Genomic DNA, 72,089 nt, shown 5'->3' with positions numbered 1-72,089 from the left:
ACTTATAAAGCGGCCTGCGCACACCACAAACACAGAGCGCGTCAACCTGCAAAGGGCACTTGTTAAATACAAAGCAAAGACAAAGTCGTGCAAGGGAAATTGGTTGGTTTTCTGTACAACGACTGAAAGAACAAAACAAAATGCCGTTTCAGGAGAGACTAGTAAACGTAATGAGAAGAGGCGAGACACTTGTGCAGAAAGAACATTTACGCTCTGTGGAGGAAAAGTATTAGAATCCCTACGACAGGCTACGCCGGTAATAATATAGAAAAGAAAGTTACAGTGAACATAACAAAATCCACGACATGAAGAGTGCTACCTAGGGAGAAATATAGAATCATAAGAATTATTGCGCGAATAAAAAAGCCGTAAAGAGTGAAATCAGGAAGAAAACACTGCATAATAATTAAAAAAAACCAGTTCCATTCTTTTTCATGCTGATCAGAGTGCCTTAAATATCGAAAATATGGAAGTAGGCATGAACAAAGATAAGATACATGTATGACCAGTGGGAAGAGCCTGCAACACTATACAACCAGAATTCAAGATGAACATGACCAGCCTTCGGGAAGAACAAAATCTACCACTCAGAAGAACAGAACTATTGCATGAACCTTCACAAGAATCCTAAATAGCTCAGCTTAAAATATACAAGCGAAATAACTTGTATTGGTGAGGAAACACGTGTACAGTATATTAAAACTTTAAAAATAGGAAAATATTAAACAATTAGTTCAGTTCACCACGCAATGTGACTCTTTCCACCACCCTGACTCAAAGGGGATGCCAAAAAAATGCATCCATCCGTTCAGCAACGATAGAAAAAACAGCCGAAAGAATTTGGGGAAGGTAAAAAAATCCAGAAACTTGGCGACAGAACGGTATGACATTTCTTTACAAACGAAAAAAGTATCCTTTATACAAACTACAGACGGTACTCGACGACAAGGAACTGAGAAATAAAAGTTATGATGCTGGGATTGTAAAAGGCAATAAAATATTCTGCGGAAATGAATTGTAGTTGCATAAACAGAGATTTTTAGTGGTGCGTTTTTAAATGATGCTTATTGCCACGGGAGACTCAATTAAATCTTTTCCTTACTTCTACGCTGTATAAAAATAATTCAACTGGAAACGAGGCCTTTATGTTTAGCCTTCCAGGGCATCAGCGATCCCTGTGCAGCTGTAAATAGGGGACATCTATTGAACATACTCAGAGTGTTATGGATCACTGATGAGATAATACTTTCGCGAAGTTATGTTCTCGCTAACAGTGTCGTTCATGGTACCAACCTTGCCTCTAGATTCGCGGAAGCTGATATCATACGTCCATGACCTGCAGCCAGTCGTGACCTCAGTGGCTCTGCAGTGACCAATAGTCAACGAGCCAGAACAGACGAAAACAGATCACAAAATGATCTATGGAATTTAGCCTCCATCGAGAGATATAGACCGCGTTGTAACAAAAAATCTACGCATTTCCTTTAAAAACTGGCACCTGCCACCCTGGCAGGTGCCAGTTGATGGTTGATCGCGAGAGTTTGCTCACCCAATGAACGCTCCGGCCTATTGCAGCAGTGCCGCGTGTCTGGCACAACGTTGTCAGTGCTAAATCATGCAGACCACATCTCTCTCTCATCACCCCACGTACCTATAAGCGCAATTCAGGCGTCCACTGACCCAGGGAGCCAGTTATGCAAATTTCCATTTCTTGAAGTCACCGCAGTGTAAAACGTTTTCAACGCCGACGCCAATGAACAAAATGAACACCGATGGCCTATGGCTTCAGTGCCGCGTTTCTGCCACCACGTTACCAAATTCAATTCATGCAGCGCACATCTGTCACTACCGCCACGTTGCTTGAAGCACAATTGAGGTGTCTACTGTTCCAAGAGGGCAGTTATGTGCCTTTCCTCTGCTTTCCAAGCTGCCGCTCCATTGGTTTCGTAACTTAAAGCGCGACTAAGCTGTCCACTGTCCCAGAGGGCCAATTATGCGCCTTTCCTTTGCTTTCGAAGCTCAAGGTCATTTGAAGGTCAAATTTGCATGGTCCGCGATTGAAGCCTAAGGTCCCGTAGTCAAGTTCTCGCTTCGAAACAGAGCACCTTTAAGATAGAATTCCTATTAAAGCTAGCTTACAAGTGCCCCCACCACCGGCCAGTTTCTCTAGTAAACTTGACTGATATCAAGTTGCATTTAGGTACAATCCCTGAGGCTATGGTACAGTCTTATTGTCTTCCTAATTTGAATCACGGAGTCCGTCTCAACTTGAACGTGAAAACTTAAAATTGAGCAAAGGGGAACAAAATGTTGGCTTTCAAATGAAATTTTCTCCACGAAGAATGCTTCTTCCACTGCCATGCAAACAAACCAAGCCAGAAAGAGCCATAAATTTATTCCGTCCATGATAAGATATAACTAAAATAATGTACGTTGGAAAGGACTCTGTGCCCGCTAGTGACAACAGTAAGCGAAATCAGCGCTTTGACCTTTAGTGTGTCAAGTAATACTGATGCCGGAAGATTCCTGAAGTTGTTGTTTTTGCCTTATTGACATGGCACATACCCACGACGGGGGATAGACCGAGGTTCAGTGAGGACAGTCAAAAGAAGTGGGTAAATTGGTGCCACGCTAATGCTTTGGTATGTATTGGGTTTAACATCCCAAAGCAACCCAGGCATGAGAGACGCCGTAGTGAAGGGCTCCGGAAATTTCGACCACCTGGGGTTCTTGAACGTGCACTGACATCGCACAGTACACGGGCCTCTAGAATTTCGCCTCCATCGAAATTCGACCGTCGAGGAAGGGATCGACCCGCGTCTTTTGGGTCAGCAGCCGAGTGCCATAACCGCTAACCTACCGCGGCGGCTAATAGTTCTGCTTTTAGTAAGAAATCAGAATAATTGAACAGGAAAAACAACAATAAGGAAAAATAAACAGCAGAGAATATTAGATAATTCAATACGGGAAAATTGCTGAAAGATCTTTTTTAAATTCAGAAATCCTAGACACCATTAGCAAGGGAATCTGCCGGTAGCTATTATGTAATTGTGGTGGTACTCGTAAACTGGATGCAATGCAAAACCTTTGGCGCCAGCAAAGAAGGAGAGAAGGGAACCGACAAAGTGAGTCCCAAGCTTCTAATGAGAATTTCTAGATGCGACCTTCTCTGATGTGAAACCCTCTGGTAAGGCAGTAGCAAAGTGCTCCAGTGTGTCCACGCCTCCACAAGCCGCGCAAAGGTTTGTGGGACTGAACACGCATCTGCATAAGTAAAGATTTAAGTGGAGGATCCTGCACCGCATGAGAGTCATCGCTACTTCCCACGTCGAGGATCCATCTTGCGATTTTCTTTTTTAAAATACTAATTTCTCGATCCCGAACATTCACTGTGGTGGCCATGAACGCGCGTAGAGCTTCACTGCACATTTCAGTGTTATCCTGCACTATAAGAATCTCTGTGAAGTCGTACTTAGTCTCCGTTGAAAGATCGTGTTTTCTTGGCCGGGGGCAGAATTAGGTTAACGCGTAAAAACAGAGCCTTGACACCTTCTGTGTTTCTAAAACTTATTTTGCAAGTTAAGCGGTCGCTTAAGGTATTTTTGATGAGCTTGTATATTTCGCTTAGATCACGCTCTTAAGCAACGTTACTGCTAAAGATGCAAAAGGTGATCGTAAGGGCTAATTTCCTTCTCCACCTAACTGCCCGCGGTTAACAATTATCCAAACTGCACCGTTAAATGCGGCGGAAAAGAAGTGCGTGAGTCGTTTCACCAAGCAAGTTGTGATCTACATTTTTTTTATAAACACAAGTTTCTCACGCTGAAGTTAACAGGGGCAATAACGTTGATATGTTCGTTACCGAAGGTTCACAAGTCTACATCCAACTATTCAAATTTCCGTTTATACCATTTTTTTTTTATCGTACGCCACCACAAGGAAAGCCTTGCGGCTTGGGTTATTTTCTACACCGGAAACGTCATTTCGTATATCCGTAAAACTGAACATGAGATCCTCCTTTGTAACCTCAATCTTTACCATCGTTTCTATCCAGGAAGTAGAGCGATTGATGATGGAGTTCTGCGGAGGAAAAACCGCGGCGACATTCTTTTTGCAGTGCGTCATTCAGGGAGTCTACCAGAATCAACCGCCTCTAGGAATCGTCAGCGCCCTGTCGCCCCTGCTGCTCATAATCGGGAACCGCGGCATTCGAAGTGAGCATACTGCAACTTCTGAATTTTATCCCGGTATTAAGCAGACGCTTTGCATCCGAAGGGCCAACTTTTTTGTTTATAGGAGCAGCGAAGCAACGCCATACAAGCACAAGCCAGAACACACTGCTCTCTTTCACAATCTTATTTATTTATTAATCTGCTTTTTATTTAATTATTTCAAATACCTTACATACCTTACATACAATACCTTACCTTACATAAATATTCGTGAAACTTAACTGCTGATGCTTGGGAGATAGCGGAACACTTTAACAAGTATTTCCAGAGCATTTTTTTTTTTCAAAACCTGAACAATACGAACTTCAGTATTTAATCTGTACAGAATCTCAAAGTATTACAGTAAATCGTGAAGGAATCGTAGCCATGTTTCTAGAACCTGACGATAGCAAATCAGCAGGACCGGATAAAATACCAAATGTTTTTCTAAACCGTTATGCAGAACAGATATCGGCATTTCTGATTAACCTTTTCCAGTTATCGCTAGATTCAGGTGAAATACAAGCACTATGGCACACGGAACGTGTTGTCCCAGTTTACAAAAAAGGTGAACCCTTATCAGTCGCGAATTATCGACCAATCTCGATCACAAGTACGTGCTGTAAAATGCTCTAACACATTGTAGCATCATATATTCGGCAACACTTAGACGGAAACAAGGTATTATCTGAATTCCAACATAGTTTTCGAAAAGGGCTATCCACTGTCACATAACTGCTATCGACTGTGCATGAACTCGGATGTGTGTTAGACGGGAACGGTCAACTCGACGTGCTGTACCTAGACTTCTCTAGAGCTTTTGACCTGGTTTCACATGCAAAACTGTTGTTTAAACTGGAATGTGTTGGTATTCCTCAAGGTATTGTCCTTCGGATCAAGGCCTACCTTAGTGATAGGAAACAATACGTCACCATTAGGAACTGTTCTTCTCGGAAGTTAGATGTTACTTCTGGTGTGCCTCAGGGAAGTGTCTTGGGCCCGCTCCTTTTTTTAGTTTTCATCAATGACCTGTTACATGTTATTCCTGCGCAGGTTTCTGCCCAATTATTTGCCGGCGACTGTGTTGTGTTTAAAAAAATTACGTCCACAAAGGGTCAAGAAATATTACAGGATACTTTAGAAGCTATTTCCCACTGGTGTACAAATTGGGATATGCAGTTAAAAAAACGGTAAAAACGGTACTTAACACGGAACAAGCAAATATACCCGTGTTCCTTTACATATCAGTTTAACAACAATAATATCTTAGAGGTGGACTCATATAAATACTTAGGGGTTACGTTTACAAATAAATTAACTTGACCAAAACACATATCAGAAACTTCTGCTGCTGCACTTTGCAAACTGTGGTTTCTTACGCGAAAACTTAGGAATGCTCCTGCCAGTACTAAGCGTCTTGCCTATAACAACTGCGTAAGAGCTAAACTTCAGTATGCGTCGGTTGAATGGGACCCCCATAATAAAAAAGATATCATACAACTCGAGCGTGTGCAAAGAAAAGCTGTGCGATTTATATTTGGTAAATATAGAAGACGCGATTCACCATCTACGCTTATGAAACAACACAACGTTCAGACCCTAGAATCCCGAAGGAAGGTTAGTCGCCTCATCATTTATTTATTTATTTATTTAGAACATACTGCAGGCCTACAGTAGGCCCAAGCAGGAGGAGCGAATACTTAATATATGAAAAAAAAAGAACAGGTTTAGCAAAATTGAAAAATGTTAAATACAAGTTGTAACACAAGATACAGCAATAAATACAAGGCTCAGATGCAAAATACAAAAAGTAAACGTAGAAATAAATGGCTCTCAAATTAAATGCAGTGAAGAAAACATAGAGTCAAAAGAATCAGCTCTGGTTAAGAGATCTGGCGGATCATGCTTCATCACTGCCTGAAAGGAAAAATAAAAAAGTTCCCTAATTGCGTCAAAGCTCATTGTACGAGAAGAACCAGACATAAGCAGGAACACTCACTGGCACCAATTTTCGCCCGCACAAACACATTTAAAAATAATTACTTCCCTAGAACTGTATCCGAATGGAATGCATTACCTTCTCATATTTTTCTGTCCAGCAATTTTGTAGCAGAGTTGGAACGTCATCTCTTTATTTCATGAGTTTGGTTTGTTTTGTGTTGCGGTGCCTGTCTATATCTTCAATTTTGATTGATTGTCTTACTTATTATTTTTTCTCGATACATGTGCTTGTCATTTCGTGTATTGCAAAATGTTTGAATGTGCCCCTCTTGCTAGGACCATGCATGGTCCGCAGTATTTCAAATAAATAAAAATAAATAAAATATGTATCTACGATCTTTCGACACTCAGGTCATTTTGCAAAGCCGTTTCCTTTTACATAATTCTATCTTTTATTCTCTGAGCTAAAGCTCACGAATTAAAAAAACAACGTTTCAGAGGATTATAAGGTTTCAAATTTTCTCCTAATGCTTAAATCCCACCGACTTCTTTCAATCAAAGGTGCTGGCTGCTATAGGAGCAATGAAGTGGCCTACGGCTTGAATATGAATCCGATCGAATTCTTTGTAGCTTACAGTTGTTTGGTAAAGACTTCGGGGATTCTCTTGCAACTGATGAACACTGGAAAGATGAATTTGAAAATAATCCTTAAACAAACTACAACGATTCGCAGAATTCGATAAAAGACGTTTCACAGGGAACACCGCTACGCGCCATTTAATGATGGTTGGTTGGTTTATGGGGTTTAACGTCCCAAATAGACTCAGGCTATGAGAGACACCGCCATTTAATGAGAATAGCAAGCAAATGCCCGAAGCATTGTTAGGCCATAACATAAGAGTAGCGTAAAACCAGGACGACGGACAAAAGGAGAGAGAACACACACCCACAAACTGTAGCGGCAATCAAGGATACGCTCACACATGGGTTTTAGAAGATTGTAGAAAGATGCCCGAAGAACTAGAAATATGATTCACCAGGGTAGAAATTTGGGCAAGTCCGTAATGATCCATAACATCAGATCATTGCCCAAATTTCTACCCTGGTGAAATATATTTCTAGTTCTTCGGGCATCTTTCTACATATCTTCTAAAACCCATGTGTGAGCGTATCCCTCATTGCCGCTACAGTTTGTGGGTGTGTGTTCTCTCCCCTTTTGTCCGTCGTCCTGGTTTTGCGCTACTCTTATGTTATGGATCATTACCGACTTGCCCAAATTTATACCCTGGTGAAGCAATGTTAGGCACGTGGTTCCCATATAGCTCAATATTCTGAGAGAACGTTTCAATGTTATCGGTTTTTCTTGATGGGGCGTCTTTAGCAGCATCAACATAATTGTTGTTATTTTTGTTGTCCTCATAATTGTTGCTGCCGTTCAGATGTAACATTCTCATCAAATTAGGTGACGCAAGCTCAGTTTGTGTCTAATTTCATGCTTCCGTATTTGCACCGGCCATAAAAGAAGCATAAATATTCGCACACTAATATGGTAATGCTAATTTTCCAGCCGGTATCAACAGTGGGGCGCTGGAAAACTACCAGCTCTGCAATTCAAGCGGCTGCCTTAGTTTCCCCGTCAAGAACGACTCGTGCCTTGGGTCGATCAACATTGGGCTGCCTGGCATGGAAAATTTTGGCTCGGTAAAAACCGTTCTTCAGCAATACGTTCGCGCTACTAAGATTAGAATGCAATTAGATACGTCTCACTGCTTCCGTCTAGTGACAAGTCCTCATTGTTATGATCATCATTCAGGTTACGTCAGGTTTGATCAAGAATAAGCTGCCTTCTGGGTAAAAAATTGCGTGGATACTTTGGCAACCAAAGTGTTGAAAGGCGAAAGCCGAGGACACTATGCCGTGACGGCTTCCGGTGGATGTGACGTCACACCGTTCCCGTGGCTATATCAATACCCAAATTGTACATCTTTCGGGGATCTTAACTGTTAATTACTCTTAAATACACATTTCTCTATCTAATTTGACACAAATCCGACGTTTTTCCGACCATTCTGTGACAATTTTCACTATGCCGTGACGACATACGAATGATGTGACGTCCTACCGTTCCCGTGGCTATACCGGCGTCCGCGCTATTTCGACGGAATTTCAACATTTTTGCCTATAATTAATTAACTTATTAACCTACAGTTATCAAACTCTACTTCAAGGTTCATTTTTTCCTCCTCTATCTGAAGCAACCATTGCTTTTCTTCAATCCTTTTAGTTCCTGAGTTAAACGTGTGTGACACCCTTTGTTAACGGATGACAGTAGAGCCATTAAAGGATTTCGCCTTAAAACATTGACTCGGTAAAACTTCTCGTACGCCCTCGCCAAGCCCCAGATTTCGCTTACGCACGTCAATTTATTTGCTCACTAATTACTTCTGCATCAATAATAAAGTTGCTCCGGATGGATCAACTAAGAAAAACTTCGAGGGGACCGGGAGGCTGGTTAATTGTCTTAAGTAGTTTGGTTTGGTTTATTGGGGTTTAACGTCCCAAAGCGACTTAGGCTATGAGAGACGCCGTAGTGAAGGGCTCCTGAAATTTCGACCACCTGGGGTTCTTTAACGTGCACTGACATCGCACAGCACACGGGCCTCTAGAATTTCGCTTTCAAGAAATTCAGCCGCCGCGGCCGGGATCGAACCCGCGTCTTTCGGGTCAGCAGCCGAGTGCCGTAACTACTCATCCACCGCGGCGGGTGTCTTAAGTAGTGAGTTGGTTAACTAATTTCTGATATTTAACTTTTTCAGTCACATCTAGGCAAATGGATGCAATTACAGATTTCTAGCCGGTCGCTAGTAATAGCCGTGTCGGTTTTTCGTGTTTTGAAAAAGCGATTATGCTCGGCGCTGTGGCTAGACAACATTTGGCTACATCGTGCCAAAATAAATGCGTTTTCGAAAAATATGCAGTTAAAGCCACCTTTTCAGTGCATGCAACTAGTCAAAAAAAAAAAGCTTAATTTTGTCGAGCCGCAGGGCCAAGAGTAATCGCGTTTTTGAAATTCTAAAAACCGATATGGCTATTACTAACGACCAGCTACAAATCTCCAACTGCAATTAGGTGCCTGACTCTAGTAGTTGAAAAGTTAATCGTCAAAAATTAGTTAACCGGATTGCTAAAGACAATTTACCGGTTTTCTGCGGTTCACCAATGCTGGTAATACTCTGCTGCAAAAGCCACGTTTTTACCTCAAAAAAGCTATTTTTGAGAATTACCTAAAATCTTCCCTGCAACACTTGGTATACGACCGCACCTACCAGTCTGCTCATTGAACGACCGTCGAACGCTTTCGAATCAAGCACGCGCCATGAGCAGCAATCGCAATCAATCGCAATCGACACAGCTTTGAAGACACTCGATTCTTCGAACTTAGCAATTTAGCGAGCACGCCACAACTCTTTGCTATCTCCTTCACGTCCGCCCATTTAGGGGGAATGCCTTCTCGATCAAGTGAACACTTTCATTTGACCTGCCTTCGCGCTTTCTCAGGGAAACATTTTTCGCGCAGACGCAACCAAAGCCTCTTGTAGCTACGTTTGCATAACCAAACCATTCTACTTTGATAACATGTATCGCATTCTGTGACCACTCCAGTGCGCAGGAAATTCGGCTATGATGTGTACTGCTGGATCATCTACCACTGTAAGTTGTTTATCTGTTATTTTGGTATGATCTGTTATTTTGACTCAAACAGTCGCACTGCGCTGCCTAGATTTTTCGCACCACTGGAATGGAGAACAAAATTACTTTACAGATCCATAGTAAACCAAACCATTATAATAAATAATAATAAAGAAAAAAAGAAGGTTCCGACCACATGACTGAGGATTTAATTTTACTGGCAAAAAATTTAACAATGCTGCATTCCACTGGACAAGCAGTCCATGGGACAAGCCTCTGAAGTGCTGTGCTTCAAGGTTTGACGTTTCATTTCCTGGTCACCAGCTTTCAGGGGATCGAGCTTTCTCTCAGTGATCGTTAGATTTCGTTTATTGCGGTTTAACGTCCCAGAGCAATTCAGGCTATGAGAGACGCCGTAGTGAAGGGCTCCGGAAATTTCGACCACCTGGGGTTCTTTAACGTGCACTGATATCGCACAATACACGAGCCTCTAGAATTTCGCCTTCATCGAAATTCCACCGCCGCGGCCGGGATCGAACCCGCCTCAGTGATTGCTACTAAATCGGAATGATTGGCAAACGACAGAACATCTAAACAGAAATAAAAAAATGTAAACAAAATTGAAAACAGGTCATCTGTACTTGCGGAACAATCATGAGCGACCTTGCACTGACATTTGCGTTCATGAATTCCGCGACGCACAGCAGTATAAATGAAAGCGTCATTTCACCGTGAAAAATCACAGCGATGTCTAGGCGGCAATACTAGTAACTTCACTGGAGTCTTGGGCAGTTTCACTCGCACTTGATAACATCTTCCAACGCACGACGCAGATCTTAAGAAGTTAAAAGCACCTCAACGAGTGCTTCTCCTTGGCTGCGTCTTTTTTTTTACAGTGCTACTGGATAAAGGCAATTTATTAGAGTTCTCAAGCTAAGAGTGCGTACGATTAGCTGCGCTCCTCATTAAATACATTAGCAACAAATAGTTACCCACCTTCTTGCTCTTCATTCTGTGTTCCCTCTTCCAGACCAACATGGTTCAGTCCACAGTGCAGTCCATAGTTGTGAGTATACAGCACTGTTCCGACACCACCTGGTGGTATTCAAGATCCCGCTTACAATTTAATGGGGTTTTTTTGTCTCACGCTCTTGTAAATTTTAAAACTTCTTAGAAAAGGTACCGATTGTGAAAACTACAGCTTCCAAGTTTCGCTCCCAACTTACGATAATTAGGTCAGCCACAGTGGTACATTTTCACGAAAGTGAACGAACACATTAAACATTAATCATCGAACATTCACCGACAAAGACCAAGTAAGGTACACTAAACGGGAAACTCTACACGTTAAGCATTAAATATTGAAGCAAACCTCGGGACAACTTTATTCAATTACCTTTCTCTACCCAAACCGGGAAGCACTGTTTGCGTTGTTTTTTTTTTATTGCGAAAGCAATACTACGCCAGGTGTCGCCTCTTCATGGTACCGCAGCCTACCTTTCACGGTCGGTGGTCGGTCATGTGACTACTGACGTCATAGCAGTGGGAGAGATGGGGCACCAAGTCAGCTCTTCAGCGCGCCGCAGCTAGAACTTCGCGGCCGGTCGGTCACCCGCGAACGGCGGCAAGCGATTGACGTCATACAAGTTGCAAGAGCTTGCAGTCCTTGCTGCGGTGATGGATGTGTGTCGCAACGTGCGGCATGACGGCAACCACAGACATCCAGGCGCTATCGGGTGTAGAGAAAAGTAGCTCCTGCTCGCCGGTTCTTCGGTATAGCTGTGGAAGACTTCGGACGCGAGTGGAGATTCTTGTTGTGTTACCGTTTAACCTGATGGAGGCTATGGATATCGAAGATGCTACAAGTTACACCACTTGCGTTCGCAATTACCTAGGCTTAACCAAAGCTAAGCCCCAGCAATTTTTTTAAATGAGTGGCGGTGCATCATAGCATCCGTGGCTATAATTCGGTGTCGACGCACGCAGCCAACTTGCGAAATCGGCCGCTGATGGGGCTCTTGTATTTCGTTGTTTTGGTTTCAGACCGCAGCTCTTAGGTGCCCGTTTCTGCGTTTCGCGGCGTCGCCATCGCCGTTGTCGGTTGTGACCAGCATTGGACACCCTTTAAGCTGTGAAAGCAATGGAGCGGGAGCTTGCAAAGGAGAAAGGGTAGAACGAGCGAGCGCGCGTCGGCTGTGGCCGCTACACCACCGCTCCTACGCCAGACGTCTCGTTGCAGTCGAGTGAGTGAGACGCATGGCTCAGAAGCGGCCCAGTGATTCCGAGCCATGCGGTTCGGGGAAGCGGCAGTGGGTTGACCACAAGGTTTTCGCCAAGCACACTTTAGAATTTCCAAAGTGATTTCGGTGTTTTTTTGAGGAAAGGAAATGCCCAGTATCTGTCTCATACATCTCGGTGAACACCTGAACCAGAGTGAAGGCGCATAACTGTCCTCTTGGAACAGTAGACACCTCATTCGTGGTTTAAGCTACGTGGCGGTAGTGAGAGATGTGCGCTGCATACTTTGGCATTCACAACGTTGTGCCAGAAACTCTGCCACCTTCCAGGGAGGGTGGGGACTTTAATGTTAATATCAAGACAAGCGGGAATTTCTTACCACTTATGCGGGATAAGATCCCGTTGCTCTCGCTCGTAACGGCTCCCACAGCTGTGACAACTTCCCGAAATGCTTGCACAGACCTCGTCTTTGAGAACCACGCATTGGTGCAGCAAGTCGAGCATATATTCATCTATTTCTCCGTCCACAGAGCTTCCTTCATGACCAAGGGCCATAAGCCGGCTGTTTGAAGTAGTGATGGGGTCAATACTTTCCGGGAGCTCCGGGACGCGCACCTTACAAACCAGTACACGCGCTTGTCGCTAACGGAGTCGGGTCGCCGCCTTCTTGCTCGACTCCGTATCCAACACACCCCTCCAATGGAACGCAGGTTTCACACCCCAGAACTGTGGAGACGTGCCATCCACGTGCGGCCTCTTCCAGCAAACATGTCACATGAAGACCATAATGGTCGGTGCCTGGCACGAGCGGAAGCGCTAGCCCGACACTATGGCAACAAAACAGGTGTATACTACGTAGACGCCTCCGGCCCTCAACACGGGGGGTGGTACACGGCCGCGGTAGTTCACAACAGCAAAACAGTTAACGGCCTTACTTTCAGAGCCCGCAGTGCAACACAAGCCGAAGAGGTCGCGATTGCTCTCGCGGCCTCACATTCCGATTCAAAATACATAATCACCGACTCGTGAGGGACCTGTCGGAACGTCGAACAAGGCTGCACTCCCTTCCTAGCCTATCGAATATACCAAAATTGGATACGGGATAGGAACCCCGCACACCGTTACCTTCTATGGGCCCCTGCTCATCAGGGGTTGGCAGTAAACTAGGCAGCAGACGTAGCCGCCCGCACGCTCTCACCCCGGGCTGTTTTCTCCTCCCCACCTGATCAGGAACCCGATTTTAATCCGGTCTATACGTTCAAAGATATCACTACCTACTATCAAGATAGCCATCGCCTTTACCCTAGCCCATGTAAAGGCCTCAAGAAGGTGGATGAGCGGCTCCTTCTCCGCCTCTTCATAAAATACATTGCTGTGCCCGGCAGCACTAAAACATTTGGACCCCTCCTTTAGCGGCAACTGCCCGCACTATAGTTCGGTGTCTTCGGACACCTATCACATGGTGTGGGCCTGCCCCTCCAACCCGGCCATTCCCCACCTCCCCAACCCAACCCGGGAGGACTGGGAGGCGACCCTGCTCGGCTGCCACGGCTTACAGGCACAACAAGCCTTAGTTGGACGCGCCCGCGCGGCGGCCATCGCCACTGGGGTCCCAAACTAGGGACCTCCACCTGGTTTTTGTAAGGATTGGCCCCTTACAGGCTAATCCAAACATACCTCCTGTCCCTTATGAATGAATATTTTCACCATCACCACCACCACCTTCATGACAATCAAGAACTGTTAGTGGAGTGTTTCTTGAAGAAGGAAAATGTCTGTAAAATAACTACTTGTCTGTAATTGTACACATACATGTCTTGATCGAATTGTTTGCCTCAATATATCGAAAAGCTGAAACAGCTGATGTGCTGCGCTCAAATTTCGCATTAGTAAGTAACGTAATCGTCAGCAATTTTTGATTAGCTAATAAAAGCTCTATTTTCAAATGGAGTGGTTTCTTTGTGATTGGAATATCGTAGCCTATCGATTGAAACCAGCTTCAGTGCTTCCTCAGTGTTCCTTTAAGCACTGGTCACGATACATAAAGACTACTGGACACTTCCATAGATCTATTGGGAAGGATCGGCATGAGTGGTCAGCGTAAAATATTTGAGCCTGTTAACACACGTCTCAGTGGAGCGTGCTTCTTACATGTAAAATTAAGACGGTTATGCACCACGTAGGTTGACGTTTCACCTCCTTTTTAACTGCCGAATAACTCTGCTGACTGCTCTGGACGACCTTCAATCATCGTGTCCTGGATTTCTTTGCCTACAGTGCATCCTGAGTCAACTTCCTGCGGACCAGTTCCACATTGTTGTTGGCGGCATCGTCTGCCAACTGGTCACGGCCATTAACCAGGCCATAGAGGGGAACTTGGCTCTCCAGGCGACTTTTGGCTTCTTCAGAAAAACCATAACTTTCGTGCTTGGCGTCCCGTGTGAGTGTGACGCATACTTTGGTCTGAGAGAAAGAGGGTCGTAACCTGCCATATTTTCCTGATTACACCTCACAGGAACCAAATTTAGCTGAGATTGAAACCGTTTTTCTTCCACAGTGTGCACTACTTGTCCGATTCTCTGCATGCAAAGTGCTGATTCATGGATGTGTCCCATGCAATCGACAATACAGCATTCCACGCAAACCTAGTTCACTAAATGTATTGAACGTGAATGCTGTCTAGGTTATCGGTGGCTTGAATATATAATTCTTGCCCACTGTAAAACCTTCAGTTAATGTGAGTAACTCATTGTTCACTTTATCGAATTTAACAAAGCTTAACACGCGATCTCTCAAGAATAGCTACTTCTGTTTCAATGGTACTTGATGTCGCTTTCACCTTGCCTCACTTCCAGGCCCCTTAAGTGCCCAAGAAGAGGGTCACGAGTCCTCAGAGCGGCAAGCGGCGTTGGCATCGCACTTTCGGCGCAACTCGACGCTTGTGGACACTTCCGAAAGAATGAACAAAGCAGGTTTCATTGATGTAATTGCAACACGTACTTGACATTTATGTTTCAATGTTTTACTCATTACACGACGGGTGGTACAACCGCTGTGTTGACGCGTATTCCGACGGCTTATATGTTCCAATCTATTCACTTCGGTCACTTAGCGGCTGTGACATTCGCCTGCTACGCCCAAGGCCGTGCGTAAGATACCAACCGCAGTGGCTGCATCTCGACGGAGGTGAAAAGCAAAAGCGCTCCATGTACTGGTACTGTGATGCTCGTTTAAGAACCCAAAGTTTCTCGGGAAGGTACAGCTGCAGGCCTCTTGTGGCTCATAACAGACACAGAAAACCGGAGAAGATGCAGGAAAGAGGCTGTGGACAGCACAAAACGGTTGTTGAACTTTTTGCTGGGCTAGTTGGTCCATTCTGACATACGTGAAACAGCGCGAAAGAAGAAGCCCGAAGGTGCAACGAAGAAGAGAAAGGAAAAAGCGCTGAAGATGCATCTCCACTTTTTTCCTGTCCATTCTTCGTTTCGCCTTCGGGCTGCTTATTTCGCGCTGTTTCACATATGTCAGAACGGTTGTTGAAGCTGTTCGGCAGCACTTTACTACAGAATGCCGCATAGTCCCCAATGTTTCTTTGCGACATCGATACCTATCAATCAATCAAATAATTCATGCTGCACCTATTTGTACATATTGGCTGACTGTAACGAAATGTTAAGGGCATGTGTTGCGTTGTTCTTCAAATGATTGCATTTATGGTTAGACAGAGAGGAGGCACCCTTGAAAGGGGCTCTGTAAGGGCCTCTCAAAAAAGTGACGATATAGCTGATATATTAAACGGCGCCGCTTCACGAATATGTTCCAGCAAAAAATTGGAATTAGTTAGTTAAAAGCTGAGTTACGTGTAGGAAAAATTTCATTATCAGCGTTTCCGCTCCTTTTCCTCTACTCTGGGCAATGTTTGCACGCTCAACGGTCGGGTCTATTCCACCGGCTGCTTTCGCTTGGTCCACTGCTGGCTGCCGATAAACGCGGAATTTCTCTGAGGAGGGAAGGGGGGGGGGGGGGGGGGGAGGAGTTTCCTGATCCGGTCGAGCGACGCGCTCTCTGGCCGCGTCTGTGGTAGCTGAGTGACGTCTGAGGGAATCTAACCAATAGCCATCTCTTAGCCGAAACACGCGGATGCGTGACACACAGAAGAGCGAGAGTTTCAATAAGTCGCCGAAAAGGGCTCACCAAGTTTCAGGCTTTGCATGTTCTGTATTGTGTGTAAATATGAATAATTTGGTCACGTGTTCGTTGCAACTCAATGTAGTCATTGGGCAAGTTTATGTACTCTCCTCGGAAGTTCTTTCAAGGGCCCCTTTATTGCGTCGGCGAAAGAGTACCCGTAAGTAGGGAGAGTCTGGTCACTTAAAACAGTTTTGAAAACCACTGAAACTGGCTGACGCCAAGGCCCTGTCTCTTTGCAACATGAGATGAGCTGAAGAGCGCGCAAACCTTAATGAAATATATACCAAGCGCTTTTCAATCTGATGTAAAAATTCTTATGGATCGACTCTGATTTAGGTACCGAGAAATCTCAACCACCAATGCTGAGAGAAGTCGCGTGTCGATTCGTTAACTGCAGCCATATTCCATTTTCCAGTCCCGGACTACTTGCAAGCAACTCTCGGCTTCCGCTCTGACATGAAACAACGTCCTGGTAAATTGACCTGCTTGCCAGGGGCTGCTTGCGGATTCGCCACTAGAGTTGTGCTACCCCTCCGTTATCTTAATAGGCCACCGTCATCTGCTAACAGAAAGTTGAAAGTTGAAAGTTGAAAGTTTATTGAGTAATACAATAAATGTTACAATTGTATACAGCGAGAGGTCCCATGGTACAAGACCGCGGGCGGGACCTCCCATGAAAATAAATTTCAATATGCAACATAATATAAAATACACAACACATTAATTAGCGACGAAACAGAATAAATATGGGCACATAATGTAATATTAGTTACTGAAATATTTAAATACAAACAATGTAATGCACGATAATGTAAAATAAAACACAGATGCCGAGATACATAGAATCAATAACATAACAAAAAAATCACAAATTAAGAAGGAAAAGCTTTAGTTTGACCTTGAATAAAGAAAGCGTATTAGTTTGTTTGACGTCTATGTTTAAAGAATTCCAAAATGATACGGATGAAAAATGAAGGCATTGTTTGCCGTAGTTAGTTCTGACCTTAGGTAGTAAAAAGTTATTAAGCATCGCAAAACGTGTGACGATGTTGCTCATGATCATGCCGAGAGAAAATATGCTTAGCGGGAGATAATGATGAAGAATCTTAAAGAATAGGATACCAAGGTTGTAAAAATAAAGGGCCGAGATAGGTAGAACGTTTAAATCTATGAACAAAATGCGGGAGGGTGACATTCGAGGGGTATTGGTTATGATGCGCATGGCTTGCTTTTGCAGTTTTATTAAAGGCCAGAGATGAATATGATAGGCGTTACCCCAAGATGAGATACCGTAGTTTAAGTGGCTGTGGATGAATGCGTAGTAAAGAGATAATAAAGTTTGGACGATGCAGGAGCGAACGTAGTTCTTTCGCAGTGACGCCTATGTTTATCTCCTGATTTACACGAGGTACTTAACCCTATCAGCAGAGGCAGGAATTATTCTTTCGTCTCGCGAACGGACCGTAGTGTGCCGAATGCAAACCGTATGCACAGCTCGAGGAGCCCCATCCGCCGCCATCATAGCCGAGCAGACTCCTGCGTGGTCACAGCCAACTAAGGCTTTGTCAAAGCACACGTGTCACTAGCCCTGGAAAAGCTGCATTGGCAATAAAGCTTGCTTACCACAACCACCACACGAACAACTTCCCTACCTCGGAAAGACAATCTATGTAAGCTTTAATCAGTCGGCACGTATATAATAGAGTGAACCGTATGGGAAACCTCACGTGTGAGGTCGTTGACCGATCGTTCGGTTCGCGGACCGCTCATTTTAGGTTGGCATGTGGGCATGCGGAGGAAGGGGATTTGTGCAGTGCGGTTCAAAAGCCTGCGGACTACGTGTTCCTCGAACTAAGCCGATAGCTCTGCTATTAGCCGGCGGCTGCCCTCACAAGAATTTCTTTAGATTTCTTTAGATAGTCTATAGAGTGCCCATAGACTTCTGTCTATAAAATCTATAGAGAGCCTATAGACCTCCTCCATGTTTGCAAACAAGCGAGGTGGCGCTGCAGTCGCTAGCGGGCTCGCGGTAGGCAAGAGACCAGGGAGTGGCATCGAGTTGAGGTGGTGGAGCGCCGGTTTTCAAGGTTTGTCGGCGCGTTTTGAGTTTCTGAGAATCATTGCAATGGTTGAGGCTTTCAACTTAGTATTTCTCGAAGTACACGGGCTCGCGTTGGCCATGTACGGCGTATTTTGCCACATTGTATTGTATTATGGCTAGAACGCGTTTCTGCCGTTGGTTTCTACCCTAGGCATTGAATAAAGTAATGTTTTTGACACTCTGCACTAGCAAGAATGATTTTACATCCGGACAGTGGTGAGGGAAGTACTGGGGTTTTTTCGGCATAGCCGACGTGCGCTCACCGTCTGATGACACACGTGTCGCGCAGTGCGAAAAGGGGGGACAGCGTCGATCGTGTCGCGATCTCATCTGTCTCGCGTAACCGCTGTTTTTAGCCGTCAGATAAAGCACCAGCCAGGGCGACTTCTCCCCTCCTTAAACTGTCGATTTGGTTAGAATGAAAAGTTTGGGTTCCTGATATTATATTCCTTCCTAGCCCTGGGTCTTCTGTTTGGTTACGAAAAATTATAGCAAAATATTCAGCAGAAATTCATGAAATTACGGTTTTTAGACCTGTGGTCGTCCAAAATTGTGAGGTAATGAGTTTTCTGATGGTCCTGGCTCGTCGCGAATTCTGCGGGTTTCCGACGACGGAGTACCACAATGGTAGCATCACTACGAAGAACAGGGATCAGAGGTTTCGTTGATTTCAGTGCCGCATTTCTTTGACCAAAGCGAAAGCGAAGAGGCCATAACCGAGGGAATACACTTAAAGGTTTGTTTTGTGATCTACCACATTTTCTGATTGGCATCTCTCACCCCTTCGTAAATCTGTAACGAATGGAAATAGAATGATTGTATTTGTCGCGAACGATTCCAGAGACGTTGAGGAATGCAATAAATCTCTCGATTTTTTTCCTACAGGAGCAGTAGTATGCTAGTTATTTTTATAAGAAAGGTACTGAGAATCTAAAAATAGAAGTAATACCGCCAGCATAGAGAAGAGGCTTTTGGGAACATGCTGGCATAAAAAATTTCCGCACTTTCTACTTAAGTATTAAAGACTCAGGGTGACTACACGAGGGTGTTAATTATAATTATCCATGAAATTTACCGGGTATAGCTGAAAATAAAACACATTACTGAAATTATCAGAGCAATTTCATATTTGCACCAAATTTGGTTACACATCTCATGCATCAATAAAAAAACACTTTTCATTGCCTCATCCCCTGTCAATCTCGCTACGTGCCTCTGTTGGTAGCCCGCCTGCGGTTGCTTCTTTCCAAACAGGCTTCGCGATCATGTGCTACTGCATGAAGCAGCTTATGACATGCATGATGCAATGAAAAGCATATGGCTTTTATCACACTTAGAGTACGCTGTTTGAAGCATGCCGCTTTCCGCGCAAGATTTTCACAACTTACCAGACTTCTTTCGACTAGAATCAAATAATTATATCAGTCATGTTAAGAAATAGTTTGAAGTATGTATTAAATGCCCTAAAACGCGCCATTATGCGTTCGTATAGCTTCTACACACGTTAAAACATGCTGTGCTATCAACAAAATAACGCTTTCCATGGTGGAGACTGACCCTGCCGGCGCCCGTGCACATCAGCTCAGGGCGATAAATACGTGCGCAGCTACATACATGTTTTTTCTTTTCCTTGCGCAATTTCAAGCGGACCATGCTGTTCAGGTGAACCAGCGCAGCAATTTCCCTGCTATGAAGTACGTTGACTGGCAGCGCCGGTCGACACCCAGACTTCGCGCTTTTACTACCGCGGCCCATTTCCTAATGCGGTATTTATATGCGAGAAACCTATTAAGGCTAATCTAATTTTCCGTTTTATGATACTACGCGGATCCAACAGCGACGAAGCTGGTCAGTACATGCTGCTTCTGCAGTGCGCAGCCACGATGCAGCCGCCGGTAGCTGCGGCAGCTGCGGTAGGCACGGGCAGGCGGAACCTGTTTTGCCTACCACGCGAAAGTCGCTACTGCCATCAGCGCCACCGCATCTCCGTGACGTCGCCGGGTGAAGGAGGTCTATAGACCAATCCTAGAGAATGGTCAACCGGCAATATAAAGTCTAAAGACTGTCATAGACAAATCCTGGAGAATGGTCAACAGGCAATACAAATCCTTAGACCTTTGTTTGTAGAGTGCCTATAGACTACAGACAGACAAGAATAAATACCTATAAGAAGACAAAAGAGTCTATAAGAGGTCTATAGACTGTCGATAGACCATTTTTATAAAGATGGGGACCACACTTGAGTAGGTGAAAGTCAAAACGTTCGTTCTTTCATCTCCACAAGTTGATAATAACACAGCTGTCGCATTCAAACGTAACTTCACCAGTGAAAGTACGTGTACACCAGGAAAAGGACACAAAACACAACGCTGGCGTTCTCCACCATTGTCCTGTGTTCTTCTTGCCCTAGTGTTCCCGTACTTTCGCTTGTGAAGTTAAGTCAACTCTGACACACACGAACTAGCCCACATTGTTACCTTGTTGAAGTCTATCAGCTTCGTTCGACGAACACGTGGTCCCCAGAATTTTCATGCTGACTGCACATATTGCGATCACAGCAAACGCGGGCACATTTCTTAAGGGTGTTGTGGCTTATGCGAGACATCCGGTACATTAACATTTTTAGCTGCTAGGTTTTTCGTCGATGGTAAAACCACGATCAGCTGAGATGGCCGTGAATCTCGATCGGCGCGATGGAGACTCACGTTCCTGAACGAAAGACAAATACAACGTCGCAGGCGAGAGTTGAACGTTTTTATTAATGAAAGCGAAAAAAGTGTGTCATACACCGCAATAATGTGAAATTTCGCGTTCGATCGATCCATGCATGACTATAATAATAGTTCAGGATTTTTATTGCGCAAATTCACCTTTTCGCACATGAGTCAAAAGAAAATGTAGAGGCTCGTCTTCGATGATTACAGCCCCAAAAATCTGCTTGTTAATAGTACAGATTTATATCAATCATATAATTTCAAAATTCACATTGACTTTTTAGCTTCATGTACTGTAAATTATTTAGCTGCAGTTCATTGTAATTAGTAAATTGCAGTGTTTATAGACATACTTATCTGCCGTTGTTGAGGGAAACAATAATTTAACTTGCAGCCTATCCAAATCCTTGCATGTACTGATGTTGCCACTGTTATGGAGACCTTTTCGCTGGCTCCACTCTAACTTATACTATCAATAGTATAAGAACGGAACTAGCAAGGAAGCCTGCGTTACAGTGACAACAACCATGTGTGCAAGGGTTTGAGAGGGCTGCAAGAAATTTTGATAAGTTTATTCTCTTACCAAAAGCAATAAAGTGAATGAAATGGAAGGGTCACTAACACACTTTACAGTATCTTCTCTGAAGACTGCATATGCCACTCTAATCTCTCTTTAATCCTTTCATTACCATGTCATTTTACGCTGGTCTCACCAAACGACGAAAGACACTTTCGCCAGCACAATGTGTGATCAGGTTCCTCGGGTGCGTAGCCAAAGCCGAAACAGAGTAAAACAAAAATCAAGGACGGATAGTGGTGGGACGACACATCTGTCATCACGACCAAATACCCGGACACATCATGCGCTAAATGTCTTATAACATCCAAATGTTACGTGTGCATTAAACGCTTGCGAGTTCATGCCTCGAATGCAATTGTCTCTGTCTTCGTCTTATAGTTCGTAGTGTTGTGTACTATGGCGTAGTATACCATGATGCAGGACCAAAAGAATCCCATTTTGGCGTTTTTACCTGGTTATCATTGCAATTAATTTACTTTTACTGATGGTTTTTCGAGCATAGAGTGACAGCTTGAACAGTTTTCTCAGGAGCATCCACATATGCACACATACTCTTCAATCTCACAGGAGCTCAAAAAACTACATCTACTCCAGCTCTTCTTCCTATTATTTTCAAATTATGCGACATAACTAGGATATAATGTGCTACAGACACCTTCTTTTCTAGGCCTCTTTGGTTGACTGCTGTGCCAACTCACAGAGCGCAGCTTCTAGGCGCCCGTTCTTGCGTTCCGCGTCGGCATCGGCGCAACCGCCTCCTGGCTTATACGACACGTGGCTGTTGGAGGGTTGCCAGGCAGCAGCAGAGTCACCTGCCAGTGAGGCAGACGGCGTGTAAAGAGATGGGTTTAAATTTTTGATTACCGACTATCGTCATCGTCTGCTAATTTTTTCCCACCTACCATCCGCTCCTGATTCTAAAATGCAAAGAGGGTATCCTGCATCAATAGACCTCTCTACATTACATTTAGCCGCTGTTATGGCTCAGCAGTTAAAAAACATAAAATGCAATAAGTATACAGGTCTTGTTTTTATTTTATCAAAGGCTTACAAACTAAATCTAACATTACACTTATTGTTCTCACCAGCGCATTGCGAATGCATCTCTATACAGAAAAATGAAAAAAAAATGAATAAAGCATTTATTGTAAGGTAGGGATGGCACTCGGCCTCTGTTGGAGAATTAGGAGGAACTGGGGAATTATGAGGAGGGGGATGCTCCAGCGCTCCATCTTTGGCCCCATAGAAAAAAACATTCTCCTATTACAATATTATAGTCAAATCAAGACTTGAAATGGAATGAAACATGCATAACTCGAAATAAAATCGGTCACAAAAGTAGAAATGTAATTACAACACTAAAATTATGCTCCCCTTAAACGATGTCAAAAACACCAACGTGCACTCAGACATTGCAATGTATATAGTTGGCTCAAAGACAAACGATGAAACGAACTGCTTCTACTGCGTGTCGCAAAACAAGAACAGTAATACAACAAAAATAACGCAGACTTTCTTAATGTTCCAGTAACATTCAAGTAGAGACCACAACAGTCAGGACAGCAATAGTTATTTGTTTATTGAAAGCATCCTAAAGGCATTCGATGGATGATATCTCATAGAGGAAGGGTGCGGACCAAACACACACAGTACACAATAGTATATAATTCTTGGTCGTTATATTGGAAGTCGAAAAAAGCTGTGGCGAATTTGTGTGCATACATGAGTTCTTTTATTTTACGTAGAAAACTATTTGTGTTGAAGAGCTGGCTGTTTGCTTTCAGCAGTGGAAGACTGATACAACGGCGCCTCAGTAATTTGTCTCCCGAGTTGAGATGGAGTCACCTTAATAGAAATCAACAGAAAGTACACATCTGATAGCACAAATCAACTAAGAAATGATAAGAAACTGCACATAATACCTTATAATGAACCATCTGTCAACGCTTAAACGTAACACGTACACCCCCTATGGTAGTCCTTTAAGCAAAAAAACCAAAATAAAACACGTAGAACGACACCAATGTACCATGCTTCTTTCCTACACCATGGCTGACACTGTATGAAGGAAGTAACGTATCCGCCAAAAGGGGCTTGTTTGTTCAGTGTTATTCAGGAGGTTAAAAATGGGGCATAGGTGCACCGTTCTTTGTTTTCAGATCCATGAAGCCAGGCGGACCACAGGTTCCCGGCGTCCTACAAAGGATTAAATCAAACCATAACTCGTAATCGATACGGCAGAATAACTGACAGTAACAGCGGTTCTAAGAATCGCAAGTTAAGTTGTCCACACCGAATAAACCAACCACCAACACTGGAAGAATTTCACATAGCTGAAGCGAGCATGTTAATCTATCTTCACTCAACATCCAAGCACAAGCCTTCAGACATATATTTAATAGAACTATGGTCGGTCTCCATGGAAGAAATAGATCACCTCTCAGATGAGCTCCGGCTCGGATGCTAAACATGTTCGGTTATAGAGACTAACAACCCCTACTATTCCACGAAATATTATTTAGCACGCAAGAATTTCCGTGTGATGTGGATTGAAAAAAAAATTCTTGTTCATGCGCCCCTGCGTTCAAGCCTGCTCTTAAAGTGGGTGCGGGACATCCTGCAAACAGTTTTGTGTTTCGCAATGACAGTTTGTGTTTCTTTCTTTTTAGCACAAGCCCGAATTGCCTTAGTCCCCACTGGTTTTTCTCTGCCCTCTGAACGACATACACTAATGGCGCGGGAGATGCTCCCTTCTATCAAAGTCAACTACACCCGCTTTGCTGTCCAGAGCCAATACACAGAACCCTCGCGACACATGGGAGCTCACAGAACACTGACGCATTCGCTCATCCGTGAACTGCTGCGAGCCCGCGTGGTTTGTGGTGGTCCGTGCACTGGGCCTCTGAGGTCACAACCCAGAAAAACGAAAAGCTCAGAAGTGTCAAAGCTCCTTTCGACGGAAGCGGAGGAGGAAGCAGACACAGAGGGCGCCTTCGTGCGGTAACAAAGAAGAACGCCGTCACCACCGCACCGAACACTGTCCCAGGCCGAAGATATAACGTGGCGTCAACTTCTGACTCACACGCACCCTAACCTATATCGCAAACAGTTGTCATTCCCCACCCTCTACACGGACAAGTGCCCGAACAGCTAATATCGACCTGCGCTGTATCATTACATTTGAGCCTGCACAACACCACCGGGCGGAATCCCACCCATAAGCCTCCTCATCTTTTCCTCTTGTAAAGATGCCCTGTTAAGCACGGAGCCAACCGACCAGCTCATCGAGCGTACCTAGAAGATAGCGCTGGCAAAAGAGGTCATTGACTGAGAGCCCTTCTTCCAGAGACCGCTCTCACCGGCATGAACCCGCAAGACCAGCGTCAGCTGCTCTGGCGGACCTGCAGGATAGCGGCGGCGCATGTCGCCCTGGACTGAGGGCTACACTCAAGAAAACGATTACAGTATAGTTTTCTAATAAAAGTTTTTTCCTCTCCTCCAGGATAAAACAACCTTCGGAAACCGTAACATAAATTCGGCGAAAAACAGTGTTCCAAATGATTGAAAACAGGGAGGAGGGGGGGGGGGGGGGGGGGCGGGGGGGGGTACTTATGTTCAGCTTAAGAGTATGGCGCGGTAGCGTGAAATGGTCTCTGTGATTGCTTGGGGACCCAATAGGACTCCCTTGCATAGATATCGACACGCTTCTTGCCATCACTTCCTGCTCTTTTACAAGGTCATCATCCACATTAATTTTTGACACAGATTAGTAACCTGAATTAAGTGTTCCTATAATGTAACTCTGCTACAGTGTGGTGTGAGGTACTAATACAACACCTCCATTTACTCTATAGAGCGAACACTCCTTAGTGCTGTAGAAGTGGCATGCCCGGTTCCCGACCCAAAGGATAGCAGTTCGGTTCAACTTGACCAACTTTTTTTTTCTTCTCAGCGAAAGTGTTTTTCTACGTCACTCTCCTCCCGACCAATCAAGATTTAGCTGTCACGCAGACGAGGGGTTTTCAGCCGAACGGGAATCTAACGCTGTTGCATTAAAGGTGCACTGTAGCATATATTCTTAAGTCCTGTCATTCCTTAGGCCCTGCGCACTGTTATGAGGACAAAAAGGGAAGATAGAAACAAATATTGAAGAAATAAAAGCAAAAAATATGAGGCCGGCGCTCCATTCAAAAGACGCTGGCACAAGTTGTTCATTATTGGCACAACTTAAAGCAGCACACGAATTCACCACAACTCTCTAATACTTCAGGGGCAAAGTGAATTAAGGCAATAGCAGAGCTTTCTGTATTTTTATGTATTATATATTTTGTCTAGACTTCCCACCTCTCTAAGTAATACCCATGATCGAGTGCCCTTAGGAGTACACCAAATAAATAAATACTGTTGTGTGCACTGCTGTGCTGTCCGCTTTAATGTTACTGGCACATTAGGACTGTCCACATTATTTTTGTTACCTTGTTTTTGTTCCATTATTTTTTTTATCTAACACAATATCTCAGTTCATTTTATCCTTGGCCAGCTGTATCGAATCTAAAGTCTGAGCGGACGTTACAGCTCTCAACGTCGTTGAGAGCTTTAACGCTAGGGTGCGTCTGTTTCTCGGATTGTAATTCATAGTCTTTTTTTCTAAGTATTTGTTCCCCAGTCTGACTTCTTTATAATAACGTAAAGAGAATTTTTTTCTTGTTCTATTATGAGATGTATTGGTGGCTCATTAGCGGGAACAAGAAATGAATTATGTGTACAATACCTGTGTCTTACCTGTACTCAACGTGTGTAAGGGCACTCAACTCAGCGAGCAATGGAAACATAAGTAGTAGAGACCGGCAGGGGGCAGATTGCGTGAAGGAACAAACGCATGTTAATGACAACCTAGTCGAAGAAAAAAAAAAGAAATGGGCTTGTGCAGGACATGTAATGCGAAAGCGCGAAAGCGCGGCAACTGAGTGCATTCTAAGAGAAGGTAAGCGTAGCAGGGGGCGGCAGAAAGTTAGGTGGGCGGATAGGATCAAGAAGTTTCCGGGGATACGGTGGCCGAAGCTGGCAAAGGACAGGGTTTATTAGAGAGACACGGGAAAGGCCTTTGCTGTGATGAGGCCGCAGCCAGGCTGATGATGATGTGACTTCTATAAGCCTAAGGTAAAATGCAACCAACACGGGGACGCTCTATTCCATTATATGCTGGCAATACAACAGCACTTGAAGCTGCTGATGCCTTTGCCGGAAGTGACAGGTGGCGCTCGTGAGCCTCAGGTTGCTCTTCCCGATGTTTTCCTGTACTATACTATACTATACTATACTATACTATACTATACTTCATATACGAGGGGGTACCCAAAAGAAACCGGAATAATTTTTTGAATTGGCACAGCTTCTGTGGTACCGCGTTTTGCCGCTAGGAGTGCATAGAACGAAGATTCCAGAGTCAGTAAGCCGAGTGCCGTCGCTGAAGGAGGTCAGACTAGTTTAGGCAGAGTTTTAGAGTGACGACTGTTTTGTGTGAGTGTCGTTTTTGCAATGGCTGATTTTCGTGAACAGCGTGCGCCGGTGAAATTCTGATTTTTTCTCGAAAAAAGTGGAACGGAAACTCTTGAAATATTCAGAAAGACGTTCAAGGACTATGCTATGGGGACAACTCAAGTGTTCCTGAATTAAATCCTGAATCAAAGCAACAGTCATGCCAATGGAAAACTTCAAATTCACCTCGCCTCAAGAAAGCTCGTCAGGTGAAATCAAACCTCAAAACAATGCTGATTTGTTTTTTCGACGTGAGAGGAGTCGTCCATTCAGAATTTTTTCCGCAGGATCAGACAGTTAACCAGGCTTTCTGCTTGTATGTTTTGAAAAGATTGGGCAACAGTGTTCGGTGGAAGCGGCCTGATTTGTGGCAGACGGGTGACTGGTTTTTCCACCACGGCAATGCACCTGCTCACACAGCCCTGTCTCTACGACAATTTTGGACCAAAAATGGCATGACCCCTATTCCTCAACCCTCATACTCTCCCGACCTTGCCCCGTGCTACTTTCTTTGTTTCGTAGAATGAAAAGACAGGTGAATGGAAAGCGTTTCGCTGATGTTGCTGAGGTGAATAAAAAAACGACGGAGGGACTGTCAAGCATCACAAAAGATGAATTTAAAGAATGTTTTGAAAAATGGAATGAAAGATTCGACAAACGTATCATTGTAAGTGGAGGGTACTTTGAAGGATATTGAAGGTCTGTGCTGAAAATGTGAACAAATAAGTTCGAACAAAAATAAGTCCGGTTTCTTTTGGGTACCCCCTCGTATGCTATATATATATACTATACTTTTTCTACACTATGCTATGCTTGACATGGTTGTCCGGTGGATGCTTCAAAAAGACAAACCTGGTGTGTTGACGTCCGTGGCGGCCTGGCTACATAGCTTCCTTCGAGCCATTTGGGATTGTCCGATTTGTGACGTCACGTCCCTCTAGCCAGCGGGTTTTTTCCGCTCTCATGACGTCATTGAATGTGTCACTGCCGGCGAGCCAATCGGCATTTTTGTGGACTACGCCGGACGGCACCGGGTTTTTCTTCTGGTTAGAGTTATAGCTATCCGGTTAGAGTTCTAGGCTACGTTATTATAGTTTATGCTATATATTAATGAGATACTTTCACCGACATATAATGACTTTGTTCTCGTATGAAACAAGAGAAGCGTAGTCGATTTGTTCTTCATTGGCTCGGTTATGTACCTTCCGTACGGTTTCTCATTTGAGACATTCATCTTTTTCTTTTGAATTTATTTATACTGCACGTTTAAACTTATATACCTTCCTTAGAGGTTTATACTTTCCAATTGGCCTAGCAGGGATGACTTCTGAGGTACCTCTCTAACATAGAGAACCACATTTATGAACGATTCGCCTTCTCTATGAAATAACTCGTCCAAAAAGAAGTACATGAAAGGCAGTGTTTTTTCCTAGAGACATGTCTGTTTTCCGGTGAATCCATTCAGACCACTGGATAGTAGACTTATTTTTTCTTTCATATGTTTCACGAAGAGTAAAGTATAATTTTTTGTCAGGAATGATGTTAATAGTTTTAGAACTGTTGTTCCTCTATTTTCTCACAGTTCATCTCAACAAAACTGGGTGGGTGGAGTAATTTTCTCCTGTATAGAAAATTAGATTTTCCTGGGTTAAAAGTTGGACTGAATGTCCCTTCCTTCTCCCACTGTTTTGTTGCTCAGTGCTCAGTGTTGCTCTCTAGGTCAGTTTTTGATATGGAGTTCATCAATGATGATGACGTCAGCCTACGCTTGGACATCATTGTCTATGGGAAGGAGGGATGTGAATGTTCTGGAGACAAATAACAACACAGTAGGCTGAAGGGGTGAAACTACCTGTACATTTTTATATATTTGCACTGTTAGGCTCTCGTGTTGTGTTTCTCTCTTACTTAACAACGGCTCAGTTATTACGACAACATCTCTGTGACATTTATTGTCCTTAATTTGGTTGACGGTTACACTTGACTTGGTGGATTAAAGTGCGCTTCTCACGTTTAGTGGTGATACTATTGATCTATACGGTCGTGCTTCGCCTCTACTATTACGTATCTTGTTTCATTTGAAGCTGTTGATATCTTCTTGATATCCGCTTTATGAACAATGAGATTTTAGACTGCGTCCAGCGTACTGGGAAACATTAAAAAATATCGCGTTTTTAGACAAGTATTAAATAATGACACTTCCAGAAATGATTCGGCGCGGCAGACAAGGACAAGATGTAGAAAACACACCAGAGAGCGCCATGTTTTCTACGCCGTGTTTTCTACGTCTCGTCCTTGTCTGCCTCGCCGAAGCATTTCTTGAAGTATGGATCACCAACTGGCCTAAAAAACAACCCTTCTAAGCTAAATAATGACAGACAGGCAGGCTTGAGTGTTTTATGCAAAGTTTTAATAGAAGTTTCGCTTATATTATTCGCTTCTGAGGTTGTAGCCAAGGTGTAGGCCCGTTGGCAGACAAACTTTGTCTGCTTCCTTTTTCGTCACCTCTGGGGGCTCGGAATGAATGAAAAATGACCAGATAAATACTATAATGCGATTAAATAATTTTCAGGCTCTCTATAACGTCGTTTACTTTTCACTTTGCGAACATATCTCATCTGGTGACTCCCTATACTTATTAGTTTCGTGTTGACCGCTAAACTGTAATACTTCTTGAGTGTTACAGAAACTAAGGTCTCCCCTCTCGTTTTCATTGCCACCTTATCCCGTTCTCTCTGTTACAAACAGAGAATTCAATTTGTAGTTACTTGCTCCATGGAGTGATTTCGTTTGTTTTTTCATCAGATTTGATATTGTTATCAACAATAAGTGGTGTTCTAGGTTGCTTACTTGCGCTTTTGTATAGAAAGGTAGAAGGATTCCTTCCTATTCATTTTCAAAGTGTTATTCTAACTTTTCTGCGAAAGCAATATTGTCAGTATACGTTTATATTTTCTTGGTGTATACTTCTTGTACTTCTTGTTCTCATTCCTTGTCTCACCTTTCTGTATGGACGTTTCATAGCTCACACTTACTCTCAAGTTTGAGGCGAGCACTTCATCATGAATTGAGATAGCGTTTGCTAAGTTTCAGTTCAGTTTTGTATTTATAGTTTTTGACTATCTTATAGGATACTTGAAGTAATATCTTCTACCTCAACTGGTGCATTAAGAGTGATTCCTTAAACCAACAGTATGCAGTAAGGATCTTCAGTATGTTATGCTTAGACTTCACTTCTATATGGTAAAGTGTGGGATGATCATTTAAGTAGGCTTGTTTAGGACTTTCAAGTGTTTGAGGTTCCGCATTGCGTTTAATAGACAATAGTTAGGTAAATCCATGCCTCAATCCGTACCCTTTTAAAGATAGCTGGTCTCTTCTCTTCATTAAGTACAATGAGCTTGTTCCTGTTAATTTCATAATGTATTCGGTTTGTCATCTGTTCCCTTTCTACCCGATATGGAACCCTTTGAGTTGCGTCCAGTATTATCTACACGTTTTCAGTACAATTCTCGTTTGTAACTTGTGTTGTGCAAGAAAACAGGCCGTATTTTCCGTGACAATAAGAACTTCTCCTTTCGTCACATTCGCTACTATTCATCGTCATCAGGATCAGCCTGACTATGGGGCAAAGGCCTCTCTTATGTCCCTCCAATTAACTCTGTCATCTGCCAGTTGTGGCCACCACATCCCCGCAGACTCCTTAATCTCATCCGTCCAACTAACTTTCACCGCCTCCTGCTACGATTGCCTTCTCTTGGAATCCACTACGTTACCCTTAAAGACCAGCGGTTATCTTGCCTTCTTGCCTTCTGCTTATAAGGAACACACGCAGTGGCTTGCACATAATAGTGATTAAGGATTTTAGCAAGATTTTGCGCAGTCAGTGTCGAGCAATTATCATCCCTGTTTGCAGTGGCGAATATTTCCCGAGTCTTGGAGTCGTAATCGGTGCTGTTGCAACTTGCCATCATATCTTTACCGGTGGTTGTGTTGCGTGCCTGCGAGATTTTCCTCCGTATCACTATGGTTTAACCGAGCAGCGTGATCTGTAAAATACAAAAATAGGGGTGCAGTGAGCCATCGTTGGATTACATCAGCACATGTGTTCAAAACGCAGATCCTCACATGGGCAGTGAGAGATAATGTGAGCAAAAAAGAGTTGTTTGTTCAAGAATGCAACAATTCTTCCACGAAAAGAATTATTCAGTATGCCCAACCCGACAGCAGTCAAGTCTTTTGGGAAAAATATAAAACAAAAACGCAACGAAGTCGAACGCACATATATCGAACTCCACGGGATCACGAAATATTTCTATATATCAAAATTCGATATCTGCAATGAAAGAAGTGAAAATAGAGAGCGCCACGCTTCGTGAAGCCCTTGTTGGAGCAACTTGCCGGTCTCGGCAACGCACAGTTCTCTGGGCATTTCTTAGTCTAATCTGCTCGCATCGAAGCCGCTGGGAGCGCTGCTTGGGGAAAATTTATTTATTTGTTCACATTTTCTGTAGCTTAGTGAAGGCATAATTGCGGGGGAGATACATACATAGACAAGTCCAACATACGTCATTGGCTAACAATTTGAGCAAGATAGTAAGAAACAGTATTGGAGGCTGCTCACCTTGAGATGTCAACACGGAGGCAGCGTCGCGAATGTTTTAACACGAATGCAATGGCCCGAAAGCAGCTCCTCTTCAAAAAAGACGCACTTTCAAAATCAGCCATCAACCACCAGATTCAAAAACACACTGCGATTCCAAAACCGTCGCGCACATACCCAATAGAAACTTGTTGAAATGAGGGTGATTAAATATCCACTCAGAAAATAAATCTTCCGCTTAACTAGCTTTCAGTCTGTGCCCATCGAAATGTTTTCCTCACATGAGGGAAAGACGCCTACAATGAAAGCGGCACCAGCTGATGTGGTCAGCGCACGTAGTGCAACAATAGAGGAAATAAAGACCTCTAGCGCCTCTTTAGCAGCACGTGATCCCACCTTCCTGTCCTCCTCGTCGTCACAACGAGCGTTTCTTTTTTGACGTTGTTGCCCTTTTCCGTTCTATTGTTTTGTGTGTGTTTTTTTTTTGCCCTTGGGTAACTGTGTCGTGCATTCTTTATCACCTACCCCCTTGCAGCCGTACCCCCCAGCAAGGCACGCCGGCGGACTAATGGTTAAAGCGCAATGCTTCCTTATTCTGCTCAGCGCTACAAGGAACTCCTCTCCTCTTAAGATTCCGTCACTCTATTACTGCTGCTTGCGGCTTAAGTAAGTGTTGCCCTGAGCACTTCCCATCACGCAATTCACTTGCAAAAAGAGTAGTTTTTCTGGACTGTCAACGCCACAGAAGTGTTAACACGATTCTCCTCGTCATTAATGACTGGAGAGCCGATATTGAACGCGCTACAACGAACTTAGAATCCATTCGCTTTTAGAGTGTTAACTAATGCACGCAATGTTTAGTGAAATCGGTGTGCTTTTGATGTTGAGTGCAGAACTAGAGGCAATCACAAGAAGAGAACGTAGTTGCACGATTGGGTGCATGACCCACTACAACGTAAAAAAAAAACAATTCAGAACTTCACACCACTCCTCTTTTTTCTCAACAACCTCCCCGTAACACTCAGGACGGGAGCGAAGTGTTTGCTGGAGGTCGAGTTACACATGGTGGATTCGCGAAGTAGCCTTGCACTTTCTTTAGCGGACGTCCGCCGACAAGCGCAAGACTGCACACAACTATGAGACATGGTCTGTCCTGGCTATGATGACCAGAGGCCGTGCCTCGTGATGTCATTACCGCTGTCGTGAATCGTTGATGATGGTGGATGAGGGCTGAAACTGCCTCTTCTCCGGTGCACTTGCTCGCATACCACGATTTGAGCCGAATAATGCTCGTTCGTTTTACTTCTATGTTTTTGTGCGGCCTTTCTCGTGGCTCGCGGCGCCAACATTTTCTGTATTGTTTCTCCACAGCGTCTGTCCTGCTGTAAAAAGAGCATCTTCCTCCGTAATAGACCGTAGACGTCCAGAAAGCATGTTCAGTTTGTCATAAAAAAGCATATTTGCTTGAATTAGATTGAGAGCAAAAAATATGAACAAAATATTTGCAGGACGGTTACCACTGCTTAGCGCGAGATTCCCCGACATCTGTAAAGCTAATTATTTTTATTTGTTTATTTAATTATTTATTTATTTTTATAACCTAAAGTCATGCAACAGCATTACATAAAGGGAGAGGGATGTTAGATACAACAATGTTTGCAGTATAGGCAAGTTCAGAAATACTACAGAAAGCAGAAAAACACACCGTGTATAAGAGAGCGAGAGAAAAATAAAGTACAGACCCTAATAGTACAGTAAAATCATGGTTTATGGTTGTGGTTTATGGGGTTTAACGTCCCAAAGCGACTAAGGCTATGAGAGACGCCGTAGTGGAGGGCTCCGGAAATTTCGACCACCTGGGGTTCTTTAACGTGCACTGACATCGCACAGTACACGGGCCTCTAGAATTTCTCCTCCAAAGAAATTCTAGCCGCCGCGGCCGGGATCGAATCCGCGTCTTTTTGGTCAGCAGCAGAGCACCATAACCGCTGAGCCACCGCGGCGGCCAGTAAAAATCATATTGGTACAAAATATAAGCTACATGAACCGAAACAAATTTCGCGAGAACAATTTTGTCTCTTTTGTTTTTTAACATCACACAAAAAAAAAGCAGCACTTCGCGCAAAGCTGAATGCAAACGAAAAACTATTATAAATGCTTTCAGATCTGCAGAACGAGTGAAGCGCTGACTGTAAAGAATAAAAATCGTTGATAGTGGGAGCGCAAGATGGTTGTGAATTCCATTTAGCTGTTTATAGCACAATTGGTGAATTCCGGTATTTTTCTGTGTGAACGAACATAGGTTCTACTTTGTAAGCGTGATCTACCTTAGTAGAGATGTGGTGGGATGGGAAATACGCGAACGAGAAAATGACGCGTCACTGTGGTATAAAAGGTGGAAAAAATATAGTCAGGCCAATGTTGTGTTGTGTTCTCGATCGCTGCTTAAAACCATCCACACTGTAGAATTGTTCGACACAGTTTCAGTTGCCTCTTGTCGAATGCGCAAGGCTAAATCCTGAACTAATGTCTTCCTTGACTCATTTTTTTCCGTAAACTGCCTGCTCTGTAGAAAATAGTTTCGGTTTGGTTTGCTGTATGGGGTTTAACGTCCCAAAGCGACTCAGGCTATGAGGGACACCGTAGTGGAGGGCTCCGGAAATTTCGACCACCTGGATTTCTTTAACGTGCACTGACCCCGCACAGCACACGGGCCTCTAGAATTTCGCCTCCATCGAAACTCGACCGCCGTAGCCCGGATTTGACCCGCGTCTTTCGGGCCAGCAGCCGAGCGCCGTAACCACTCAGCCGCCGCGGCGGCCCAGGAAGTAGTTTAAATTGGCTGTCATGGTGTGAGCGAGGTTAATTTCCCAAGTGATGTCTTTCATCACTCATTTTTTCCGTATTCCATCGACCAATGAAATAAACTGCCACAAAAAATCATCGCCTCTGAAACAAGCGCCGTTTCGGGGATTTTTTGTTCGATGTAAGCGATGAATATAGAAGTGAAAAAACCGCAGCATGAGCCCTTTTTTTTTCGTGTGTGAATTTGTGAAAAGTAGTGCGGATGGTCCAGTGGCGGTACACGGGCTGAGTGGCTTTAAGTTAAAACAGATGAAAGTTAGAACAGAAAATGATTTATTGTTTCTTGTTTCTTATAGTACAAATACGAAGTACAAAGTGAACAGCAAACGTTGAAGATGGAGATGAAGTTCAAATGGACGAAAGCCATTCGGGGGTAAGCAATTCATCCAATACCCAGGTCAGCCGGGAAAGGTTGTAAAATGTTATGAGAAACATTTTCGAAAATTTCCGAAGATATGAAATTACGAATGAAACGTATTTGATTTTTTTCACTACCTAGCATGCCTAAATAAGTTCGTCACATGTGGAAAAGACAGAGATTAGGGGATGCTTCGGAAGCACAGCATAAACGACTGTACCCAGACCGTACAGGAAAATGGCTGTCCTCGACTGATGAGTCTTTTGTTGTTGTTGTCTCTTTTTTCTGGGCACTCCCTCTTAATGGCAAACTCCTTCGGTTCCGTGACGTCCGCATCTCAACCCCATTGTGTCCGCTTTCACCTGACCATGATCACAGTTACGAAGCGGGACCGAGAGGTCAGAAAAGGAGGAAAGTTCGAGGGTGAGAGCCAAGTACATGCATGGGAGGTTGCGCGACCCGGCGAGACGTAGCGGCGCATCATAGGCATGGAATAGATGACGACGGCTGACTACAGACAGGGAGCGCCGGTGTACAGAGACGTTGAGCTGCTAGTAAAGACCTCGAACTGTGCAGCGCGCGGTATCTGGCCGTGCGCTGGAATCGTGCCAACTGTGGCCTCTCCTCCGCGCAGCGGCGCAACCTCCTCCCCTCCTTAGCAACCGGCGCGCCGGTGGGGGCGCAGCTGTGCATAGCAACCGTTACGTCACACACTAGCGGTAGAACGAGCGCGCGCCGTAGGCGGTGGCAGCTGCACCGCCGCTCCTTCGCCAGACGTCTCGTTGCAGTCGAGTGATTGAGACGCATGGCTCTGAAGCGGCCCAGTGATTCCGCGCCAAGCGCTTCGGGGAAGCGGCAGTGGGTTTACCACAAGGGTTTCGCCAAGCACATTTTAGAATTTCCAAAGTGTCTTCGATAATTTTCTTTTTTCCACCTTTCAAAGATATGCGCTTACTTTTCCAACAAAAATCTTTATCACAACTGATAAAGTAGCCAGGGAAAGAAAGGAGGACGGTAGCTTTGGCACAAACATAATGCGGCCGAGCTGGCTATGGGTCCAATCAAGTTTTGATGTATTGGTTTCACAAAATAAAATGATAATGATGATGATAATGATGATGACTTTAGCACCGCTCGTACCGCTACCGTATAGCGCGGCGACAGCGCTCGCGCGCTGAACGGTGAAGACACGTCCGGCTGGATGTAATGGACTCAAGATAGGAGAATCCCTTTGAAACCATGTGGAGGCAGTTGCCTCCATGCTTGGCTTTTTTTCTTATTATTACTTTCACGGTGTTATTGGTTGAAAGAAGCAATGGCAAGAAGTAAGAACAGCTGACGCGTAAAATAACTCAGTCGTCCTTTATTGACAACCTAAAAGATGGCTGTGTCAGCACTCAACCAATGCCCTTGTTATAAGGGAGTAATTACACATTGACGTCCACCCGAGCGCAGCCATAAGGCTACAAAGGAAAGCTATACAGCTTTCTCAGAAACTTCGTAGTTAAAGAAAAATTCGTCCTGGTCCGGGGTTCGAACCCGGGACCACCGCTTCACCGGAGCAGTCGCTCTACCAATTGAGCTAACCGGGACGGCAAGCTTATGGTAGGGCGAGAGCGAATTGATCAATAACTCGAAGTGGGAACAGTGTTGACCAAATGTTTAGGGGAATCCCCCAAGGTGGAGTAGATTTGTAATAAGGGAGTAATTACACATTGACGTCCACCCGAGCGCAGCCATACGGCTACAAAGGAAAGCTATACAGCTTTCTCAGAAACTTCATAGTTAAAGAAAAATTCGTCCTGGTCCGGGGTTCGAACCCGGGACCACCGCTTCACCGGAGCAGTCGCTCTACCAATTGAGCTAACCGGGACGGCAAGCTTATGGTAGGGCGAGAGCGAATTGATCAATAACTCGAAGTGGGAACAGTGTTGACCAAATGTTTAAGGGAATCCCCCAAGGTGGAGTAGATTTGTAATAAGGGAGTAATTACACATTGACGTCCACCCGAGCGCAGCCATACGGCTACAAAGGAAAGCTATACAGCTTTCTCAGAAACTTCATAGTTAAAGAAAAATTCGTCCTGGTCCGGGGTTCGAACCCGGGACCACCGCTTCACCGGAGAAGTCGCTCTACCATTTGAGCTAACCGGGACGGCAAGCTTATGGTAGGGCGAGAGCGAATTGATCAATAACTCGAAGTGGGAACAGTGTTGACCAAATGAAGTGAAGTGAAGTGAAGGGAAGTCTTTATTTCATAACAAAGTGTACAAAAGGAAGTACAGGTCTATCTAAGCACATAGTGCTTGTTAGAAGACCAGGCAGCCAGTGTTGCATCCTTAAACTAGGATATAAAGCAATATACATTCACAATATTCACATAACGGGAAAAAATAATAATACAAGTAATACAATCCTATGCGAACAAATTATAAAAACGATAAAATGTAAAAAAAAAGAAACCCGTCAAGTTTCCCACTTGGCAAAAAAAAATCACACATTACAAGACAAAGTTGAACACCATTTCCTTACTTCTCTCAGCATTACAGCTCGTGATTTTAAATCGTACAGTATCTCACTTAGTTCATTGAATATCTGAGGTACATAATAATTTCTGGCTTTCTTTCCATAGTTTGTAAAGACTCGTGGTTTAACATATTTCTCAGTTTTTCGTAGTAATACATCTCTCTTTACTAATAGCTTAAAGTAATTACACATTGATGTAATTACTCCCTTATTACAAATCTACTCCACCATGGGGGATTCCCCTAAACATTTGGTCAATGCCCTTGTTGTAAAAAGAAATTTCATATCTGTCCGCATGAATATTTTTTCCTCATGACCTTCGCCTTGGTTTGCCTATATTTTTAAATCAATTCCGAAACCACTTTCTATCCATGGAGGAATGTTTTTAGCTTTCGCCTCAACATATTTTTCGTCTTGTTTACTGTTGCCTCACATATGCCATCTCAAATATTTTAACCGTTTTAAGCCCTTCACAAATCATGGTCTTAGTTCTGTTATCGTCATAGCCATGTTAGTTGTTTGCTCTATTGCTTCAGCCTGGGCTATGTTTTCTATCGTATTTTTTGTCGCACCCTTTTACATTTGATCTTGTGTCCACGTGTACAATCTTAAGCGTTTCTTACCTTTCCGTGACCTTCTTTTCGTAACAGCTGTGTTAGTTGTTGGCTTTTATCGACTGGGCCATAGCCATGCATTTTCGTGATTTTGTGGTCGCGTTTTTTACTTCTTTTTGTTGGGGACATAAATGACCTTTACTGTGCAACGCGATCTCAGTACACGTCACGCTTTTGCTTTTCACCTCTATCGACATCCAGCCACCGTGGAGCATATAATGCACAACCTTGGGTCAAGCAGACCAATGTCGAAGCCGCTAAGTGACCGCCCTGATTGCGAACTTAGGCAGTTGATATACGCGTCAACAAATAGTATATACTGTACCAAATAGTTTTCTCATAAGCAAAGTACGGCAAATGAAATGTCGTTTTTATTGAACTTATACGATCGCCCCTTCTTCTTAGCTCCTGCAGAGAAGTACGAAACTGTCGAGTCACCTGGCAAGGACAGTGCCATCGACCTCTGCCGCCTCGCAAACTCTTTGCTGTCTTCTTTAACCACTCAAGGGGCCTGAAAATGAGAAAAAGTGTAAGCAGCATCTTACTTTATAGAAGCATCAGCAGCTAGGTTTGCATGGCTTCGTGCTAGGTGGTTATATTTTAAAAAACAAAAAAGAATGCAACCTAGCCCACGTCGCCTAAAAAAGCCGCACACTAGGCTTGAGTTAGAAATCCAAAGCTCCGACAACTGAGGAAGGATGAATGCTCAGCTGATTTCTTGAAATGTGTTTCCGTGCAGAAAACTATCATCCATTAGGTACCACACATCTGCGAACAAGCACTTCGAGTCTATAGAATGGGACAACGAACAGAGAGTGCCTGAGAAATATTGGCAGTGGTTTAGCTCTGATTAAACCTGGAGGGTTGCGAAAGCAACGAGGAGAGAAGAGAGGCGATAAGAGCGCGCGGCAGCGGCGGCGGCCCCGGCACTACAGCTATGCGCCGCTACTGAGCATGCGCAACTCGCGAGCGCGGCGGCGGCACCTCGGAGTCACCCGCGCTGCGTCGGTGGCGGCGCGCCAGTTGTACGCCGTGTGACGTCACTGGTCCTCGCGCATGCGCAGTATGGCCTTTCTTCAGCTCTGCGAAATGGCTCGGCGACTCGCGCAGTGTTGCTTTCGCAACAAAAATTTTCAATCTCAGCTCAGATTGATTCCTACAGAGTAGACGGCAAATTTGAGGCACAGTCCGGACATTTTGGTTAGCTACTAATCGCTTTCCCTCACCAGCATCAAGCTTGTGACACACTCACACGTGACTCCCAGCCCGAAGGTGATGACTGTGCTGAAGAAGCCGAAAGTCAGACGGAGCGCCGTGTTTCCCTGTATGGCCTGGTTAACGGCTGTGACCAGCTGGCAGACGATGCCCCCTATAACAGTGCGGAACTGGTCCGTGGGAAGTTGACTCAGGATGCACTGTAGGCAAAAAAAAATTCAAGACGAGGTAACTGAAGATCTCCAAGGGCAGTCCAAAAATTGCTTCAGCTGTTAAAAAGCACCAGAAACATTGGCCTGTGGTGCACATAGAAGTTTGCATTTTGCATGCAGGAAGTATGTCCCACTGGGAAGTGTGTAAAAGGGCTCAAATATTTTACATTGACTTCTCAAGTTGATTGTTCCCAATATATCCCAGGCATTGTCACACCGTTTCCACTTAACATGACGAATGCTTAAAGGAACAATGACCACAAACTGCATTCGGCCTTTATCAATCAACTGCTAACGACCTGAAATCCACTCACACTGAAAACAGAGCTGTTATCAGTTTTAAGAAAAAACACAACAAAATGCACCCGTCGCCATCACCGGCCGATTCCTCAAGTAAACTGACTGCATGGACATTGAATTTTCAACGCGGGCCCCAGAGGCCATGCTAAACCTCCACGTGTTTCCAAACGAGGGCAACTATTGCTTCCCGGTGTGTATGGCACAAGTTGGAATGGAGTGATGAGAATATTTTAAGTTCAATTTCCTCCGCTTTGAAGGCCTCTTTTCATCCCGAACGAACGTCGACATATTCAGAAAGAGCCAGCGTCCGTTTGTACAGAGCAATGACCCTCTTTACTTCCGTTTTTGCCTCTACAATTTTCTTCCCCACGAAAAGTAGCATGTTATCTATTTTTAAAGGCAGGCTACGATCTCTGTTTTCCAATAAAGGACTTCTCTCTACCCCGCTATGAACAAGAAATGAATGGGGTTGACTATGTCCTCCTTTGAACTTTAATTCCCAAGTATTTTGCTGTCTTTGCTCTCGCTGAAAATATTTATCCGCCAAATAAAGTATGAACCCCGTGGTTGTAGTCTCCGTTTCATCACACCTTTGTTCGAATCTACTACGGCGGCCCTCTTTTCGACCTATTTTTAGATTTCGGACCCTGTATTGAGATTGGCGCATTCCCGCTTGTTATTAGTTGGGAAATGTATGAGGAATATGGCCTTGGTTTCCTGGGAGGCACATAACATGTCATAGGGATCCCAATTTTTTTCACAGAGCCGACATTCTGGCATGTCAAGTTCTTAGTAGCCGGTGCGTAGTCATTTGTGGGTGTGAAAAGTGCTAGTTCGTATCTCTCGTAATGTTATTTATTTACTCGTCCTTGGTTAACTAAATCTTTACAGTGTTTAATAAATTCTGGTCCCTCTAGACAGTTTTGTAATAGTCAGGAGTTCTGAAGTGAGCAGTTAAGAGAAGGTGCAGAGTACTTGGCCCTTCGTAGTTATGGTCATTATGCGATGGTGCCCAGGGTAGTAATTCACGAGCGTAGTCAACAACGGCAAGTTCGTTGACTCGTACACCTTAGTGTTTAAGGCACCATAATATGAGTCCTGCCAACAAGTTCATGACACTGAGGATCGGAGACGGCTGCTGCTCAACTACTCGACCCTTCCTTCAGTTTTTGCATGCGGTGTATTTGACGCTTATGGGTACTTTACGTCGTCTTTATCGTCAATGTGTGATGCTTAATGTTAAATGTGTATATTCATCTCGTGGAAAGGGAATCACTTCCGCGACGTCCATGACAACGTAGAAAGATGCGTGAAAAGAAATGAATTATCTTAATAACGCGACGCTGTGCAACAACTCTTGCTCTCATGATTGCTGGCGTTTCCGTGAAGTTTTTGGATTTTCGGGGCCCGCAGACCAAAAATAACCGAAGACACTTCAGAAATTCTCAAGTGTACTTTGCGAAAACGTTGTGGTCAACCCACTGCCGCTTCCCCAAACCGCTTGGCGCGGAATCACTGGGCCGCTTCAGAGCCATGCGTCTCACTCACTCGACTGCAACGAGACGTCAGGCGAAGGAGCGGCGGTGCAGCTGCCACCGCCGACGCGCGCGCGCTCGTTTTTCCGCTACTGCGTGACGTCATGGTTGCTATGCGCAGCTGCGCCCCCCCCCCCCCCCCCCCCACACAGGCACGCTGGTTGCTAAGGAGGGGAGGAGGTTTCGCCGCTGCGCGGAGGAGAGGCCACAGTTGGCACGATTCCAGAGCTCGGACGGACACCGCGAGCATGAGCCATTAAAGGCTTTCGCCTTAATAAAAGCAGCATAACTAAAACATCAGTGAGCTTTATCGTAAGAGCGCTGTATACTCACCACAATGGACTTCACCGTGGACTGAACGATGTTGGTCTGCAAAAGAGAAACGCACAGTGAGAAGCAAGAAGGTTAGTCAGTGTTCTCTGTTCACCCTATTTAACGACGACCGCAACAATCAGAGCGTCATAATGAGAAGCGTTCTTAGCTCGCCAAGTCGAGTAACTGGAAGGTATCCAGAAGGGAAACCGAGGCACATAGATACCATTACTACGCACGTTGAGGCGGCCTTCGCTTCTTAACATGTGCGCCCTGAACTGCAAGGTATCAAGTACGCGCCAACCTGTCCAATATGCCATTCATGCAGCTCAAACACTCGCCAAGTAATCGATGCTTGTTCGTGTGATTAAATTATGCCTTTACTTTCACGGCTCTGCGCATCTGACTCATAGTTGCGAAGGCCAATGAAAGAACGGTCATGAAGTCCCACCAGTGAGGCTAAAGTCGGATACAACTTAAGTCTGCAGTGAAGCTCCACCCATATTTGGGACCGCAGCACAGAATTTCTCCACTACCAAAAAGCATTCCATTGTTAAAGCTTTTCTCTTTACCCAAACAAGAAACTAATCGCAAGAAAAAAAGTTATAAGCTCTAGAGTTCTGATGCCTGGCTTGTTTAATAAAGTCACACGTTAAAGAACTGATTTCGTTTACTGTCGCGGTTGGACAGCGGACTAATACATGATGCGTCGGACCGTGGCGCAGTGTTAACAACTGCTGTTTTTTTTTTAATTTGCATCCTTCTATAGCCTGTTTTCTTTTGCTTTTGCTGTGTTTTGTTCCAGTTCTGTCGCTGTGCTTGTTGTTTGCTAATTTAAATTCTATAGCCTGTTATGTCTTGTTTTTGCTGTGTTTTGTTCCTGTTCTGTCTCTGTGTTTGTTTGGTAAGTTAAACAAACGCGGCAACTTAGAGCAAAGATTTTATTCCCTGCCCGAGAGGCTTCGCTTGGTAATGCAGCGCGGAATAATACACAAGCACCGCATGCGAAGAAGTAAAAAAACTTTGCAATCACGAAATTACCATAACTTCTTTTTTAACTGCACGAATCAAATTAGTTAGCGGCGCTACTGGGAAGCAGGGCCAATACCAATGAGTGAAAATAAATATTTCGACAATTGTAGCACGTTTTTGTTTTAGTGGGTTACATCTACATGCCCATATATAACGCAAAAACTTTCTTAACCCTTTCGGCCCTGGCGGTGCCAATTGACACCACAACACAAATATTACGCTCACGCCTCAGTAACAGACGAAAATACTACTAATTTTTAATACAATAGTTCCTTAGGGATCCCTGCTGCTATCGACATCGCTGTTCACGGACTTCCATTGAGCTGTGCGGTCTAAGGAAGAAGAAGTAGCAGCATGGGAGGCATGGAGTGAAGAAGCCGAGGTGTGGCAAATTTGTGCATTTTTATTTCACTAACCATTCGTTCTTCTGCGCTCATGTTTTTATATGTTGTGTGAAACGCCTATCCAAGCTGATGTCCCCGTCGTAAATATTACTGAATGCGTAGACTCTGCGTTTGAACACATTTTTGACATGTGCGATTTTGACACCATCAGGGCTCAACGGTTGCCAGCGGTAGCCATTGAGTGCTGATAGGTCATCTTTGTAGAATAGAACCTGCTAGTATTTTAGCAGATGCACCTATACTAACGGACTTTTTGGACTGCTGACATGAATGTTCATTACAGAAAATGGACAAAATCTTAAAATTTGCTTTCTGATGAATTGGAAAATGGAAATTTTCGCTATCATACATGGTGAATATTTGGATTGAGCCTGGAAATGACCATGCGAATGTCGGCGAACAGCAACCGGACCAAAGGAATAGCGAGAACAAATGCACGCCTGACCTTGAGATTTTATTCATTTTTTTTACCTCTATCTTCCTCCTGTGAGCTGTGAGCATCGACACTGAGTTGCAAGAAGCGACCGGGGTATTTACACTGAAACTCACGCTCCGCCGCTCGTGCAGCACGTGTGGCGCGCCCTCGACGCTCGGATCAATGCAGAGTGTTTGGCTGTGTTTTCTTGAGAAAGCGTATTTGGTGTGCTGATAATCAGCTTCTGTTTTTTCCCCGGCCGAGAGATATCCTGAACTCATAAGCCTATGGATGGGAGGGAATTTCCTTTCACCTGTAGAGAACAGCATTCAGTCAAGACACAGACAGGACGAAACTAAGTTCCACTTTATGAATTCTTCTATAGCAAACAGCTGGTTAGAAAACAAACGCAAGCGAGATGCAGTGTGCCGCGCGCAAGCGTAGAACTTAGATTTGCTGACGTTCGCGCTGGGCGCTACGGAAGTGCTTCGTGAAGCTCGATAGATGAGGGCGTTACAGATTCGAGGAAAGCCTTTATCTTGACCACAGTCGCCTTCCAGGAAGGCTACGCAAGTTTTGAACATGTGAGCTGTTGACATGACGTACACAAGCTGGAACACAAACCTGGCAGGAGCAAGAACGCGGAGGTATGATACAATACGCAAGGTAAACAGGAGCGTGCGAAGTTTTTTCTGGAAACTGCGACATTATCTATCCCTTACAAAGTAAAGAAAGCTTCTTTATAGGTCTCCACACTACAAAATAAGAAATTTTTTCGTTAATTTTTTTCTTGTCGGTTGCGGTTACCAAAACGGTCCCACTAGCATTTTACACCCATTGAGCCCTGATGTCCGATTTTGACACCATACCTGTAAATCGATTAATACTCGCACCACAAACTTTAAATTTTTACTGCGTGGTTATGGGGCCTTAGGCATTGTAAAAACGCGCAGAAAAAAAATCTACGGCCGAATTAAAAAATCCAGGGCCGAAAGGGTTAAATCATTCTCTTGCGTTTTTCTCGCACACAAGGTGTTACACTGATGCACAGCGCACGTAAGACAGAGACAAACACAAACACAGAGACAAACAACAGTCTTAGTCCCGTCCTTTGTGCCCTGTGCCTAGTTTGAACCATATACCAACTAGCCTTGACAAATACCTTAAGTATTCAATCTAATATGACTTGTATTTTTTCGTTAAGCAGTATGCTAAATTGATGCCAGAAGAGGTTAAAACTTATTTTCCAACCTACCTCATTTTGTAGCCCTCCTGCAATAATTAGAACTCTTAACTGCGCGTTTAATCTGATAATCTCACAAATCTCGTAATTTCTTTTCCCTACAGAACCACAACACGCATGGGCTGGCTACCAGCAACCGATGGCCGTCGACTGATTTTAAACCGTCATGTTACCGAGGTTTCCCTGTTTCCACACGAGTGGACGCGGAGAAACCCAAGTGGAAATGCACTGATATTCAATGGGAGCAGTGCACTCGAGAGACGTACCCAGTTGTTTCCTTGCCCAGCGTTACGCAGCATTGCTATATCTTTGCCTTTATTATTTCTCTCCTCAAGCATCTGGTATTAATCGCCTTTTTTCATGGAAGTTATATCTGAGACATTGGTAAGGCGAAAGCCTTTAATGGCTCATACTGTTGTCCGTTAGCAGAGGGTGTCACACCTTTGGCAGCGTTTAACTCGTGTTAACTCCGAAATTAAAAAAGATAGGACAAAACGAATGGTTGCATTAGATAGAAGAGGAAAACATGAACTTAGAAGCCACGCTTGATGACTGTAGAGTAATTAGTTATTTATAGCGAAAAATTTCAAAATTACATCTAAATAACGCAGACGTCGATATAGCCACAGGAACAGTGTGATGTCACATCCACCGGAAGTCGTCACGGCATAGTAAAAATTGTCACAGAATGGTCGGGAAAACGCCGGATTTGTGTCAAATTAGATAGAAAAATGTGTAATTAACCATAATAAACACCTAAGGTCCCCGAAAGATATATAATTTGGGTATCGATATAGCTACGGGAACGGTCTGACGTTACATCCACCGGAAGTCGTCACGGCATAGTGTGCACGGCTTTCGCCTCTCAACACTTTAGTTGTCAAAATGTCCTCGCAATTTTTTTCCAGCTTTCAACCAAGCAGCTTTTGGCCTTACTTAGCAACTGTACATCTCTTTATTCCCCCGTTCCAACGCTGCCACAAATTACCGCAGCGCCACGCGACAGCGCTCAGGGGAAGTTTAGTTCAAAATGATCGATAACTTACAGTGGTAGGTGATCCAGCAGTGCACAGCATAGTCGTGTCTCCAGCGCACTGCAAAACATGCAGAAGAAATTGGTAATTGTTACGAACGAAGAGCAGCTTTGGGTAACCAAACATGGCTACGACAGAGACCCTCTGTGTACGTCACACAGGACGAATTTTTCTTTAACTACGAAGTTTCCGTGGAAGAACCAATGGAATTATCTGCTCAAAAGATTTATTGAATTCGAAGCTTAAGTGTCGTCAAGCTCTTTTAATTGGATGAATACTGGCTTGTGTTCGAAGGCAGATTCATTTAGCAATCGCACTCAAGTTGTGCCCCCCCCCCCCCCCCATCCTCTCTGTATAACGCAAAGGCAGCTGTGCCGAAACTTGATTTGACGAGCTAAGGAAACATTATAGCACGCCATAGCGTTGACAAAGAAATGAATACTACGCACGAGTTTTTTTCTATGTCTTTTCATTTACATCTCAACTTTCGCCGCCATTAAAGATATTCCTTTAGACTTTGAGGGATGGAAGTGGACATTAAGGGAAGGACAGGAACTGCCAGCAAATATGACCGACGGTTATCTTTTGTGCGCAGTTCGTGTGGTCGCGGTAGTTTTCAGGAGTGACAGAGGGAATGCCAAGCTGGGCAAAGCTTAGCCACAACCTGTAGGAAAGCAGATGCAGTGCTGAGCCACGGTCACCATTGCGACCTTTTGCAGAGCAGGATTCAAGAGATGATGATGATGACGTCCTCAGGATCAATAGCACATACCCACGGCCTGGGATTGGCCAGAGATTATATGCAACGCTTTCTTTCTCTCATTTACTCAGCCGGGGTGATTACAGGGATGATGCAGAAGGAATTATGAAGCAAGGGCCTTGATATGCACCGAAATTAATGACATTCTTAAGGCTTAAAATCGTAAGGTTTGCATACGGAGAGTTTTACCGGGTCAATGTCTTCTACTCTCAGTAACCCTGTGTAGCCCGAATGATCATGATTATAAAGCCTCATCAGAGGAAGAATGAATTGTGCAGTGCCTAAATCTACTAGAATCCTATTACTGCTGGCACTCTGCAGACGAATGTGTTTACCGAGCCAAGATTTCCCACGGCAGGCAGCCCAATGTTGATCGAGCCCTGGCATGAGTCCTTCTTTATGAGGAAGTTGAGGCAGCCAGTGGAATTGCAGAGCTGGTAGTTCCCCAGCGCCCCAAGGTTGATGCCGGCTGCAAAGATATGCACATAGGTTATGGTGATGATACTGATGACCTCAGGCTTAATGGCACCTACCCTTATTCAAATGCCGAAAGAAGAAATATTAGCATCATAGTATTTCTTCTTTTCTGCCCAGTGTACAAGCGACAAATTTAATCACCTACTGACTGTGACTGGGCTTGCAAAATTCATTAGAGCTATATGCTTGAGCAGCACCGACAGGGACAATTAGGAGGAATACGACACACACCCAAATTAACAACAACAATATTAATAATAATAAAAACGCACCAGTGTAGAAAAACGTACAACGTTGAAACGTTGTCTGGTCTGTCTACACAACACCTGCAGTTTTATTAGCAAGCATTCGCTATTAACAATATATAACGCTTACGGATGGCCCATGTGAAACGTCATTCCATAAAGTACGGCACTCGTTGTAGATCAAGGATCAAGATGACTGGAAACCACGGTGAAGAACATCGAATTCGAATTCAAGTCTAAAACCATTGCATTACTCCTAAAGGCGAGTAGGTATTACTGAAGGAACACAATCGCCTGTCAGGGCTACCTCCAAGCCATATGAAACTTTCGTTTTTTTATATACTGATTACTACCTGAAAGAATAAAGGATGGATTTTTTTTGTAAAGGCGAATGGATTAAAGAAATGAGGGCCGCCTCAGAGGATGCTGGATAGTCATTACGGTGGCCGGAAACATAATATCCTGACTTTAGTTTATTTTATTCACAACTACTACCATCAGATATAAAGTTCTTGTGTCCGCTGTACACCGGAATCGGCTATGTCCAACGGGGGACTCGTCGCCAGGAGCCGAATCATGTTGCTGGTCTCAGAGTAATACACTGACCTCGCATGTGATGTTTTCTCGTACAGCACTATTATGGACATTTCTTTATGGACGTATCATTTCTTCACCAGCACATCACTGATTTTTCTGGCGATGCCACCTAACATATCTTCATTGTAACATTTTTGTCTCGTTCACACTCTCACGGTGATAACTACTGATGGCTAGTTTAGCAGTTTTGTGGCGTGGGTGTTGGCGCAAAACTACGCCACACTATTTGTCACCCTGATGAGCCCTTGCGCATGGCAACACTGAAACGGACCCCGCTCGGCGGTCTCAGCACCGGAGAGCAGAGTGACATCATGAGCACTCTACCAGAGGAGAATTAAAATGATATTGGAAAAAACATCATATCCAACCCTGAAGAGAGCTGCTGCTGTATCTTGTGTTAGATATTGAAAACTCGCCCGAAGTTTTTAGTGCGATTAAATTTCATTTTGCACTTCTCTTTTATGATCAGTGAGAGTGAATTTGGACTTTTTTAAACCTTCATTTTACTTTGTGCTAGGTATCGTGGAATGTACGGTCTCTGCTATCATTGCACGCGTTTTGTAAACTCATCACGTGCACCGTTGTATGTCCAGAATTATCGTGTGTCGCTTCTATTAAGTTTTGTTCGGGTTCGTTTAATGAAATATTTTATTGTTCTCGGTTCATTAATCTTTAAGTTTTCAGTGCGCGCCCTCTGTGGTCGCTGGACACTTAGAAAACTCATTTCCTTGCCGCTCTTTTTCCTTTTTTCCCCTTTGTTCCCCTCCCCAAGTGTAGGGTAGCCAACTGGGCATCGCCTGGTTAACCTCCCTGCCTTTCCGTCCTTTTCTCTCTCTCTCTCACACTCCTCAGTTGCCGAACGTCTATAGGGCCTGTAAGGTATATGAAATCAATAGAGGAAAAGAACCACACATTTTAAATTAACAAATATCTTGCACATGGTCAGACCATTTCCTAGAACCTCGCATAAGTATATTATCGCTCTTTGCACCCTTCCCACGTCATATCTTCCACCACATTTCTGGCCTTGTCACCCTCTCCCTTTGTTCACCTTTTTTTTTCTCTCTCTTTTTTCTCCTAATCCCCTACTATCAGTTCTCGGGAACCATGACATTCCTGTAACCCCCTCCACCCCCACCTTTTGGCTTTCTCTGAACTCGAGCCATTTCCCTCCCCCCTTGCCTTGTCCTTCCTTGGAAATGCCCCCCCTTTCTTTCTCCTTCCAGTGCCAGCCTATTTTGTTTGCCTTGTTCTCATTTCCCTGTACCACGCTGACTAATCCTCTTATCTTAGTCTTACAGGTCCACCCAGCGCCTCCCCCCGTCGCAGCCCCCTCAAAGACTTTGTTCATTACACACCCCCCGGATATATATGTTTTTCCACTATTGCAGCTTAACGAATCAAGATTCACCTCCCTCCCCTTCCTGACACGCATCCCCTCTCACACCACTTTCCTTCCCCACCCCCCGAGGCCTTCCTCCTCGGAGCGAAGGCCCTATTTAATCTTTGCCAATGATGAACGCTTTGCCCAGACGAAGACAAGTCCCCTTGTCGAAACGTTGGTCAAGCAACCTGAGGTTTTCTCCTCCCTTGTTCATTTCGTGATCGCCAAGGACCATCTACCACACCCTCTCTCTACCATGCACACATAAATAAGATATATGAAAATGAGAATTTGTATTTTGGCTTTGAGAATTATGGCTTAACTGGTCCAATAAAGAAAAAAAATGTTCTTTGGATGCAAAGCATTTACATGAGAGAGTGCTAAAACTAAAAAAATTTTATGTATCTCACTTGGAATGCCGCGGTTCGCGATGATCAGGAGCAGTGGCGACAGAGCGCTGACAATCCCTTGAGGTGAGCCGTTCTGGTAGATTCCCTGAATGACACACTGCAAGAAGAACGTTGCGAACGGCTTTCTTCGGGAGATGTACCTTGTCATGCGCTTTACATTCAACTTCCACGATAGAAGCGACAGTGATTAACGAGGTCTGAGGGGAGACTCTGGGATTCAGTTTTGCGGATATACAAAACGGTGTTTCAAGCGAACAGAATACTCCTCGCAGCAAGACTTTAGGATTGTGACATGCAATAAGAACATGCGTCGATAATTGCTACAGTTGGATTCAGACCATACACACCTAATTTTAGATTGATGTAAAAAATTGGTAAATTGGTAAATTGGTTTTTGATGAAAGAAAATGGCGCAGTATCTGTCTCACATACCTCGGTGGACACCTGAACCGCGCCGTAAAGGAAGGGAGGGAGGTAGGAGTGAAATAAGAAAGAGAGAAAGAGGTGCCGCAGTGGAGGTCTCCGGAATAATTTCGACCACCTGGGGATCGTTAACGTGCACAGACATCGCACAGCACACGGGCGCCTCTTGCGTTTGGCCTCCATCGAAACGCGGCCGCCGCGGTCGGGTGCTGCTTTGTAATTATGTATTATACAATAGTTGGTTTATGGTTTATTGGGGTTTAACGTCCCAATGCAACTCAGGCTATGAGAGACGCCGTAGTGAAGGGATCCGGAAATTTCGACCACCTAAGGTTCTTTAACGTCCACTGACATCGCACAGTACACGGGCCTCTAGAATTTTGCCTTCATCGAAATTCAGCCGCCGCGGCCGGGATCGAACCCGCGTCTTTCGGGTCAGCAGCTGAGTGCCATAACCACTGAGCCACCGCGGCGGGTTATTATACAATAGAAAACATTGTTAACCATATTAGCCTACGGCCTCTAAAAAATTGCTAATTGAAATTTCTTCTTTCTCGGTTTCATTTTTATCAGACGAGCAGTAAATGTGACGGAATGGAAGTGTTTAGATCCCATGATGGACAAAAAACAGTGATAAAATCTCTGGCATGTACTTTCAAATCACTGCAATGCTTAGGTCAAACTCTTAATAAACAGCATTTCAGTGGTTAAATTTCACATATAACATGTTCAATAGATGTTTCCTATTTTCGGTCTCATGCGCATTTCTATTGGTCATAAAGACTAAACATAAAAGCCTCGTTTCCGCTTTAGCTAACTTATACATTCTAGAAGGAACGACAAGCTTAAAATCTGCACTTCTAAAGCAATAACAACTGTTCTCTAAAAAGCTATCAACCAAGTGTCGGGCTGTTCACAACCCACTATCAAGTTCCTCCAAAACTTAAGTGCCTCTCTCCATGCGAGCACTATAAGTTTCGTTGCTCAATTCCTCGCCATCGTAATTTGTTTGAAAGACATCGACGACATCGTAATTGGTTTGAAGGATTCTCTCTTTCTCATTTGTTAACAAACGTGACGCTGCTCTGACGTCAACTTTCTGAGATTTCCTCATCTATTACGACTTCTCCCGCCCTTCTGTAAAGCGGGGCTCGATGAATTAATGCATTTTATAGGCATCGCTATTTAATCGGCCTATTTGACAAGTGCAACCTAGCGTAGTAAATTAAAGTGTTTATTTATGTAGTAACTTTTCCTTAAACCTTTCTCTTTAGTGGTTCATTGCTAATCCAAGTTTTCTACTTACGTTTATAGCTATATTATTTCAATTTCTCTTACGGTTCATGCCATCTTAATTTTGCTCTGCTTTCACGCCCCCATTACTCTAAACTTCTCTTGCTCGTCAGTACTCCTGATAGAATAAATTGTCTACCCCCCCCCCCCCCCTTCCCACCTCCAAAAAAACCTAGAGCTTCTGGAAGGGTCCCCATGTCCTCCTAGATATTGTATTTTAAATAATTCCATTCTATCAGAACATGTTCAATATTTGCTAAACTGTTCCCGCAGGTTACACAAATATAAATTCTCCATGTTCATCCTTACTTCTATATTAACAAGTTATAAAGCAACCTTGTGTAGCCTGATAAAGGAGTGCAACGCCTCTTCAATTATCATACACTTTTTCATTCAAAAGTTCCCTGTTTCTGACGCCCTATTCATTATTTTGTTTCCATGTTTCGTCTCCATTTCTGCGATTTTTTTTTATGTACGTGACAACTGCCTTTTCTCTGTTGTTGCCTTTGTTGCCTGTCGTAAGCAATCTAGACCCTTTCCCCGACTGTGTGTCCACGTTTTTGTTGCGAAAGCAACACTACGCGAGTCGCCGAGCCATTTCGCGGAGCTGACGAAACGCCATACTGCGCATGCGCGAGGAGCAGTGACGTCACACGGCGCACAGCTGGTGCGCCGCCACCGTAGTTGCGCGGGTGACTCAGAGGTACCGCCGCCACGCTCGCCAGTTGCGCCATTTGCAGTAGCGGCGCATGGCTATCGTGCCGGGGCCGCCGCTGCAGCCGCGCGCTCTCCATCGCCTCTCTCTCTCTCTCCTCGTTGCTTTCGCCAACATCTAGGTTTAGCCAGAGCTGAACCACTGCCAATTTTTACTCTGCAAGAACCCGAAGACTTTGGCTGCACACCTATTCTGGTTGAAATCTTCGTAGTCATTACTCAAACAGTAATTTTTATAGCTAATAATAATTCTTAGGTAATTTGTCGTCCAGAGAAATTGAACCGAGCAACCTTATAACCAGCAAAAGTGATCGCTGATTGGCTGGTTGGCTGGAGTGGGAGCGACCCCTGCCAAAATTATAGGAAACTAAGTTCAAGGACACTTGCTCTAAAGATCGAAGGTTCCTGAGATTCCTAAAGATACGTCAGAGACAAGCTTTCAGGAATGAAGTACTACATTCATCACAACAAAAATCGAAGCGGTGAGTTCTGGTAGAACAGAATGGGAGAAAGCGAAAAAACTTACGTTCACAATCTTGATTATTCCTTGGGTGGCTCCATTGGCCTGCAACTGCAAACACGGACAGACGATTTAGGTCTCACACTAATCTATATGACCTTAATTATCCCTATATAAGCTAGTGAATCTGCACAAAATGGCCTTTGCAAGGTGGAACACCCTAATAAAAAACAGCTCACTAGCACAAACACGAGGGAAGAAAGGGCGAGACACAGCCCTCCTCGTGTTTGTGCTAGCACGCTGCTTTTCCTAGAATGTCATACCAACTCGCCCACCAGTGTACGTTATTGTGAAACACCCTTTGTATAAATCGAACACGCCAGCCGTGGACTTCATTCAGTATGTGCCAACTAAACACGTTCCCTGAAGCGAAGCAAATGGTGAATAAAAAGGCCGGCTTCTTCGTAGCTGCCGGATGCCGAGGCCATAGCAATGGCACAGGCACCCTCAATAGTATGCGTTCGGGCGGTCCCCTTACAAGCAACGCTAGATCAATTGCATTAGTGCAGTTTCAAGAAGTTCCATCCTGTGATGGGCTGGTACGGCAGCTGATGGCCCAATATACCACCATAACTAACCGACGTGCGTCTGGCACGTGCATGCGACGAGCATCCGCCAACTATGGTTTGGTTTGGTTTGGTTTATTGGGGTTTAACGTCCCAAAGCTACTCAGGCTATGAGGGACGCCCTAGTGAAGGGTTCCGGAAATTTCGACCGCCAGGAGTTCTTTAACGTGCACTGACATCGCACAGCACACGAGCCTGCATAATTTCGCCTCCATCGAAATTAGAGGCCCGTGTGCTGTGCGATGTCAGTGCACGTTAAAGAACGCCAGGTGGTCGAAATTTCCGGAGCCCTTCACTACGACGTCCCTCATAGCCAACTATGTATATTCATCCCCCAAGTATGTGTATTCAAAAATTACGGGTGACACGGATACTGACGCGATTCTAATGCGAAAGCATATTCTCATGGTGAGCTCTTTTGAGAGGTTCATTAAAGATTCCATCCTTTCTAATGACAAACCTCCTCATTAGCATACAGTCGTATGGAAACGCATACACTAGCTTCACCATTAGTTTTTTGCCCACGGATAGCGTGGTCGCCTCGCAGTCTGAAGGTACTCGGTTCTGTTGGCCGCGTCTTCGGAAGAAATTCTACTTTTCTTTGCTACAGACGCCCCTATCGTGCGGTCTCCTGCTGATGTAACTAACCCGAGAGCGTGGTGACGTCACTGCAGGGTTTTCGCAATATAATATTTAAAGCGCAAGCAATATTATGCTTGCGCTTTAAAAACGTTGAATATATGGAGCAGCCCTGTCCAGCCTGACTTTAAAACCCCGCGCAAAAAAATAAACGAAACAGGACGGTGTACTATCTCAACTGCGGGTAGCCCTGTTATTTGAGAACAAGAAAGATCATTGATTGATTGATTGATTGATTGATTAACTGATTGATTGATTGATTGATTGATTGATTGATTGATTGATTGATTGATTGATTGATTGATTGATTGATTGATTGATCGATCGATCGATTGATTGATTGATTGATTGATTGATTGATTGATTGATTGATTGATTGATTGATTGATTGATTGATTGATTGATTGATTGATTGATTGATTGATTGATTGATTGATTGATTGATTGATTGATTGATTGATTGATTGATTGATTGATTGATTGATTGATTGATTGATTGATTGATTGATTGATTGATTGATTGATTGATTGATTGATTGATTGATTGATTGATTGATTGATTGATTGATTGATTGATTGATTGATTGATTGATTGATTGGCCGACCAACCGGCCGACTGGCCGAACGACTGAGTAAAAAGTCAGCACTTTGGAAGCAAATCACAAGTTTAAAGAACGCGGAGATAGCTCGGAGAATTGCCGGACTGAAATTGAAAAACTTACAATTCTACTCCCGCAGAAGTTTGTAGAGGTGCCGACGCACTAAAAGAGATAAAAAGAACCAAAAACTTTTAAAGGCAGTGTTTCTTCCAGTGCCTCAAAATTGGAAGAAAAAAAATAGAACATCCAAGCCCCACTTGAGGCATTTTTGTGATAACACGTCCTACCAGGTTAATCTCGCGCTTACAGTTAGGCGTGATGGACACAACTCGTTGTTGCTAGCTGTGCCTCGGACATACTAACAGTAATTACGGACCTTAATAGTAATCTCTGTCCCTTCGTTTTTACATTGTAAATATCCTCAGAAATATCCACGTATATTTACTTTTCCCTTTTGTTGCTTTTTTCTTTTTCTTCCTTTTCTTCTTCGAGCAATTCATGTTTTAACGTGTGCTTTTCCACGTATACGCTAATGATACCGCCTTCTGTCTCACAAACCTGGCGAAGTTTTTCCACTTCTCCCCATAAACAAGCAAGAAAATGTGCGGGTAGTTTAATTGCTACTAAGAGAGAGAGAGAGAGACTCTCTAATGAAATACAGATAATTTAGCCGGCGTTAAAAAATCGCTGGCATGCTACACTGCGTAGGGAGGGGAATTTGGGAGATAAAGACAGAAGAAGAGCAGTGTGGAAGAGGTAAAAAAATACGAAGATAAAATGCGGCCATGAAATGGGTATTAAGGATGCAATGGCGAGTATTGATGTAACCTATGGAATGATGGAGTGCATAGTCCGACAAATGGGCTGACGAAGTTCACTGCATGAAGAATGCATGAAGGTAACGTGCAAGTGAATTTAAAGCTTATCGAGATGTCCAATGTCTTTTAAATATGTAAATAGAAAGTTAATTGCAAGTCTCTGTTGCCTGAAGCAGGCTAAGGGACCTAAAACTTTGTCCATTGTTAGGGGCACTGGGCCGAGCTTCTGCATGCAATGTTCATAGTACGCACGCTCGTTAGCATACGCAGGGCACTCAAGCAAGATATGTTCCACAGTTTCTATCGAGGCACAGTTGTTACAATGCGGACTGTTCATTTGTCCAAAACGGTATCGCAATCCGTTTGTATATGCAGCGTTCAGAGGAAGTCGATGATAAAGTGTTTCCAAATGTCGAGGAAGTCTGGGTGAGAGTCTTGATCTAAGATGTGGGTCGATTGAGTGAAGAAATTGGTACTGATGTGTCGGCAAACTCCAAAGCCGATACGTTTCTTCGGAAGCAAAACTTTTAGCCATTTGGGACGCATCAGACTTCGTGAAGAAAGTTCGAATGTATCTCCGATGTTGATGGCCCTTACGGGCCGCTTCATCTGCTTTTTCATTAGCCTGAATGCCACAGTGAGCGGGTACCCACTGAAATGTTATGCAGTGGCCTGCGGCAATAGCTAAATGATGTAGATACCCGATGTCCAGGAAAACTGGCTGGTGATTCGTCTTCTTCAGCAGGTTGACCAGAATCTGCAGAGATGCTTTTGAATCGGTGAAGATAACCCAACGGCCGGCGGTTCGGCGCAGGATGCAAGAAACAGCTTCCTTAATGCCGTGAAGCTCAGCTGTCGTAGAGGATGTCCTCCGCTGCAGCCGGTAAGAAAGGGCATGGCCTGTTGAGGGCACATAAAGGCCACAAGAAGAGGTTTCTTTAGTAGTTAAACCATCGGTGAAGATATGGGTGTGCTGCTTATATTCCTCCGTTAAGTAGGCTAAAGAGAATTTCTGTTTAATATTATCGAATCAGAGCAACGCGCACACCGCATCAGTATGCTACTTACATTTCCGATCTTGAGTATATTGTTGATGGCGATATTTATGCAGGAGGCTGAAAAGATAATACGAAGAAATGAGTTCGCGCTTTCCCAAAAGATGTGATGGTTTAGTCGCGGGGAAAATTCGAACTTGAGCCGCCGCACGAGTGTAAATATATCTCACACGTAATACTTGAAAACGCCGCCGAAAGCTAGAACTTGTTGGTTTTTAAACACCGGAAGCTGTGGTAGAATATGCCAAACAGTCTGCCGCCAGTTCCCCCCGTCATTTGCGCTTCCTCTATTTTGTATGCTTTGATTTTTTTTTTTCAAGCATCACTAACTAGCCCCAACTTTCCGTTGTCGCCAGCTTCTGCTGTCGACAAGATGTGCTTATACAAAAGCGTCGACACTCAAACTTGGCGTGCAAGGGTCAGCAAAGTGATTGTTTCCTTATTGTCGAAAGGAAAGATTGACAGTTAAGAAAAGAAATAAGGTTTATAGCATAGACATCATTGAACTGAAACTGTTTGAACACACGGGAAAGAAACCGAGTCGTCTTTGGTTTGCTGCCCTCTGGAGACTAATCTTTTATCTCCCATTTTGGGTGCTATTTCGGAACGCAAGGGTTGTGTTGGTGGTGTGAGACTTTATATTAACAGCCTTTATGTTAGGCGTTCAATAGGTCCTGAGCCAAGGTGACGAGTGCGCGTTGCAGGTTCAGGTCCCGGGAGGCAAGCCAGATAGGCCACGGTGGGGGAGGTGGGAAAGGATAGGCGGGGACTGGAAGGCTACGGGGCACTGTGTAAGGCAGTGTTCTATGTGTGCATGTGTGTGTGGACAGTTTGGGCACTGAGGTGTGTAAGTGTGCCGGTACTGATAAAGTTTGGCTGGTGTACGTAGGAGATTAAACTGTATTCGGCGAAGAATGCGAGCTTCACGGATCGATAAGGATGGGTGTGGTGGTGGTAAATCAGCTAATTCAATTCTTGCTGCGTGTAGTATTCGTCGACAGTGTGTCTGTAAGCCCTGACCGCCTGCTCCGTCAGTGGGCTCGTCCATGGGATCCCCGGCGCCCGGTGTATAGTTTCGCTGGCAAGCTGGTGAGCCAGCTCATTGCCGGGGATGTCCATGTGACCATGGATCCACCGAAGGGTCACCGGTCATGGGCTTAATGCTAAGAGGGCGGCATCTAAGGCCGATCGGGTAGGGAAAGGGAGGGCTCTTTCATAGAAGGCACGCAGAGCTGGCTGCGACTCTGTATAGACAACGTATTGGGGGGCGGGGGTTAGGGTGGCAAAGTGTGTGATGGCTTCGGCGGTCCCGTGTATTTCTAGAGCGAGCGTGGAAGGTTGGGAGGTGTATGGACCGGTTGTGTGAGTGCTGGTTGTAGAGAGGCAAGGGTGGAGGAACAAGGCTGCTGTGGAGCCCGCGGTTTCCGTGAGACAGGCGTCTGTGTAGGCCACCGCCGCAGCGTCCAAGGGTGGCTTGTGGTTGTATGCGTATGCCTGGCGGCGGCCTGCGTGTGTGTGGGCGGACATGTTGCGTGGAATGGGTGCGAGGCGGAGGTTAGGGGGGTAGATCGGAGACTGCGGTGGTTCTGGGAAAGAGATGGGTGCGTAGGGAGTCTGTGATAGTATCCACCGCCCAGCTGATGAACTGGACAGGCGGATGATTTGTATCTCTCGGTGCAGGTTAAGGAGGGCTTGAAGGGGATGGAAAAGGCCTGTTCTGTACATGGTGTCTGTAGAAGTCTGAGGGGGAGTCCTAGCGTTGCTTTGTATAGCGTATTGAGGGCCCGGATCAGTTTGTCTTGCTCTGTACTTGTAAGTGGGCAGTAAGGTATGTAGTACAGGAATTTGTTCAGAGCCAGCGCTTGAGCAAGGCGGCTGGCATGTGTCTAGGAGAGGCCGGCATGTTTCAAGACTACGCGATGGAGTATGTGTGTGATTGAGTGGCATGTGCGTATGGACTGATTGAAGGCAGAGGTGAAAGTGTTTGAGGTCAGTGGCATACCCAGAATGCGACAAGAGTCGACACGGGGGATGCGTTGTCCGGCTAGGGTGAGGGAGATTGAGGGGTTCATCGTACGTTGATATTTACTGCGTGTTATGAGTAGAAGTTCTGATTTCTCCGGAGCGGGTTCCAGGCCCGCTTGGGAGTGGTGTGAGGAAATGGTGTTAAGTGCCTGTTGGAGTGTAGTTTTGACCTCTCCCGGTGAGCCAGTGGTGACCCACAAGGTGAGGTCGTCTGCATAGAAGAGGAAATGAAGGTTGGGAATATCGGCTAGGGCCCGGGCGAGCGGGACCATGCCTAGGTTAAATAGAATGGGAGAGAGGACGGTACCCTGTGGAGTGCCATGAGTGAGTGGAATGGGGTGAGTCAGTTTGTCGAGATAGCGGATACGAGCGGAGCGGTAGGAGAGGAAAGCTCTTATGTAGTTGTACATGTGTCCGCATTGCGTGTCAGCTAGTATGGTGAGGATGTGGTGAAATTTTCAATCCTACCCCCCGTGACAACCCTGATCCTCACCTTCTACGACTGTGGAAGCGGAGTAAACGTCTCCAACGCGCATTAGATACACAACCACACAGCTCCGCGACAGGATACAAGCACTCTGCAACAACATTATCTCCCACTGCAAGACACCCGACACCGAGCACTGAACACGAACATGCGACCGCTTAGATGGAACTTTACATCAAAAATCATCATGGTACCTTCTCCGCTCCCTTCTCGGACCTCAAATTCATCCCACACCCACTCTCGAACACCTCTTCGCCTCCCATACTCCAACAGACGTTTTCACTAACCTCCAACAACTTTATTTCCCACCCTCACAATCCTCTTTAAACTCACCATATCATGGCCCAGTCCTTCCCGCACTAGACGTCGTCTTCACGCACACAGAACTTGACAAAGCACTCACACGTTGTAACACACACTCTGCCCCCGGTGCAGATAAGATCACACACACAACTCTCAAGAACCTTCCTCCCAAAACCCAAACATTTCTTCTTACTGTCATTAACGACGCCTGGACTTCTGGCACCCTGCCAGTGGACTGGACATCATCCCTGGTCTCATTCATACCGAAACCCAATAAACCCTCCACCATCAATAACCTCCGTCCTATTTCCCTCACCTCCTGCGCGGGCAAGCTCATGGAGCACATGGTGCTTGCCCGCCTCACTTCCCATCTTCAGGCCACCGACTATCTCCCCCCCACTTTCATTGGCTTTGGCCGAGCACTCTCCACCCAAGACCTTTTCCTCCTCCTTCAACACAACTTCTTTAACACAAATGCTCCAGACGCTGCGCAGGTCAAAGCCTTAGTAACAGTTGACATACGCAAGGCTTTCGACTACATATCACGCGAACGCAAGGGAGCCAACAAATGTTTTCACTACTGGCTGCACCACACCTGAACATAACGGAAGTGATTTGGCGCTAAAGGCAGCGCTATAGTTATTCTATAAAAGATTCTTCAAACGAAAAGCAAATACTTTCTTCAACACAAATGGCAAGAAGAGTCTTAAAAGGTTATGGTTGGGGTGAAAAAAAGGAAGAGACGAAAATTTGGATATCTGCTTACTCGACGTTGAAGCGGATGCAGAAGTCATGGCTGCGGAGACCAGAAGGGCGACTAGGGCATGAGTCGAGACCATGGCTGTGTTGCTTGACCGAAGAGCGAGGTTGACGGAGACGAGAACGGTAGGATGAGCACACTTTGTCTGTTGCCAGGAACTAAGAGACCTTTTATACCCTAAATCAGACACCAACTACGCGTGGAAATACACGAGGACGACGTCACTGAAAGCGTTCTTTACTGTGTAGAGGCCGATCGATGGCTTCGCCGCGCCATCATTTTAGTTCAAGGTGAACAGCGCGATGGGCTGCACACATGTTGTTCGTCGCCGTCAATATGAAGTCTCCATAAACGCGTTTTTTTTTGTTTCATGCCCACAGTTTTTCGTAAATATCTTAAATTACAGGCAACACGCTATTTCAGTGCATCACAAATTGCGCTAGAAGGTCTTATATTATTGTCCGCCGTGTGCCAGCTGTAAAGAAGCAGCAGTTAAGTGGGACGAAAGGATGGTCTGCATCGAGCATGCCTGGGGCAAGGACCGGGCTTTCCCATTTCGTGCTGGCATGCGTATGCTCCAGATGGGTTTACGAGTGGCGCTCCATCCACATGACTGTCCCGTGCTCATTTTTACCTGAAGCAAACGTATTTACCGTTTCCACCAAAAACGCTGCGTGAAAGTACGCATAGCCCTTGGCAGTGCAATGAAGAACAAACGGAACAAAGCGAAGCAAGAAGACAAACCATCTACAAGTGATTGGTGCACGCGAGCAAGACAGGAGCCCCGGATGTAATACAACTGCGAAGCTCGGCCCACGATCCGACTGAGCAGTGATGAATAAGCCAGCCCTGTGCAAAACCGTCGATTGGTGAGCGCATGCGCTGTGGTGAACGCCTAGTTATTTATTAATCGCTTTTCTGGGCTTTGCACGTGGGAACTTTATGCGCTTTGGTTGCAGCAGTATAAAAACGCCTCAAAAGGTAAGAAAATATCAACGGCATCAGGAATGTCTATTTAGAGAACCTGGATTCACATCTTTCTTTTATGAGACTGTGCATCACCACTCGAAAAAACTGGTGACCTCAAGTGAGATCCGTGGCATTGACTGGGGCCGGTTCCGAGAAGTCGCAGATATTCCACCACCATACAGATCCCTTTACCTAATAAATCGTGTACTACCTTCCCTGACGCGACTTTATCAAGGTGGCCCGAATAAGACTGGTGCGCAAGCCGAGACATTCTCGCAAACATTGTTCTGATTTCAAGCGGCATTCTTTCTGATGAAAATACGCACAAGCGCGTACAGTGGACATAGGTTACGTTAACCTTTTAAACACGAACTATGAAGCAATAATTCAAAGACGATTCCCACTGACAATGTTCCTCTGCGTTCTCAAATAATTTTGAAAAAGTATGAGACCGCATTTACAAGGAGTAGGCATATTTTTGTTGCGAAAGCAACACTACGCGAGTCGCCGAGCCATTTCGCGGAGCTGACGAAAGGCCTTACTGCGCATGCGCGAGGAGCAGTGACGTCACGCGGCGCACAGCTGGCGCGCCGCTGCCGTCGCTGTGCGGGTGACTCAGAGGTGCCGCCGCCGCGCTCGCCAGTTGCGCATGCGCAGTAGCGGCGCATAGCTAGCATGCCGGGGCCGCCGCCGCTGCCGCGCGCTCTCCATCGCCTCTCTCTCTCTCCTCGTTGCTTTCGCAATCCTCCAGGTTTAACAAAAGATAAACCACTGCCAATTTCTTTATTCAAACTACCCCTCCAGGCACTCGATAGAGGGTATTGCATAATGAGAGGAGGACATAATGGGGAGGGGCATAATGGGGACAGTCACTCTTCCGGAGGCCCTAGGGTTTAAAGATAACAATGGTCATGTAAATAAATCTGCAGTAGAAGTTTGCAAAAAGGGATTGCAGGATTGGTGGCTGAAAAGCTGAGATGTGCCATAAGGTTAGAAGTGTAGGAAACCGTAGGGAAAGAAGATGACAAATCTTAATGACAATTGACAACACAGTTGAGCAAAAATAAAGAAAGAAAAGCTGAGCATGGTTGCAATTGCCACCACCCCGTTTCAAAGGGGGCGCTCCTATCCATCCATCCATACAGGGGAACAATTCCTAATATACATGATACATCAGAACACACATTGGTTGGCCATTCTTTCATGCACTGTCAACATGGAAGTAGGAAAGATTTGACGGAGTAAATGCGTTCGTAATGTCTAGCGGTATAACCACTGCCCCCACACGGTCGAGCTCAGCCTGTACAATTCGTTTTCTTTTTATTTAGTTTGAAGTTATTGGTGTAGAAGTGCTACGTTTAATTTCTTAATGTCGCATTGAAAACAGATTATGTTTTTTAAGAGGAGGGTGAGTTTGCAATTATTGAGATTCGCAAGTACTTATACAACAACAGAGTTGATACTATTCATCTATATTTTGTACCTATTTCCTCCTTGGTATGGGTTTTAGATATAATCTGATCTTAGATTGCTTCCAGTATATTGAATGATGTCTTGTTTTTAGGTAAGAATTTAATAAAGTGAAACATATTCATAAGTATCTCATATAATGTTTGAGAAAAGGTTGCGCATATATATCGGGTCCTGGCATTGTAGCCAGCGTGTAGACCCTGTCAACAGACATGCTTTGTCTGCCTCCAATTGCTTCGCTTCGGCAGAGAACAGATAAATAAAAAATTGAATAAGTATTATAATGCCACTAAATATTTATCACGTTTTCTATCACGTAATCTACTTTGCTATATGTGTAAGGTATCTGATTTGCATACTCTCTGTACTTATTCGCATCCTTTCTACCATTAAATTCTGTTACTTTAGTGTTACAGGCACTAAAGCCTTCATTTACGTTTATGTGCGTTCTTATTCGGTTGTCTGCGTTACAAACAGAGAACTCAGTATGCAATGCGTTGCTTCATGGAGCAAATCCGTTTTGTTTTTAGTTATATTTGGTAACGCTACCTATAATAAATGGCATTTTAAGCTTATGGTCGATCGGTGGTTTTCTATGTCTTTAAATGTGGTTTTCTAATTTTTTATTTTGCTAATGTTATCCTGCCATTGTACGTTTAATACCTTTTGTAGCGTATTTCATTATATGTATATCTTATTTCTCCTATCGTCTTTTGATATCAACATCGCACTCCCCTTATTCTTTTCCGCTCAAATTTTGGTTTTAAATTACTTTAGTATTTATACTGTTTTGCTGCCATGTACAATACTTGTGGTAATCTTTCTACCTCATCTGATGAATTTAGACTGCAATTCCTTGAACCGAAGGTCTCCAGTAAAGATTTGCAGCAATTTTCGCTTAGACCATGTTTATATGGTAAACTGTAGGATTATCACTTACGTTGGCTTCCTTTGGGACCCCCAAGTATCTGAAGTTAGATCAATCCATCCCTTGTTACACTTGTTAGATCAATCCATCCCTTAGCCCGCACCGTTTTAAAGGTAAAGGTGCATTCGGTTCATTCAGTTTGATTTGGTTGTTTCTATTAATTCAAAAATTTCCTCTCTTTACCATCTCTTCTCTTTCTTCACGAAATGGTGTCATTTACTTAACTCCGTTATTATTAAAGGGGTCGTGAAATGTTTTCCGAAATTTTTGAACGACGTGTGTATTCGGAATTCTGACCCTTCATTCTATATTATACCTTGGTTCGTTTCATCGTCTGGGTTGATTGAATAGCGAAAAAAACTAAACTTTGGTTTCCCAGCGCGCGTCCCCCTGAACTCACAGCAAACGTCATCTTAAGAAGCCAATCAGAGGCCTCTGTCGTCAACACAACATGGCGGCTTAGGGAGGCCTGTTGAGCCATAGTTGACCGGGGTCCCAGCACGCATATTGACTCGAATGTGGCATCGCCGTCTGCTCAGAATGGAGTCTGCTAGCTATCAAGCTGACACATGTGCGAAAACTTGGCCGGCGCGCCGCACCAGTCGCTGCTTGCGAACTGCAGCCTACTGCAAGCAGGGACACACGGAGCGGCAAGCATCTTTGCGCCGCTAGACTCATGCCCGGCCCACATCCGGTGTAACACTTTGCCACCGCACACCAGCGCCTGAGCGCTGCTTGGCCACTGAAGTTCGCACCAGAAAAGACAAAATAGTGATGTTATCAGAAAGACTGCCGGCTGTACTCGGGCGGCGACAAAGCATGCCTGCCGACGTAGCGCGCTTTCGGCAACGGCGCTGGACGCGGGCGCGCCGGGCGACGACCTGCACTGCTCTCTGGCTGCCCTGGTCGTCGCTAGGCCTGTTCCGCATCGAAGCCGCGGTGGACAGCGCTTCGGAAGTAGCCTGGGTTATAATAAAATGCCTTTGGCTTCGCTTTACTGTCAACAGCGTCGTCTCACAACAAAAAATCAAGCCAACAGCCACAGAAACCAAGGGGCACAGGGGATTTTTTTTTAATGTGGTGTTGATCAATTTAGAATATTACTGAATATGTTATCGCTCAATGCTAATTGATTAGAAAAGCAGAAGAAAAAACAACCACATGCAGCCGGTGGGATCCGAACCCACGACCTCCGAATTACGCGTCCGGTGCTCTACCTCTGAGCTACGGCGACGGCTGTCAAATCTTCTGCTTTCGGGGGTATTTATGTTTACAAGTAACCTAACCTTGAGAGTGTTCATCAGCGCCACCCACGTTCATAAGCGGCGGACGTGGAACGTCCTGAGTGACCGCAGGTGTGACGTAGAACGTCATCGAACGAAGAGGGTGGAAGCTGCGTGGGAACCCTCTTATGCTGCCTATGGAGTCAAGGCTGCCAGAACCGAGGCCCTCGCTAAACAATTAAGCAAACAAGAGAAGGGGAATGAGGGGCTCGTTATAAATATGACAGAAGCCAACAGCCACAGAAACCAAGGGGCACAGGGGATTTTTTTTTAATGTGGTGTTGATCAATTTAGAATATTACTGAATATGTTATCGCTCAATGCTAATTGATTAGAAAAGCAGAAGAAAAAACAACCACATGCCGCCGGTGGGATCCGAACCCACGACCTCCGAATTACGCGTCCGGTGCTCTACCTCTGAGCTACCCTATATTTATAACCAGCCCCTCATTCCCCTTCTTTGTTTGCTTAATTGCTTAGCGAGGGCCTCGGTTCTGGCAGCCTTGACGCCATAGGCAGCATAAGAGGGTTCCCACGCAGCTTCCACCCTCTTCGTTCGATGACGTTCTACGTCACACCTGCGGTCACTTAGGACGTTCCACGTCCGCCGCTTATGAACGTGGGTGGCGCTGATGAACACTCTCAAGGTTAGGTTACTTGTAAACATAAATACCCCCGAAAGCAGAAGATTTGACAGCCGTCGCCGTAGCTCAGAGGTAGAGCACCGGACGCGTAATTCGGAGGTCGTGGGTTCGGATCCCACCGGCGGCATGTGGTTGTTTTTTCTTCTGCTTTTCTAATCAATTAGCATTGAGCGATAACGTATTCAGTAATATTCTAAATTGATCAACACCACATTAAAAAAAAAATCCCCTGTGCCCCTTGGTTTCTGTGGCTGTTGGCTTCTGTCATATTTATAACGAGCCCCTCATTCCCCTTCTCTTGTTTGCTTAATTGCTTAGCGAGGGCCTCGGTTCTGGCAGCCTTGACGCCATAGGCAGCATAAGAGGGTTCCCACGCAGCTTCCACCCTCTTCGTTCGATGACGTTCTACGTCACACCTGCGGTCACTCAGGACGTTCCACGTCCGCCGCTTATGAACGTGGGTGGCGCTGATGAACACTCTCAAGGTTAGGTTACTTGTAAACATAAATACCCCCGAAAGCAGAAGATTTGACAGCCGTCGCCGTAGCTCAGAGGTAGAGCACCGGACGCGTAATTCGGAGGTCGTGGGTTCGGATCCCACCGGCGGCATGTGGTTGTTTTTTCTTCTGCTTTTCTAATCAATTAGCATTGAGCGATAACATATTCAGTAATATTCTAAATTGATCAACACCACATTAAAAAAAAAATCCCCTGTGCCCCTTGGTTTCTGTGGCTGTTGGCTTCTGTCATATTTATAACGAGCCCCTCATTCCCCTTCTCTTGTTTGCTTAACAAAAAATATGGTCATTTCTGTGGTGCGCTCGACAGCTGAGCTAGCGGACGCCAGGCGCGCAAGCCGCACCGCAACGGCCGGGCAGCGGCAGCTGAGCGGCGGTTGTGGCAAGAAATTCGCTCGTATTACAGTTGCTGCTTCTACCAGCAACTCGGCATTGTTCAACGATCCTCAAAAATGATCTATTTCCCACACTTCTTGCTCCCACAGTTAATTATTTACGTGAAGAAAAATCTTTAGCTCATTTTTATGACGCCAGCGGACGGGATCCAGGCTTGCCGGCCGGCCTGCAGGCTCGATGTATTTCACATTCGCACCAGAAAAGACAAAACAGGCATGCTACCAGAAAGGCTTCCTGTTATATTCGAGCAGTGGCAGCATGCCGAGCTTTCGGCAACGACGATGCCTGCGGGCGCGCCGGGCGATGAACTGCGAGGCTCGCCGGCGGCCCTGGTCGTCACTAAGCCTACCTGGTTTCGCATCGATACTATCGATACCGCAGCTGAGGGAGCTTCGGAACTGGTCAGCGCTGTAAAAGGTACTACTCTCGTCACCCCTTTAACTGTGAACCTGTCCCATAATAAAATAAATATAAGTTGGATTTCCGCGACGCCTTCAACAGCAAAGCTAGAAAATGCCAGCTATGCGAGCGGCGACCAGGCAGCAAATAAATCGGTCATGGGATGAAATTTGCTTCTATCGCCGAATTAAATACTGCCAGCAGCTCGGCATCAGCCAACGATCCTCAAAAATGATTCATTTTTGGCATTCATCTATCCCAGGGCTTGTTATGAACATGAACAAATAATACTAGCGTGTTTTTCTGACGCCGGCGGCCGGCATCCAGGCTGACAGGCCGACCCCGAGAAACGCGCCCCCACGCCATTATGACGCTGGCGCTCTGCGCTTAACGGATAGCAATTACGCGTGCAAATAATTGAAAAACCTTGTTTCACTTTCTGAATTTTTCATAAAGCTATTATTTTAGGGCAAACGAAAGTTGAAGATATCTGTACGTTTCTGAAGATCTTAAAATGACGAGCCGCCGCGGTGGCTCAGCGGCTATGGTGCTCGGCTGCTGACCCAAAAGACGCGGGTTCGATCCCGGCCGCGGCGGCTGGAATTTTTTGGGAGGAGAAATTCTAGAGGGCCGTGTACTGTGCGATGTCAGTGCACGTTAAAGAACCCCAGGTGGTCGAAATTTCCGGAGCCCTCCACTAAGGCGTCTCTCATAGCCTTAGTCGCTTTGGGACGTTAAACCCCATAAACTAAACTAAACTTAAAATGACGTAGTCGAGTAGTGCGTGCGCCGGCCGATGGCGCCGCATGGTCGTTTCATGAGCACAAAAGGCAGCGATTTCGAACCGGCTTTATTAAATCAAGACTCAATATTGAGTCGAAATAATTCGGAATCAGCATGTCTAATGTTTATGGAAGCAGTAAAAATTAAAACCGGGCAGCTTCATTTTCTCTTCACAACCCCTTTAAGATATTTCCAGTTCATTACTGGTTTGTATTTTGATCAAGATTTGCAATAAAGGAGTTATATCATCACTTTGTGATCAATATCAGTTTATCATAAGAACTTCTCTTTTCACTACTTTTAGTACTATTATCGTTCTTTTTAAATTCATAGACAATACCTGTAAGCTTTTCTAAAGAAAAGTAACAGCTTTTTTCGGATAGCAGCAATCGATGCTTTGTGGCTGATGGCAAAACTTTATATTTTGTTCTTGAGATGATAGGTTTCTTGTGCTACTGATAAATCGTGTTGTTTTCATCTTGAAAATCATGAAAAATTCGATTTGCCTTGAATTCACGTTTCAGGTTTACCGGAGTGATGTCGGTTGTGTGGTACTTTCGCGTGTTGTGTTTGAGCTTGCATTGATGCTTTAGTCCGTTGTTTTCTTCCATGTGCCTGATATTGATTCGCCAGGACGTCCATAGAGTCAAGACAGCACTTGTATTATCTTTTCTTACTCTTAATTTTGTTTTCTTCAAGTAGCATTTACAGCAAAATGACGACACCGGATGTCGTCGTTCTTCCTCCGAGATGCCAGCGTTTTTGCATTTTTGTGTATGATAAGACCCTTTGCGCAGTTACCACTAAAAAATAAGGCCCGGAAATCTTGGGTCCCTGCTTCTATAATGCTTGAAGACCTACTTATTTTTGAGGAGCCTAAAATGAAGTAGACAAAAGAGTTCTACCCCTTGGAATGGAGTATCAATCTTCTCTTCTGAACATTGGAAATGGTTTACTTGATTTTCAATGGGTTAGGCTAAAGAGGTGTCCATATCGCCATTACCTTCTCGCGTCACCTCAAAACATAAATTCAGTGGGCAATGATTATATTTCAGGCGAACTGGGGCCAATGGAGTTAAGTTTATTCCGAAAAACTCCTACAAGCAGCGGCTCTCCACGTCCATGCTCTAAATGAGCACTTCGTATTGTTGCTCCCTGTAACTAAACAAGAAAAAGTATCCGTGTACTGTGCGATGTCAGTGCACGTTAAAGAACCCCAGGTGGTCGAAATTTCCGGAGCCCCCCACTACGGCGTCTCTCATAGCCTTAGTCGCTTTGGGACGTTAAACCCCATAAATCAACCAACCAAAAGTATCCGTATTACTAGATTTTAAAAAACAGCACGTGTCGGGATATTGATGGCCTTCACATACAATCTGCAACTTAAGCAGTTTATAATGTTATTTTAACACATGTGTGGCAACCGGAGCTGCTTCGTGCAAAAACAGAAAAGCAAAGTCGGAGCAGTGTATAATGAAGGAAGTGGAAATTGTTCGACACGAGTGGGGGTTTAACGTCCCGGATCTGCACGTGGGGTATGAGGCGTCACAGTGAAAGGCTTGGTATTATTTTAGGCTTAACTGGCGTTCACAGTTGACAGCGCGCACTATCTTTGCACACAACACGAGTGTTTTTCCACTTGACCTCCATCGACCCCGCAAGCTTGGGCTCATCAGAAGAACGCCTTAACCTCTGAGCCACTTGACAGGCATGAAATTGAAGCTGTATAAGGACACTATAGACGCGATTCTTTTCTCACAATCATTTGCTGAGGTATAGAAAAGATGTCCCGGATTGGTTCACCATAATTTATCGACAGGCATGAATATCTCACTGCAAATCAATTTTTTTTTTACTAACAAACACATCAACGGGAATTGAGCCTTCACGCAGAGAAAATATAAATTATTTACCGTTGTTACGGACCTTTTAGGCCACCATACCCCGGGCAGAGGGAAACAATCGCAGCGCTGCGTTCGTGTCCTTCCCCATTCTTTGTCTTGTTGCGCCGCTAGGGCCATGAAGGCGTGGAAGCTGCGAAATTAAGCAGCCAATAAAGTACAATTCTGAAACCGTTTTAAAGCAAATCAGTTGGGCTTGCTTTATTTCATAATTTCGAAATCAGTCTTCTGATTTGACAGCTCTTAGTACACTGATCAGGGGAAGGCTTCTCTGGTATTTAGACCGCGACTATCTGATAGAAAACACAGAAAACAAGTTGTTTGAATCTTTAATGTTTTTTATGGTATGCGCTCTGTCTTCCAGTAACAAATCAGGCCGAGGCCATTTATTTCTTTATATGTGCAGCCTGGGTAATATGTATTTAGTTCACCTCGCTTTTTCCGATGGATATAATGGAGCACTGAGGGCATTTCTAAAGACCAAAAGTCCTTGAGACGAGGGTTTTTCGAGCGTTCAAAAGATTTATAGTTTTAGCGAACCGATAAATCATGCCCTACACGGCTGAAATGCAAAGTGTCTGGCTTGAAGTCTGGACTCACGCTATGACTTAGAGACACAGCCAGCGTAGCCGGGGCTTTAACAAGCGGTTTCTGAAGGCCACGTGATCGGAAGAGATTGCGAAGTTTGCGAATATGAGATGGCCGAAGCTGGCACTGGACACTGTAAATATCTGGAATATGGGTGATGACGTTGTCCTGCAATGGACTCAGTTGCCTGATGGTGATCTTCAGCTTTTGTCGAAAGTTTAGAGTCCATGTGGAATGCTTTCTGACCATGCTGTGTTTGACATCTTTTGCAGGCTAGAGTTGCTCCTGTCCTCACCTCTCCGAAAGATAAAAACACCAGGGTTACACAGGAGCCCCACTACGCGGATTTAAAAGGAACCCTTTGAGCTCCTTGCCTTCGACAACAGCTTTACCTTAAAACATTCTAAATATAGGCCCATGGTAACAACTATTAACATCTAAGGAAACTACATGGCTGGATTTTTTCTTTGGGTTTACTCATACATTGCATCTACATGTAATCATTCGACGAAAACGCTGCAAAACTTAATAATGTCAAAGACCGTGTATATAAAGATTAAAAGTTGGGGCTCTCGTTTCGAATATAATAAGTTAGCGTCCCTTTTCATTGCTTATTAACCCTATGTAACAGCGCACATCGCGGATAACGTATGAGTTCATGCTGAAACGCAGCATGAAATGCAGCAATGAACGCCCATAAAGCCAGAAATGCAGCCGCCACCATAAGTAGAGATGAGAATCAGTTGATCGTTACTGAATGTGCAACATTTTACTGAAACACTGGATCGCCATTTTTTTTATGTGAAGTCGCCAGCAATAGTGCAATATTCAGACACAGTCGTATGTACTGACGCGAAAATAAAAGGTTTCCTTAAAAGGACCAAAAAATGTCGTCTACAAGCAGGCAGTGACTCATTGCTGAGTGTCGAAGAACTGTAGATGTTTCTTGGTGTATTTCAAGATGTGCTGAAAAAATCAAAGGAAGCTTCAAAAGGATAGAATTTCTTACAAAAGAAATTTTGATAGATATAACACCCATGATATGCGGACAATCAACGCTGGCTTTCCCATGTCATGCCTCTGAAGTTGTTTCATGTGCTTTGAATGCTTCGCAGGTTCCCTAAACCATTTGTTCCACGTTCGACATTCAGCAAGTTTGTGGCTGTTTCCTCACGCCTGTATGCGCCGCTCAGAACACAACGCCCCGATCCGGCTACAGCCGTGGCCGTCCCGAAACAAAGCTCAACGTGTGAAGGCGCTGACGGCGGTTGTATTTTCCCTAACACCCCTCCTAGGCCAAAGTGGCACTGTTGTGCAATAAACGTATTTATCATCATTATTGTGCCTTCTGTGGCTCCTACTGCGCAGGCGTGCCCGATGCAATTGCCATTTCAATATATTTATTTATTTGTACTATCAGCAAGAAATGAAACACGAACAAGACAACTCATTCTCGCACAGAAAAGTAACAATTCTCAGGAAGGGGAAGCTCTGTACTAGCAGTGAGTGATGTCACTTCGAAAGCGCAAAGACTCTTCTATAGAAGTGTCAATCGACCTCGCTTGTAATTGTTCTCTAGGAACTAATATGTGAATGCAGTTGTGTTGCTCCCTCAGTTTTCTTGTTCGCGTTTCATTCGTTGCTGATAGTACATACTATCGGTCCAACCTGGACCAAGGCGGTGGCTCAGTGGTTACGGCACTCGGCTGCTGACCCGAAAGACGTGGGTTCGATCCCGGCCGCGGCGGTTGAATTTCGATGAAGGCGAAATTCTAGAGGCCCGTGTACTGTGCGATGTCAGTGCACGTTAAAGAACCTCAGGTGGTCGAAATTTCCGGAGTCCTTCACTACGGCGTCCCATCCCACATGGCCTGAGTTGCTTTGGGACGTTAAACTCAAATAAACCAAACCAAACAACATCAAAGTTGTAGCATACGCAGACCAGCGGGAACAAGATGCGGTCAGTAGAGTAAAATCAATAAAACAGTAGTTCTGGAACGGTAGTTTGAGTGACATTTTCTTTTATTCGAGAAGTGTGTCATGAGGCATAAGTTGAGTAAGAGAGAAGGGAATTTAGGAGATAGACTGATTTTACTTATTCGGCCCCTCGTGTGGCGACCGCGCGCACAACCAGAAGAGGCCGAAGTTTGCACGAGGCACCGACTATCGCACGACCTGGTCACGTGATCAAGGACGCATTCTGGAGAAGAAAACGAGAAACGCCGCAACCCCTTTTCTGGGAACCTCTTCCTCTACAGCTAGTA

At 44.7% G+C, this 72,089-nt stretch overlaps 2 protein-coding genes across 2 annotated transcripts in view; one reads left to right on the top strand and one right to left on the bottom strand.

Annotated features, from left to right (window-relative positions):
- LOC149348049 (uncharacterized) overlaps positions 1-15,084 on the top strand; it is a 20,933-nt gene extending 5,849 nt beyond the window's left edge. The window contains exons 5-10 of the mRNA XM_089541672.1: positions 4,118-4,214; positions 7,720-7,853; positions 9,816-9,863; positions 10,873-10,908; positions 14,358-14,520; positions 14,936-15,084. Of these exons, the coding sequence (XP_089397798.1) occupies positions 4,118-4,214; positions 7,720-7,853; positions 9,816-9,863; positions 10,873-10,908; positions 14,358-14,520; positions 14,936-15,084 (627 nt within the window). The remainder of the gene's footprint in view (positions 1-4,117; positions 4,215-7,719; positions 7,854-9,815; positions 9,864-10,872; positions 10,909-14,357; positions 14,521-14,935) is intronic.
- Positions 15,085-24,394: 9,310 nt separating this feature from the next.
- LOC149348048 (uncharacterized) lies at positions 24,395-60,025 on the bottom strand. The gene is made up of 11 exons (XM_089541671.1): positions 59,953-60,025; positions 59,587-59,688; positions 56,385-56,431; positions 54,622-54,660; positions 52,701-52,739; positions 49,745-49,841; positions 46,967-47,100; positions 45,884-45,931; positions 41,765-41,800; positions 39,396-39,584; positions 24,395-24,568 (listed from the first exon to the last, which is right to left on the bottom strand). The coding sequence occupies exons 1-11, from the start codon at positions 60,023-60,025 to the stop codon at positions 24,395-24,397; spliced, it is 978 nt and encodes a 325-aa protein (XP_089397797.1).
- Between the last annotated feature and the right edge of the window lie 12,064 nt (positions 60,026-72,089).

The sequence above is a fragment of the Amblyomma mixtum genome, chromosome 4 (assembly GCF_055824585.1).
Source record: "Amblyomma mixtum isolate Tamu chromosome 4, ASM5582458v1, whole genome shotgun sequence".
Taxonomy (NCBI): Eukaryota; Metazoa; Arthropoda; class Arachnida; order Ixodida; family Ixodidae; genus Amblyomma; species Amblyomma mixtum.
Note: the sequence above shows the minus strand (reverse complement) of the source record. Positions and strands in the feature narration are given on the sequence as shown.

Bases quoted from the DNA above. Each gene is read 5' to 3' on its own strand.
- LOC149348048 (XM_089541671.1), bottom strand. From the start codon at position 60,025: ATGGTCTCGACTCATGCCCTAGTCGCCCTTCTGGTCTCCGCAGCCATG. The intron at 56,432-59,586 runs GTGGGGGGGAGA...TTATCTTTTCAG, and splicing joins CTCGGCCAAAGCCAATGAAA to CCTCCTGCATAAATATCGCC. The intron at 49,842-52,700 runs GTAAGTTTTTTC...TTCTTCTTGCAG, and splicing joins GAATAATCAAGATTGTGAAC to TGTGTCATTCAGGGAATCTA.